We start from the raw sequence: 72,089 nt of genomic DNA on the forward strand, positions 1-72,089 counted from the left end.
GGCCCTGCTGCCATATGCAGCCTTGGGGCACTGCTGCCTGCATCTCAGCTGCTCCAGCTTCAGCCATGGCTCAAAGGGTCCCAGGTACATGGGCTGCTGCTTCAGAAGGTGCAAACCATAAGCCTTGGAGGCTTCAGCTTGGTGTTAAGCCTGTGGGTGCACAGTGCAAGAGTTGAGACTTGGGAGCCTCTGCCTAGATTTCTGAAGATGTATGGAAAAGCCTAAATGTCCAGGCAGAAGACTGTCACAGGGGCAGAGCCCTCATGGAGTACCTCTACTAAGGCAATGCAGAGGGGAAATATGGGGTTGGAGCTCCCACATGGAGTCTCCATTGGGGGACTACCTAGTGGGGCTGTGAAAGGAGTTTCACCACCCTCCAGACCCCAGAATGGAAGCCACACTGACAGCTTGTACCGTGCACCTGGAAAAGCTGCAGACACTCAGTGCCAGCTCTTGAGAGCAGCCATGGGCACTGAGCCCTGCAGAGCCACAGGAACAGAGCTGCCCAAGGCCTTGGGAAAATACTCCTTGCATCAGTGTAGCCTGGATGTGAGACATGGAGTCAAAGGAGATTATTTTGGAGCTTTAAGATTTAATGACTGCCCTGGTGTGTTTCAAACTTGCATGGGGCCTGTAGCCCCTTTCTTTTGGCTGATTTCTCCCTTTTGGAATGGGAGCACTTAGTAACTAACTTGTTTTTGATTTTACAGGCTCATAGGCAGAAGGGACTTGCCTTGTCTCAGATGAGACTTTGGACTGTGGAATTTTGAGTTAATGCTGAAATGATTCAAGACTTGGAGAACTGTTGAAAGGGGATTATTGTATTTTGCAATGTGAGGAGAACATGAGATTTGGGAGGGGTCAGAGTGGAATGATATGGTTTGGATTTGTGGGAGAACGAACTAATACAATAGTATATTACTTTTTTGATGTGCTGTTGGATTTGGTGTGCTAGTATTTTGTTAAGAAGTTTTATTTCTATGTTCATCAGGGATATGACCTGTAGTTTACTTTTTTGTTGTGTCCTTATCTGGTTTTGGTATCAGGGTAATGTTGGCCTCATAGAATGAGTTAGGAAGAATTTCTTCTTTTTTAATTTTTTGGAATAGAGGATAATTGGTGTTATTTCTTCTTTGAAAATTTGGTAGAATTAATCAATAAAGCCATCCAATCCTAAACTATTCTTTGTTGGGAGACATTTTATTACTGATTGAATCTCATTATTCATTACTGGTCTGTTCAGGTTTTCTATTTCTTTCAGATTCAATCTTGGTAGGCAGTGTGTGTCAAGGAATTTATCCATTTCCTCTAGGTATTCTAGTTTTTCAATATATAGTTGTTCATAATATTCTCTGATGATCTTTTGTATTTATGTGGTATGAGTTGTAATGTCTCCTTTCTATTTCAGATTTTGTATATTGGGGTCTTATCTTTTCTTCTAGGTTACTGTAGCAAGTGATATATCAATTTTGTTTATTTGTTTTTAAGAAAATGACTTTTTATTTCATTTATTCTTTGTATTTTTTAGTCTCTATTTTGTTCAGTTCTGCTCTTATCTTTATTATTTATTTTCTTCTACTAATTCTGGGTTTGGTTTTATCTTCCATTTTTGGTTAGTTGAGGTTTACCATTAGATTATTTGAAATCTTTCTACTTTTTTGAGGTACGCATTTATTGCTGTAAACTTCCCTGTTAGCACTGCTTTTGCTATATCCTGCAGGTTTTAGTATGTTGTATTTTGACTTTCATTTGTTTCAACAGTTTTTAAAAAAATTTTCTCTTTAATTTCTTCCTTGACCCAGTGGTCATTCAGGGGCATGCTGTTTAATTTTAATGTATTTGTACAGTTTCCAAAGTTCCTCTTGTCACTGATTTCCACTGTGGTCTGAAAAGATACTTGATTGATTTTGGTTTTAAAAAAAGTTTTTTGAGACTTGTTTTGTGCCCTAACATATGATTTATTATCTAGAATGTTCTGTGTGCTCATGAGGAGAATGTTCTTTAAATTTCTCTTGGCTCCATTTGGTCTAATATGCAGTTTAAGTTCGATGTTTCTTGCTAGTTTTCTGTCTAGATGATGTGTTTAATGCTTAGAGTGGGATTTGTCGCCCAAGTATTATTGTATTGAAGTCTGTATCTCCCTTCAGATCTAATAATTTTTGCTTCAAATATCTGTGTGCCCCAGTGTTGAGTGGATATATATTTAGAATTGCTATATCCTCTTACTGAATTTATCCCTTTATCATACAATGACCTTCTTTGTCTATTTTTACTGTTTTTGACTTAAAGTCTGTTTCATCTGGTATAAGTATAGCTATTCCTACTTACTTTTGGTTTCTATTTGCATTGAATATCTTATTCCATTCCCTTATTTTCAGTCTATCTGTGTCCTTATAGGTGAGAAGAGTTTTTAGCAGGCAGAAAATAGTTGGATCATTTTTTTTTCTATTTCAGCCAATCTCTATCTTTTAAGTGTAAAGCTAATCTGCTTACATTCAAGGTTATTTTTGATATGTGAGGGCTTATTCCTGTTATTTAAAAAGTTGATTTCTGGTTGTTTTGTATGTCCTTTGTTCCTTTCTTTCTCTCTTATTGTTTATCATTGTGGTTTGATGGTGTTCTGTAGTGGTTACATTTAAGTTTTTTCTTTTCTTTGTTTGTATGTTGTATTTGCTCTACCAGTGGTTTTTATGTTTTCGTGATGGTAGTTATAGTTCTTTCTCCTCTGGGTGTAGGACTCTTTCATGCATTTCTTGTAGAGCTGGTCCAGTGGTGATGAATTTCCTCAGCATTTGCTTGTCTGGGAAAGACTTAATTTCTCCTTCATTTATGAAGGAAAATTTTTCTGGGTATAGTATACTTGAGTGGTAGTTTCTTTCTTTTAGCACTTTGAATATATTATATCATTCTCTCCTGGCCTGTAAGGTTTCTTCTGAGAAATCTTCTGTTAGTCTGATAGGGGTTCATTTATAGATGACTAGATGCCTTTCTCTTTTTTTTTTTAGAATTTCTCTGTCTTTGATTTTCAACAGTTTCACTAACATATGCCATGGTAAAAACCTTTTTGAATTTTGTTTATTTTAGGGAAACCTGAACTTCCTGTATCTGGATGACTAAATCTCTGGCTAGACTTGAGATATTTTCATCTTTTGCTTTATTTAACAAGTTTTCTAACTCTTTTGTTTTTTTTTCACCTTCTGGGACACCAAAAATATGAATATTTGGTCACTTTATGATGTTTTATGTGTCACAAACACTTTGTTCCTCATTCTTTTAAAATTCTTTTTCTTTTAAAATTTTTGTTTGACTGGATTATTTTAAAACACCTGTCTTCATGTTCTAAGATTCTTTCTTCTGTTTGATCTAATCTATTATCAAAGCTTTCAAATGTATTTTGTATTTCGTTTAGTGAATCCTTCAGTTCCAGAATTTCTATTTGGTTCTTTTTTTGTGATATCTAGCTTTTTGGTAAATTTCTCATTCATACCTTATTTTTCTGAATTATCTTGTATATCACTGAACTTCTTTAGTAACACTATTTTGAATTCTTTAGCTGGGATTTCATAAATTTCTTTTTGATTGGAATCTGTTGGTGGAGAGTTATGGTGGTTCTTTTGGCAGTATTGTGTTTCCTTTCTTTTCCATGTTTCTTGTGTCCTTATGTTGATATCTGCAGATATGGTGTCATGGTGTCACAGTCACTTCTTCCAATGTTTTGAATTTGCTTTCATAGGGGACAACTGTTTCCTGAAGATGCATCTATGCTGTTCATTGGGTAGGGTACTTTGGCTTTGATTCTGGCTGTGTTCAGTAGTGTAGTCTGTATATGATTTATTAGCTGTAAACAGTGTCAGTGGTGTCTATGATTTTCTTGGTGGCTTGGGGTATGGTTGTTAGGGGAGGCTATGGTGAAGATTTTTTGAGGGACTGGGATGCCAAGTGGGCCATACTTTGGGGACCTGAGGTGGTATCATTTGGCTGAGTATGCCTGTCCTTGGGTCCCACAATGATGTTCACTGGATTTGATGTTAGTCCAGGCAGGCCCATTCTTGGGCCTCCAGGTGGCTTGCTTGGGTGCCAGAAATGGCAACAGAAGTAGGTTGGGCAGGTAGGTGGGCTCTTGTGCCCCTGGGCAGCAGGAATGGCATGAGCAATGGCAATAGCAGTGGTCAGACAACCTTCTGGGACCCCAGCAGTCCATGTTTATATTGGCATGGTTCTGACAGCTTGGACAGGTAGGTCCCCAGAGCCACAGGTGATGCATGTGGGTGGCTGCCCACTATGTTGGTGGCAGTAGGTTGAGTGGACCTGACTTCAGACCCCAGGAGAAGTCCTCAGATGTCACTGGTGGTGGGCTAGGCTGGGCAATCCCCAGACCCCTGGATGGTATGCTTGGGTGTCATGGGGATGGAGCTGAGCTGGGCAGACCTTCCTTCAGGCCACCCAGTGGTATATATGGGTGCTGACTTCAGTAGTCAGGGGCAGGGTGATCCCCAGGCTATAAGCTTGCACAGGTAGGGCAGCAGTGTCTGTGTTGTAGTCCTAGTCCTGCTACTGGGGAGAGCAGGCTTGCTTTTTCTGGAAGCACCCAAGATAGGAAGCTTTCATAGGGGGTTGCAATCTTTACTCATACTTCAGCCCTGCAGCAGACTGCAGGTGGTAATTGCAGGCAGGGGAATTTGTCCTTGGGACATGAGAAAATGCGTGGCCACTCCTCTGCTTGGGGAGTGGGGTTGTTGCTCCTGACTCTCACCTCAGCCCAGTGGCAGGACAGGACACAGTCTAGTGGGAGCTAGGCTTTTAAAATGGCATTGTGCTGCAGCTGCTTCAGACTCCAAGGTGTGTGAAAATCAGTGTGAGCTCCCTCTCTAGAGCAGTGCAGTCTCCAGGGTGCTCCAAATGTCATACTTGGGGCTGCGAGAGTTGAGGGGCTCTCCCATGGCTAGGATTGTAGATGTGTAGTGGGAATCTGGACTACTGGAGATCTCTCTCTTACCCTTTCCCCGCGTTAGGGAGCCTCTCCAGACTCATGGCCAATCCCAGCTAAGCAGGCTACCTCCCTTCCTTCTCCTTCCAGATGATCTATTCAAAGTTTGATTATCTACATGCTATTTTGGTTCCTCTTTGTGTAAGATGCATCTGGTCAGCCATCTTGAAGCCCCTTCTAGGACTGAGTATTTTGAATGTATGTGACAAACAGGGCTGCATGCTGCCAAGAGGAAAAGTGCTATAGTTAACTGGATCCAAGTGCCAGCTTTACTACTTACTGGATGTGTAATCTTGGTTAAATTGCTAAATATCTCTGGGCCTCAACTTTCCCATCTACAAGGTTTCTGTGAGTTAATATGTGTGAAGGGCCTAGAGCAGTACCTGCTACATGGAAATGGCTCAGTAGATAGTAGCTGTCATTTTGATACTAATTTTTCTAAATTATGTTTTCAGTGTATGGGAATACCAAGCAAAATTCTAAAAGGATTTTTGGGAGAAATGTTACAAAGGTTATCTAGTAATTAACAAATTGGTAAGAATGGTCAAGAAAATTTTGAAAAATAAGAGTTGTAGGAGCATTTCTATGTCCAGATATGTGTATTCCAAGGCCTTAATAATAATAAAATAATAGTTCTGACACAAAAATTGAAAGACAAATCAATGGAATAGAATAAAGCTTAAGAACAGACCCAAGTGGAATATAGGAATGTAGTTTATTATTCAGCATTTTACAGCAATTGGTAAGGAAGGGTTATTTGATAAATATACTAAGGCAATTCATCCACTACTAAAAAAAAATTAGGTTCTTTCACTATATCGGTATTTTTCAAAGGTGTTTACAGGCATCAGAATTCCTGGGAGCACTTATTAAAATTTAGGTTCCCAAGCTCCACCCCAGAGTGCAGAGTAGGGAATCTAGTTCTCATTAAAGTGTTTGAACTGCTGTCATATACCATATGTTAAAATACATTCCAGGTGAATTAAGGAATAAATGTCAAAATTACCATCTTAAAGCCAGAAGACAATATAAAGGAATATTTACATTGTCTTTCATGTTTATATAAGATCTTATATAGTTCAATAAGAAAAATATAAAAGCATGATAGAAAAAAGGGCAAAGGACTTAAATAACCAAACTATAAAAGAAGAACGGAGAAGGCCAAGAAGCATATGGAAAAATGCCAGACTTCACTGACAGTCAAAAAATGCACAATAAAACAATGTATCGTTTTTCATATTTCCAGAGGAAAAGTACTTGAAGAATCAGAAGATTCAGTGATACTGAGGACAGAGTGAAGTGGGCACTTTGATATTCAGGGGATGGGTGGATACTTTGAACAAGCTTTCTGAAACGCTTATATCAAGAGCCTGAAAAATATTTATACTTATGGACCAGTCCATTCGTCTTCTCTAAATTTATCCTGAAGAAAAATCAGAGATTCACATATAGACTTATATACATGTGCAGATATTTGTTGTAGCATTATTTTAATAGAAAAAATTGGAAACAGCTGAAATGTCCAACAATATGGTAATAGTTAACTAAATCATGGCCCATCCATATGATGAATACTCTGTGGTCATTAGAAATCATGTTTTTGAAGAATCCTGTCATTAAATGACATGAGCAAATGCTCATAATGTATTAAGTGAAAATACCAGGATATAAGCTATATATAGCATGATTCTTTTTTTTAATTAAAAATAATCAGAGACATAGAGAAAAGATGGGAAGAAGAAAAAATGTATATCATATGTTAATGGTGTTTACATCAGGGTGATTAGATTTGAGCAATTTTATGTTCTTTACACATTTTTTATTTTCCAATTTTGTGTGACGTACATGTATTACATTTGTAATGATAGCATGTTAATTAAAAGATAATAAAACAGATGAGACTGGCCAAGAGATTCTGAAATAAATGTTACTTTAAAATGGCAATAATAAAAAGACTGTGTTTCTGGATTTAATAGATCAGTGAAGCTGAATGGCTACGTTAGAATCTGATTATGTGAGGAGCAGGGGCCATGAGGATGGATGGGCAGGATGAGGGCTGAATATGCGGGGGCTTGGAGGGCACCAGAGCTTCTCAGAGCAGCTGAAACCCCTTCTGAGTCAACCTGCACTGCAGACTCCCCTCCACTGGGTGCAAATGAAATCTGTATGCTAAGGCACCTCTCCATCCTGTTAGCTACCTATAAACATGCTGCTCCAGCAAAGGGGGATGGTGCATGGACATCCCTTCTTGGTTTGTTGCTTTGAAAGGAAAAATTTTAGTATAAAGACTATAGTATGAGACTTTTGGCATAAAGAGTTTGCTCTTGGGAAGCCCTGAGGTTGCTGATACAATTCCCTGGCTAAGCTTTGTCTCCTCTTAACTCCCCATTTTAGTGCCTTACCTAGCTCCAGGATCCTGGTTGCTCACTGGCCAAGACAGCTGGTGGGGAATTCTGAAGACAGGTGTTTCCCCATCGGCATGGTGCTCAAGGCCCTTGGCCATTCCAAATGGATGATAGCGTCTGCCTGAGGATACCAACATGTCTGGGGAAGGTTGGTCTCAGTCAGGTTTGGGAAAGCAGTGGAAGGCTCAGGGGTGTTGGAGCCATATAAACTGGGTATGGACTCCTCTTGTTGTTCAAACATGAAGGCTCCACCTGACCTCAGGCTTGTCCCTTCACTTCAGTAGTCTGAGCCTCAGGCTGCCCTTCTATAAACACGTTCCCCATTGGTAATAGTACCTTAAAGGGCCATGTGAGGCTTAAACAAGCAAATGTATGCAAGTGTTTATCCCAGCCTTACACAGAGGAGACACCCAGGAAATCACGTTTATCATGATTGTGGCCTTTCTGTTCTCCCTAACCTTGCAGAAATTTAGCTATTACTCAACAGTGTGTGGTGCCAGGTGCTGTACAAAATATGCCTGACCTGTGCAGCAAGACTTCTGAGAACACAGGTTGTCATCATTATTACTGCTGCTGCTGTTGCTATGGCCTCTGTCCCCCTGGGTACCTCATGAGGAATGGCAAGGCTCTCCAGCCTCACCTTCACAGAGCTTACAGCTCTTGGATCTCTGTGAGAAAGGGCTCCCTGTGCTGCTTCTCTTGCAGGAGAGGCTCTGGGGATGGAAAGCACGGGTGGGAGCTGGGGGTTGGTGTGGTTGTTCTGTGAAATGAGCACAAAGCGTGGTTTGCCTTTCTGTCTTCAGCCTTCTAGTGTTTGCAGCTTCTGCTCACCGTTACCTCCTTAGCTGGGTGCTTGAGAGTTGCTGGGCAGGGTGGATGAGGCATCCTGAGAACCTAGGAACCATAGCGCAGTGATGGGGTGGGGCACAGTGTTGACATTTCCGTCCCAGAGCATCTGGAGGCAGGCAGAGCAAACCGGGGCTACCCGCAAGTGGGACATGCAGGACGTAATGGAGAGGCAAAAATATTTTAGGTTCTATACAAACTTAGAAATGTCAATTGTTTTGTGTTTGGGTTAGTGGATGTTAAGAAAAATAAAATGCATTGAATGAGTAAAACTAAGTAAAAGAGAGTCATTTTCATGTTAATATGGAAAATAAACATAAAATAAATAATAGTGTGGATGGTAAATAGATGGTGGCAGAAAAATTGCAACAATGGTGTGAGAATGACTGTTTGGCAAATGCTGTTCCAAGGGAACTGGGATTCTATGCCTGCCTCTTGTAAAGTGAATATGCCTTCCTGATTTGTCTGTTTTTATGGGTCTTCTTAAATGAGTACTGGCAAGGTGGGGAACCGCTTAAATTAGTCCAAACCCAGCGGAACTTTATCAAAAGTTGGTGCTTGTTTGAAGCGTGTTTGAGTCTGTAGATACATAGAAAAGACAGTGATTGTTTTTGGCTGGTGTGGCTGGCTTGGCGTTTTCTTGGCTGGATCAGACGATGGAGAAGTTTGCTTTTATGTCTATGGCCAACAGATCAGATTTGTGGAACATTGTCGATCCCAATCAGGTGACAAAGCATTGCTAATACAATGAAGTGATGTGGTTTCCTTCTCTGTATGTGAACTGAGTTGTGGAATATCGCTGTGCCAGGCCCGGGGCTGGCAACATATTCTGATCCCTGTCCTTGTGGGGCTCTCTGTCCACAGGGGAGAGGGATGAGCCATGTGCTCAGAGGTCCTCACTGTCTTTTATTCAAGACAAGGGCCATAGCAGCCATGGCAATCAGAAGAAGGAGCGGTTTCCCTGATTTGGGGAAGGGTGCAGGTGAGGGTGAGATGAGGAAAGGCCTCCCAGAAGAAGTGACGGTTAACCTGGTCCCTGAAGGGAAGGGTTTTCTGGGTGGGGAAGAGTCCTGCAGGAGGACAAAAGGCATGGGCACAGGCACAGAGGCTGCACAGCACCAGAGAGCCTCCACTGTGTGCTGTGAAGATGGAGGGGCCCTGAGAACAGATGAGGGGCATGAAGTGGAGGAGTGGGGACAGAAGAGACGTGGATAGCAAGATGGGCAGTCCCTCCTTGGGACTGGAGGAGGTCACAGTTCCTCACTGAGAGGTGAACTTGTTTCTAGAGCTCTTGGTCAGGGTCCTTCTCATCCACACCTAGATGGCTGCACTCCCAGAGACTCTGTGGGACATGATGTGGCCCTCTGGGTAGAAGAGGAGGACTGCCAGAGCCCAACATGGACTGCCCACCTCTGCAGTCTCACTCGGGAGTTAGCTCTGGGGCTTAAGGTTTAGTTTCCTGTTGGTATGCATCTGCTCCCAAGATTCCTTGTGGCAGGCTTGATGGTATCTGGGATTTTTGGGTGTTTTTAAGGCCTTCTGAGATGCCCCCAGGTAGAAGAGGGGGAAGAAGGTCATTGATAGGAGAAGCAAGAATGCAGGAGACAAACCACCCTAGACTCTTTCCTATAGTGCTGGCTATGACAACAACCAGGAAGGAGACCCTCAGAGTCCCACTGGGCCAGCCTTCACATCCTGGTAAGGGGCAGGAGTGGACACATTCTGGGAATGCAGCCAGTTCAGTAAATCTCTCCTGTAGGCATCTCCAGACCCCAAGAATGACTTCCTCTAGATGAGCTAAGTGGCCACCACTGCCCCATCTCCTGTGTTTGGGCACCCCTGTGCTCTCCAAAAGTCAACAGCAGGCCCTAAAACCCAGGCTGAACCTGATGAAATAAACCTCAGGACAGGGGTCAGGGTAGGCCAACTCAGCATGGCGAGGCTGGGACGCCAAGGGCCTGAGTCTGCATGGTCAGTCCTGCCTGCCTTCACTCCCCTTTTCCATTCTCTGATGAATGTTTGGACAAGGTGGGTGGCAATGAGCTTATTTAAAGTGACAAATTCCTGAGGCAGATGCTCAAGTATAAACAATGTTTTTCCACACCCAGCTGTTTTTCTGCAAAGTGGGATTTCTTCCATTTTGTCCTATAAACATCCATGGGTGCGTGACCTCTGCTTAAATGTCAGAGTCAGTTGTTTCCAGCATTACTGGCTCCCAGGTTTTAATGTGTGTTTCTGGTGAACAGAGGCTTTTTAATGTTAGAACACTGAGCCCTCAAGCCAAAGCCTTGGCTTATCCAGGGGAAAAGAAGAATCCATTTTAAGGAGAACTTTGGGGAAACATCCAGAGAATTCCAGCATATATGTGTGTGCATAAGTGTGTGTCTGTGTGTGTGTGTGCTTGCATACATGTGTGTTTCTGCAAAGCAGGCTTCCTAATTCCTCTTTAATGTGGACAAACCACTTCGGTGCTTCTCTTCAGAATGAATTAGAGGGTAATGCCCCAATCTATGCATCCTAGCAAGTTCTGAAAGTTCAGGTCGACTATATCATCCTGAGAGAGCTGGCTTTATGGGCCCATTGGAATGTAGGGGGTGGGGTGTGAGAGCTGGGAGTTCCAAATTCCCCTGGACATATTGCCAAGTTTGGGTGATTTTTGCCTGCACTGCCCTCAGTCCCAGATTGTCCAGGCTGGACCTTCTGATGCTCCTTGATCAGTGACTGACCATCCAGGGTCCAGCCAGCCACCCACCTTGGCCTGCTGGTTGCCTTCTTGCAACAGACCCATAGAAGTAGCCCCACTTATGGCCTGGCTCGGCATAGGAGGTGGGAGCCTGGGGAGAAAGGAGCCCATCTGTGAAAAAAGGAGAGCCCAGGATCACGCAGAGGGAGGGAGGTGCTTATTGTGGGAGAAATGAAAGAAGAATATTGGTCCTTGGACTGCTGCTGCTCAGATCCATGTCAGGCCCTGCTCTCTCTGCCCCATGGGGTGGCTGACTGCTCGAGCTAACATTTCTCAGCCCCCCCTTGCCTCTGATTTCTGTCTATGTTGGGCCAATAGGAGGCACCAATGGGAGACTGGAGGGTGGGAGGAAGGAAGAAGCAGGGTATTTCTCCTCATGTCTGTTTGGGGCAGTGTCTAGGACAATGGCTGCATCCCCACTGTGGTTCTATTATCCATGGCCAGCCCCTCTCTCTCAATCTGTGGGCCCAGGTCATGACTATGATTCTGCCTCCTGGGCTCTAGTAATGCTACCTCTTTCCTTTGACCTTTGAGCCTAGAAGTGGTGGCGGATTCCTGCTAGTGCTAAGCTCTGGGTTGCCCCCTCTTTCCCCGTGTGGTCTTTCTGCTCTTCCAATACTCTGGAACTTGTTTCTTATCTTAAAACCCTTCATTAAAGTACTTCATGGTTTTTTGACTGGACCCTGACTGGTACAAGGACTCTCCTTCCCTCTTCCTCATCTCTCCTCCTTTATTTCTCTCCCATCTCCATTTTGCTGAGGAGTCAGCATTTGCTGCAGTGAGCCACTGGTGGTATAGTCACCCAGTCCTATTATTACTACATTGTGCATATACAGTGTATTTTAGTGTTCATGTTAGGAGAGGAGGGCATCATTGAATGCCCTCACATGGTCACTCCTGTCATGGTGGGACCTGAGAGTTATTTCTTTACCCACCTCCCTCCTTTAACATTTGTGGAGCAACTCTTCTCAGCAAAAAGACTCTATGCACGGTTGGGGGTGGGGACTGGGGCCTGAGATGAAGGATACAGGCCCTGCCCACCATGAACCCCCTGCACACTGAGAATGCTGAGGCATGCACACAGGTGAGGGTGATGTGAGGCACCGCCTGAGGAGGGTGGTTCAGGGAAGTTGGAGAGGGAAGCCTCCTTTGATACAAGGAATTTGGCTTCTCTTCTAGAGAAGGTGACATTTGGCTGGGTTTGAAGGATGGGTAGGATCTGGGGAGGTGCTTGTAGGGGTGATACTCATAAAAGACATTCTGGGATTAGATGTGGAGTCTAAGACTCCCAATTTCTCTGAATAACTGCAAATTTCCCAATTGCCCATCTATGCCTTAGTAAAGACTCCAAAAACCTTTTCGTGGAGGTGCTACAACTACAGAAGGGGGTCAATTTACACCCCGAGGAACCTGGGGAGAATCCCTCGGAGGTTTTAGGCAAATGCAGAATATCTTGAAGGTCCGTGTCTGAGGCTGGGTTATCCTCTGATGGACTCTACTTGGGATTTAGGGGGCTTTCCATATATCTGCTCATGGAGAGGGGAAAAGGTAAGTTGTTGGAGGAGAGAAGAACAGAAGAGGGGTGACATCAAGTTTGGGTTCCAGAGGTCTTCTGGAGAGATCATCCCAGTAGATCTGGATTAGTGTAAGGCAGCCTGAGGATATGGGTCCAAAGGGAGGTGACGTTGGGCAGATTTACGTCAGTCAATGGATGGCAGTGTCTTCAGCAGTCTCTGTCTCTGCATGAGGAGACCTGTCTTAGAGGATGGAAATGCCTTCACCACACCCAGGAATATGGCAGAACAGAGATGGTAGATATAGGACAAATACAAGAGGAGCCTCTCTGCCTCTTTCATTCCCACCTGTCCTCCCTCCCTCCTATTTTGGAGGGATGTCAGAGGCGTCATTACCAAGATGGAGGGCGGGATTTGAAATACATCATGGATTTAATAATGGAGATTTGTGGGATTTCATCTTGCATGTCTCAGGCCCCTGAGGCCACTCCATGTCCAGATGAGCATATGTGTGAAGACAAGGATATATGTCCACAGCACTGGGGCCAGGAAGCTGCAGCTGGTGCTAGGTTAATTTCCAGAATTAGGCTACAGTCCCTTTTCATAAATTCCCCAGCAATTAGAACAGCCATTAAACTGTGACTTTTTAAGGGGGAGAAATTTCATTATAGATCCAATTTTGCCTTGGGCTGCTGTGGATCATTTCACAGAAATTCAGGGCTAGAATGGCCCTGAAGAGTCATCCAGTGCCAGAATCTCCACCATTATAGCCTTTTTCTTTCTTCTTTTTCTTTTTTAGCAGCCCAGCTTGAAGAAAGAAAGGAGGGAAAAAACCCTGCTGGACGTTGGATGTACAGCCAAACACCTGGGTTGGGATCTGAATGCAGAAAACAGGCATGGAATGCCAGGAATGCAGCACCTGTGGCTAAGTTGTGGTCTCACAGGTCAGTGTGGGCCCTGAGCGCAGAACCCCACAGTGCCCCACTTTGCTGGCTGCCTCTGAGAGGCAGTTGGGTACACAGGGGTTGGGGGTGGTTGTCAGCCTGGTATTATAAACGATCTTGGGCTTTGGAGCCACGTAGACTTGGCCTCTAATCCCAAGAGACCCTGGGAGGTGGGGGTGGAATGTGGAGTGAGGAAGTAAGAGACGGAAGGGAAAGAAGCCGATAAAAGGTGTGTTAGCCAGCAGGCTGACTCTGTGGACACCTGAGGATGCATCAGGCTCAACAGCTCTGGAAGACTGTGAAATGTGATCAGTTATCACAACCAAGGAGCGAGGGAGCTGGGGCATTGATCCTTCAACTCCCCATCCATCATGGGTGGAGGGTTGCTCTCAGTGGTAGGGCATGTTAACTCTCCAGCACTTCTGGCCTGCTCTGCACATGGGCTGAGTGGGCCCATTGGCCAGAGAAAACCCTAGGGCAGAAACTATCAAGAGCTTGCTGAAAGTAGTTGGAAGTCACAGGCATGACATGAGAATGAGGAGGAGAAATGGGCAAGGCACCAGCAGTGACTGCCACAGGTACCTGCCACAAGACCCCAGAGACTCATGATCTGATCAGCCCATCCGTGTGCACCTGCTGGGAACCCAGTGGATGATCCTCTTCACCTCCACCAGGAGGATTTGTTCTTACCCGCAGCTTAGGAAGGGATCATGCATATGCCAAGGAATGAATGGCTCAGCTAGAATATGGGAGGTCACTGAGAGTTCTGGGGAGGCAGGCCATAGTCACCTTTCTGCTGATGTGGAGCCTGTCTGGACTGGAGGGTACCCCTGGGCTCAGCAAACTCCCTTAGACACATGGGCTTGGCTGGCTTCCTCCTGCCTCTGCTGTAATCCCAGGAGGCCTCCTTGAAAGGTTTCTTCTGCTGCTCTTTCTAAGAAAAATCTCTTCCTTAGCTTTGAGACTTGAACACTCAGCCCCATGAGGGTAGTTTGGAGAAAACTACCATAGCTAAGCTCATTCTCATGGGGATGAGGAAACCAATACTCCAGCAAAAATAGGCAGATCCTTGACTTGAGCATCCAGGGATGGGGACTTCAGGATAAAGCCAATGGATGGAAATTTAGAAACTAAACATTCCTCTTCCTTCTGGTGCTCAGGGTGGAAGGATAAGAGATGAAAGCAGGGGAAGATGGTTAGGCTGGGCACCTTTTTTTTTTTTTTTTTTTTTTTGAGAGAGTCATGCTCTGTTTCCCAGGCTGGAGTGCAGTGGAGTGATCTTGGCTCACTGCAACCTTTGCCTCCCAGGTTCAAGTGATTCTCCTGCCTCAGTCTCCTGAGTAGCTGGGATTACAGGTGCCTGCCACCAAGCCTGGCTAACTTTTGTATTATTAGCAGAGATGGGGTTTCACCATGTTGGCCAGGCTGGTCTTGAACTTGTGACCTCAAGTGATCTGCCTGCCTTGGCCTCCCAAAGGGCTGGGATTACAGACATGAGCCACCGCGCCCGGCCTTAGGCTGAGCAGTATTCTAATGAGCACATCCCAGGTACTTAACAATAACGCTCCTGGACCTGGGCCTTGTTTGAAGCTGGCAGCATCATCTCTACACTGTTGGACCAGATAGAAGACATGGAATATGCCAAAGCCTTTGAGTCCTTGTCTTCCTGCATCGACCCTGAACTTCCAGCAGAAAGCCTCGAGTTAGATGCATGTACATTTTTCCTTTGGAGAAATAGACAGTTTTGTGGCTAGCTTTATGATGATCAAAGGTCAGCTGGGCTGAGCGTGGGGTTCTCCAGGTAGCATTTTGGACATGGTTTGGTTAGGAGAATAGAGAATGGAAAATGAGAAAAGGAAATAGTCTGTAAGAGGGGCTTCTTCATTCAAAGTATTGATCGGCTCTGCATTCCTCATGGTGGGATTCCTTTAATGGACTGATGTGTTTCCTGGGAAGTGGGCTCAGAGTGCGCAGGTTGTGCTCTAACTTTTGTGTCCAAGATATGGAGGCGGAGCCATGGCTTGTGCCTTTGGGATATTGGCAGCCTTTTATCTTCACAGGGCTCCCATCTGTTTGGCAGCTCAAGAATTGCTCTGTGCAACTGGCAGTATAATAGTTCTCATTTTAGAAAGGTTTCAGGCCTACTTAATGCTCTGGGAGGCCAAATTCAAAGCTGAAAGCTCCAGGGTGACCCAACAAATGCCTAATTTTCCAGAACTAATCTGTCCTGCTCAACTTGTCCACTTTCCTCTCCCTGGATCAGCGTAACTGTCAAAGTCATTCTCATGTTGTGCAAAATGACAACTGTAATCGCAGAAGAGTGGAACAGGGCTACTCCAGAGGGGAGAATCTGTTTTGAGGATGATTCATTTAAAATGTTGTTCTATGAGGTTGCTTTGCAATTTATCCCTATATGGAGGACTGCCACATGATTTAAAGAGTTTCTCAATCCCATCTTTAGTGTAAATTTAAATGGGTGTAACTTCCTGTGGAATATTTTTGCTCTTTATCTAAAACACTGTTAAGCAGAGGACTGCTTTTGAAGTCCAACCCAGGGGAGGGGGAGGTCTTTGAGACGATGTCAGCCCACAAGTGCCTCCATGTTGTTTTTCTTCAGAGCCCCTCTACCTATGTGGTTCTTGGCCTCCTGAGGATGAGGATGAAAGAGGTGTGTAAGGCTAACTTCAGTGTGACAACGCATGTGGCCTGATTGTCTTTTGCAGCATCCTTTGGAGGCCCGATCCATGGTGACATCATGAGTTAGCAAGATGACTGGGTCATAGAAGGTTTTGTCTTCTGTACTACAGTGCGTAGGCTTTGTCTTGAGGGCCATGGGGAGCCACTAAAAGGTTGCATGCAGGAAATCGGCAAGGAAGTTTGCTGTCTTAGAAGACTGACTCAGGCTTCCATGTGGAGGATGGATTAGAGAAGGGAACCTGGAGGCACAGCGACGTATTAGGAGGCAGATATGTTTACCCAGGTGGGAGAAGGAGTGGTAGCCTGGACTCAAGAAGGGTTAGATGGAATGCAAAAGAGAGGCACAGTCAAGAAATACCTAGGAGGTAAACTTTAGCATGCTCAGGGATTGATTATGAAGTACAGAGGAAGGAGAAGTCTAGTTTCTGGCCAGAAAACAGAATGGGTGTACAAAGTCAAGGTTGATTCTGGCCTCTCTCATTCTTGGGAATGTCTCCACAGCACCAGGAGGGCTCTTCTCTATTGTAAAAAACAGAGAGGAGCCTGGGCAGAACAGTAGGAAGAACATTCAAACCCATGTTTTGAACTATTTTTTAAATCATCATTTCCCAGATAATGTCATTATACTAATTTGAAAGGGAGCAATCCAATTCATTTTCTATTTGTGGTTGCCAGCCCCATGAATACTTAATGGTTTTGGATTACAAAGCCTTCAGCAGTGGCTCTCATGCAGTCAATAGGATTGGAGGGCGAGGAGAGGCCGGTGTTGAGGTATTGATAGGCTGTGTACCTCCTCATGTGTCTCCTGCTTCAATAGCGTCTATTTTGAGCTGAGTTCTTTCTGAAGCTCCGGCAGGGTGAGGAAAATGAGCATGCTTCCTGCTTCCAAGGCTGGCTGTCAGAGTTCAAGAAATGATCTGTTGTGACAAATGGCAATGGCTTCAGGTTATGTGGGAGGACTGCAGCCCTAAGACGGGCAATTATCTCTGCAGTTTAGTGATTTCAAGTGGGGGAGGGCAGCCAATCTGTACAAGGGGAAGATGACAGACTGTGGATGGATATTATTTTTATAGGTTTCTTGAAAGAAAGTGGGCTGTACGGTTTATTCACAGACACAATGCCCATGAGAAAGGTGCCTGGGCTGGAAGAACTGTGTGCTTGAGGCATAGTGAAACTCATCACAGACATTGCTAGGGACTGAATTGTGTCCCCCTGCCCCACTCATATGTTGAAGTTCTAATCCCAAATGTAACTGTATTTGGAGATAGGGCTTTCAGGAGGTAACTAAGGTAACTGAGGTCATAAGGGTGGGGTCCTAATTCAATAGGGTTGGTGGCCTTATAAAAAGAGGAAGATCTCCCTCTCCCCTGACTCTCAGTGCACATGCCAGGAAAGGCCATGTGAGCGCACAGCAAGAAGACAGCCACCTGCAAGCCAGGAAGAGAGCCCCCTACCAGAACCATGCTGTCTCTCGATTTTGGATTTCAAGGCTCCATAACTATGAGAAAATACATTTCTGTTGTTTAAGCCACACGCTTTCTTGTGGCAGCCCAAGCAGACTGAGGTAGACATGTAGATGTGAGGATGGTCTAATAGTGTCTCATTTGAACAAAACAAGTCCACTCTCATGGTACCAAGTTGAGAAATGGCAATGAAAACTAATTCTTCTGGATTTCGATTTTTAATCTAATGGAGAGGGAGGCTGATTTTCCTTTCCTCTTCTTGCATCAGTGATGTGGCAAATATCTTGTTTGCTCAATTTTAAAATCTGCATAAATATTGTGATCTTTAAATTTTTTTAACTTAATTTAAATCTTATATTGGCAAATGGCTAACATGTTCCTCACATAACTTCTGAATTCTCTCAGTATCAGGGAGGGTAGATGCATTTCTCCCAGAGCTTGAGCTATTTTCAGAGGCTAAATTAGAATTGGGCAAGGCCAAGTGCATTCTTCTACTTCTGTTGCTGTGCTGTGGGGGTACCTTGCCCATGGCTCTATCTCTCACCAGTCCTATTTGCTCTCCAAAAACAAGGTAAGAAGGCAGGGCCAATTCTAGCCTTGCCTAGGTGGTGTGGGGGTGCTGTGTGTGCTTGGCCTGTGGGCTATGCTGCCTCCTCAAGAGGGACGTGGTGGACACTTCTGTTAACGGCCAAGGAGACGATGCTGGCACGGGGTCCATCCTGCAACCCAGTGTACCAAATGCAAATAACAGGCATCTCTTCCAAAATCATCTAGGAGAAGCCATTCAGGAGGGAAGGGCGAAATACCTTCTAGAGCTCAGCTGTGACCCAGGGAGTGGAAGTCCTGGCCAATGGCCAATCATCATGGGGCCATGGGACTCTTAACATATGTCCAGCTTATGTTGAGCTCAACACCATGGAAGGACACTAGAGAAAGAGAAGGCTTGAGCCCTACCTTCCAGGAGCTCATGATTTCCCTAGGGAAACAAGACAAACCCAAAGGGAAGGTCATAAAAGACTGACTTGCATTGGAAGATTTTTGAGAAGGGAAAGCAGTGATTTGGGGTTCAGTGTTGTCCTGGGTGGATGACATAGTTGACACCTGTGTTTAGAAAGGCCTTCTGGAGGAGAGGAGCTTGTTTGGACCCTCAAAAGGGGATGAAGTCTGGGAGTCCCAAGACAGAGCTCCAATGGCTTCCTCATTTGTTTGCTCACTAGGCAAATACTTTTTAAGAATCTGCTGCATGCCAGGCCTGTGCTGTGCCACCGTATTAAGAAGAAACCAAGTAGCCATAGCCACATTGGGGAGAGTCATCTCTCCAGGGCAGATGGGGCTCTAAAGACCAAGAACTCTGGAGCCAGATGAATTCCTTATTCATGGGAGGAAGGCAAGTGTCACCCGGGCAGCGAGTACTGCTGTTGCTGCAGCTTTGTTTTATGACAATGGCTATTTGCCTCCATTTGTGTCTCCTCTGACTCCACATACCCGTCCTTCTTCCCGGTGGCCCCCCATGTCTCTGTTCCACATGGGAACAGGATTCCTGGGGCTGGCCTCTGAAGGTGTCCTCTGTCTGCAGGAAAACTCTAGTGATTGTGACCCTGCCCTCTGGCCTCTGTGGGTGTACCAGTGTGTGGAATCCAGGGCTATTCCACAACTGCAGTGGGGCTGGTGGAACATTCTCATGCCACAGATCAGGAAATCATCTCAAGACATCTGCCAGCTCAGGGCTCTGAGAGGGATTGCTTGCCAGATGCTGAAACTGCGTTTATTGAGCTGGGGTCTGGTTGTAATGGTAGTGTTGGATTCAGACCTCTGCTAAGTCCATAATTAAACAGGTAGAGTGGACAGACCTGGGAAGCTGGTAATGATAACAGCAACAACAGCAACAATCCCAGGCATGGGACCTCTGTCTCCAGCTGGGATAAGAGATGTTTTGAAACCTTGGCACTAGAGGAGCCTTAGAGGTTATCTTACCAGCCAATGCTTTAGTGCAGGATTTCATCTACAGATTTTCTTAATACTGGTCATTTAGCCTTGAATGAATCAGTGGTATGCTGGTAAATGTTTAACAAGTGGCTCTCTGGAGAAAGTAAAACAGTCTTGATTTGCGGTTGTCAGTTTCCATGGTATAAATAGTCCCACCATGGCTGGTTTCAATTTACCAACAAAACATCCATGAACGCAGAATTGGGAAGAAATACTGACAGCTAGCTCTCACGAGAAAGTATGAGCCAGATCCTGCATACTGCTGCTTTAATGGGATACCGCTAAGTGACAGGAAACCCACTACCTCTTGGTACAGCCCATTCCAGTCATCGTTCCTTCTGTCTGAGGTCTGTCAGATTTGATACCTTTTTGAGGACCAAAGTAAGCCCATCCTGAAGCAAACGTCAGAAAATTATACCCAGCCAGAGTCTGTCATTCTTTCCTGTTAATGAGTAGTCCCCCAACTCCCCATTCCCATTTCTGGTTCCTATTTCTACAGATATTTAAAGAAGAAGGGAGTTAAGATTAGAGGTGAATGATTCTCATGAAAAAAGAGTAATGATTATGTACTGGTCTTGGATAATAATCTTGTACTGACCCCCAGATTGCCCACATATAGGTTACTCCAGATCTAGCTCATTACATTTCCAGTTAATCTCATTCGACAATCACAATAAAGCATCTACTTTGTGCAGGCCGTGTGCTGGACACTGTGGGGAAACAGTGAGTGAGGCATGGCCTCAGCTCTTGGTGGCTCACTGTTTAATGAGCGAGAGACAAGTCAGCCAAGACTCTCAAGTGTTTTGTTCCATGAGAGAGGGGCAGAGAATGTGCTTGGAGGTCTCCAGTTGTTAGAAAGGTCACTTCTGACTGGATGGTCAAAGAAGATGATGTGAAATTTTAAGCCTCAATGGTAGTCATATGTAAATTGCTACAATGTTTGTGGTTTGCTATCTCTGGTGTCCCTGCTATGGAAAGGGACCAGTTTCTGTGTCTGACTTCTAAGAGCAGAGAACACCTTCCCCATGAAGCTCTGGGTAGCTTCTGTCACACATATGGCTGCAGGAATCTGCTCACGTTGCAGTGACAGGCAGGGGATTTAACAGCACCATCATTAGGCCTGATCAATAGCTCAGCATGTGGAATGGAATAAGCCCATAGTTCTTGTATTAGAAACATCATCTGTAGCAACTGCATGCACAGTAGCCAAAGTCTTTAGATATTGGACTCTGGTGCCAATTTTCAACTTCCATTACCTCGAGGTTGAGTAACATTATATTCACACACCAGAAAACATGTGGGCTATTGATAGCCAAGCCAGGCCACGTTCTGCATCTCCGCTGAAGTGGGGTCTGCTTCCCACGGGACTCAGGAGGAATTCCCCAACTTCTATGCTGCCTTGGTGCAGAGGGATAGAGAGGAAGAGTGGGTATCCGTTAGGAGTAGGGTGGAAATATAAAAGATGACCTTTAAAAGCCAGCTGCTGTGAACAAACACAGCTACTCACAGCAGTAAATGGCATTTGTTTAATAGCCATTTAGATTTGGAGTTGATATGCACAGTGAGTTAAACTGACCCTGTCTCTGACCTTCAGAGTTTATAATTTATCACCAATGTGGTCAACACAAATCACCAACAAGTAAAATTTCTATCACATGCTGGTCCTGAAAATGGTGAAACAACCTACACAGTGAAACCATACCTTCCTGCTGGAGTTGAACCAGAGGAGGAAAGCTGCGTAAAGAGGTGGCTGCTGCAGAATTCCCAGGATTTCCAGATTAAATCAACTAATTAATTAATTCTCTTTCTCTCTCCTCTTCTTCTTCCCCCCGACCCCCATGCCTCCCACTTCTTGGAAAGGAAAGTTCGAGCAAGCATGAAGGAACACAAAAAAGAGAAAGATGTTACCAACTTCAAGAGCTTCAGTGTCTGAAGCCAATCAGGGAAAACTGGATGAAAGATTGTTGAGGGGTTCATTTATTCATGGCCCCTAACTCCTTAGTGTTTTCATGCTAAAGATCAAGATGAGGAGTATAGCAATTTTATTTAACCCAGTAGGTCTTCTTTGGCCAATGTGTTTTTCCATCGGGAGAGAAATGCAAGAGTGCTGAAAACTCTGGTAGACAGCAAAGCACAGAAAATCCCTTTCACAAGTAGCAGAGACTTTGACTGGTTACAAGGTGGGTTAGGGGGCTCAACCCCTGTTCTTTGTTAAGGTGGCATCCTCAGCCTCCTGTCATTTTTCGGGAAACTAATTGGAGACTCTACTGACTAGGCAGGCCACATAGACAAGGCCTGTGCTGGATGTTTGGGCTGTATTTGTTGTTGTTGTTGTTGTAGCTCAAGCACTTTGATTCCTGGCATCAGAAAAGCCCAAATCTAGATGAAGAATGAGTATGTTTTTCATCACTTATTCTATTTCACCAATTTTAAGATATACTTTTCTCCTTATTTTCCACATTTTAACATCTATAAAATTAAGGGCATTGTGCAGTTACTGTCAGCCACGGAACAGTTGTGACATAGTTGTCATCATCTATGCATGTGAAGACCTGGTCTTAGCTATTAACATATTCGCTGCAATTGTGTTTTGAAGCTGTATGCATTTCGATTCTACATATGTTAAGTTTAATTGAAATTTGTAATGTTTTAAAATAAATTATACTATGCTTTGGTATTGAAATAAAACAAAAAAGGAGTAGATGTAAAACTGATATTAGTGAAACAAATATTAATATTTGTCACTGGAGAAATAACCAAAATTCTGTATTTTCTTGCAGAACACCAAGTACTGTGTGAAAATATGGCTTACACTTTAATGTGCCAACAAATCAAATCACCTGGGAATATTGTTAAAAATATTTGGTAGGTGGGGGGAGGGGAGGCAGCAGTTCTTCATTTGTAGCCAACACCCGGGTGATATCAATGCTTCAGGTCCAGAACACAGTTTGAGTAACAAGGCTTTACAAGACCTAAACAAATAAGTTAGCCACAAGTGGATAAAACTGTGCTCATTTTGTTTCTGAGTTGTGTGCAGTGGATTGTGTATCACTTAAGTCATGCTACTAAAGGAAAGAGAAATACCAAATCCCCAGGGATAGGATGAAAGAAATTTTGAAGCAATAATGGTGTGATTGATTTCATGTGTCTCACATGGCTATTGATAAGGTATCATGTCATAGTTTAATTTAGATACCAAATATAACGTCTTATGATCAATTGGCCTCAGATTTAATGAAAACCATAATCTGCATACATCATTGTCTTTATATAAATCATGATACACCATGTTTCACCTCTATATAAGCACTATATGAACCTTTCCTCTGCATCTTGTCAAGAAAGCCAATGACAAGGTATTATGTTCTCAAAAAAACTCAGCAAGACAAAACACAATCTTAAATATAAATGACTTTCATTTCTTTCAAATTTTTGCTCTCACCTTCTTCTTCTAACTAAATGGATTAGATACTACATTTTAAATTGAATTTTCAAAGAACTTAAGTAGTATTAGTCTCATAGCCACGCTGTCTGATTAACCAAGAAGCTAAAATAGGAAAAATATGCGGCCCAAAAAATGATGTTCAGATACCAACAGATACGAAAAGTGCATTCAATATGTTCCTTCGGGCAACAGTTACTTGGCACGGCTGGGGCTGTTAACTACCAACTTTGTCTTTATAATGGTTCTAAGATCATCAGAAGTTACTTTTGTGTATAAAGGGCTATAGTACAGCTAGGGAGATGCCAGACAATGAAAACTTTCAGTCTCACAGCTCTTATGTGTTGTTCAGAAAGCTTTATATTCCACAAACACCCATCACCAGCTTTTTTGAAAAAATAAAATATAGCAAATCAAAATTGACAGATGAGGCAGAAATCAGAGTTTGGGCATGCAATGGGGTAGGATATTGTAGAGGACAAGAATTGTTCAGAAATTTAAATAGGAGTCCTTGGATTCTTGGCTGAGGGCTGCAGTGTCTGTGTATAGGTGGGGAGAGTGGCTGCTCAGGGTCTGGGAGCTTAATATAAATATAAGAGGTCTCAAAGAGCTCAAAGATGAATTATGATCAAGCCAGAATGGAGAGAACTCAATAAGCATCTCAAACATTCAGTTATTATCTTGGAAAGGTCATATATTAGGAATAAGGACCATGCTCTAGAGTAAAGTTCATACCCTGAGACTAAGGAAAAAGAAACAAAACCCAAACTAGATCAGTTCTAACAAAGAATAAAATCAAACTCAGCAATATCAAGAGGACCCACCAATGACAAGTATCTTCTAGAACAAACAGCAATAGCTTTTAAAGGATGAGAACATTATTCAGATTCCCAAACAGTGGGAACAGTGTGAGGAATACAACAAAAATTACTAGACATACTAAGAAGCAGTAAAATGTGATTGCTAGTCAAGAAAAAATAAAAACCATAAGGCAACCCAGATGTTGTAATTAGCAGACAAGGAATTAAAAACCTTACTATAAATATGTCTAAGAACTTAAAGGAAAAGATGGACTTAATGGGGAAACAGATGAAAACTGTAAAAACAAACCAAATGGAAATTTTAAATTGAAAAGCACAATATCTAAAATGAAAAATTCCTTGAACTGGATTAACAGGAGATTGCAGACTGTGGATGAAAGGGCCAGTGAATTGGAAGAGAGAACAATGGAAATGTTTCAATCTGAAGAATTGAGAAAAGAAAGAGTTAAAAATTGAACAGAGACTCATCTCCTATGGGAAAATAGCAAGCAATCTAACATATGGGTAATTGGAGGGCTTCAAAGATAAGAGAGAGAATGAGGCAGAAAAATACTTTAAGAAATAATTGGCTCAAAATTTCCCAAATTTTTTGGAAAACATCAACTTCAGAAGATCAGCAAACCCCAAGTAGGATTCATTTAAAAGAACCCATACCAAGGGACATTATAGTCACTGGCTGAAAACAAATAAAAAAGAATAAAACCTTCCACATGATACAATACCTGACAAAATATTATACAAGAGGAAACTAAAGACCAATATCCCTCTGAACACAGACAAACATAAAAAATCCTTAACACATTATAAGGAAATTGAACCCAGAAATACATAAAAAGTATTATACTAGTTATGACCAATTGAAATTTATCTCAGAAATAGAAGCTTGGTTTACCATTTAAAAATTAATAATCATAACTCACTATGATTAAAAGAACAAAAAAGAAGAACCATATGATCATCTTAATAAATACAGGAAAAGCACTTGACAAAAATTCAACACCCATTCATGATCAAAATTCTCAGAAAACTAGGAATAGAAGGGAACTCTCTCAATTTGATAAAAGGCATCTATGAAAAATCTACAGCAAACATCATACTTAATCATTCAAGACTGAACATTTTTCCCCTAAGATCAGAAATAAGACAAGGATGTCTGTACTCATCATTTCTATTAAACATTTCGTTGGAAGTCATATGCACTGAAATGGAGCAAGAAGAAATTAAAGACATATAAATTGGAAAGAAATAGAACTATCTTTATTCACAAGCAATGTCATCTTGTATGTAGAAAATCTAGAAGAATCTACAGAAAAAAATACTGGAATTAATAAAATGAATATCATTGCAGGTCAACATACACGATTAATCAGAAGCTTGGCTTGGGACATGTTAAGTCTGAAATGTCAGGTTGGCAGTTGGATTTGAAATATAGGGTTTGAGGAAGAGGCCTGTCCTGGAGAAATAAATGTAGAAATAGATTTTAGAAGATATTTGTGACCTTTGGATGAATGAAATCCTCTAAGGAATAAGGATGGAGAGGGAAGAAGAGAGGTCCAAGGACTGGGAGTCCTTTGGTGCAGAAAGTCTTTTAAGTTTCACACAGTTTGCTCTTTCTCTGGGTCCTGATTGTGAGAAGAGGGACTTGTGGGGCTTGTGCTGTGGTGTAGAGTCAGTATAAATCAATATTTGCTCTAAGGGACTCTCATTTGAAGAACAACAATAGGCTCCCAGAGGGTACTGGAACTCTTACTTACATAGTCAGTTCTCATTAATACTAACTGATGCTCCCCAATCAGCATTAGTGATGACCTCTTTGGGTAGCTGTAGGGCAGAATTTGTCCCTTCTGGCTTGGGAAAGGGGTCATATGAATCTTATTCCCTTGCTTACCCAACAGGAGGCATTTCTGTGATAAACTCCAGTGCTGTTTCTTTCTTTGGCTTTTTTATTATGCTTTGGCATCTCATCTAGTCCATGTGCAGTATCTGTCTCTGGGGCTCTGTGGAAACAGGAATGCTCCAATACATCACCATCATCCCCATCATCACCATGCTGCTAGTCGCAGAGTGCTCACTTGGACGTCTCACTCCTCTTCCACCCCCAGAGCCTGGAAGATGAAAATGCTGGGCATTTCATAGAGCCTCAGGCTATTGACAACTAGTGTAATATATAGAGCCAGATGGCTTTACATATTTTTCTGAAGGCAGAACATAGCTTGTCTTTTCTAAGATCTTATCTCTTTAATGAGCAGTGGTAGTATAATTAAGGCCTTTCTCCAATGCTATGGATATGCCAAACCTACTGGGAAGTTTGTTTAGCTTTCATAAATCAAATTGGTTTGGACCTTCGCACACTTGGGGGCCAGTTCTGACATCTACTGATGGTGGCTGTCATAGTGGTGTTTGGTTTTCTCTTCTCACAGGGAAATTACCTTTGTTTAGAGGGAGGCTTCTCGGGTGGTGCTAATTACTAGGGCCAGATGGCTGCTTTTAAGGCAAAGGTAGAGCTTGGGATGAAGGAGTGTTGCTCTCAAGTGGGAGGTGTGAGAGGTAGCAGGGCTCTGGGAAGGAGCCCTTTGGCATGGAGCAAGTTCTTACCTGGGAGAACCCAGGACTGCCCTGTCATGGACAGCCCCTGCCTGGTGGGCAGGACCAAAACCCCTTAGGTAGCTTGCTTGGCTCTGCTGGCTCAAAGAGGTCTACAGCATGGTTCCCCAAAGAGCCGGGTGGAAATAGATGTATTTGCAATTTGCATTCTAAACAAGCTGTTTGGAATAAATATGCTGGCTACATTGTTTTCTTGGCTCTTATTCATTGGTTAATAATGTGTTATTTTTTTGGAAATAGCTCTTTCTCTGTTGGCTTGAAAGATGAATCCAAGGGAAATGTTGTGTTGGATTCTGTGCTAATCTTTCAAAACAACACGTGTGCAGGAGTGGTTTGGTCAAACCTGGCTACGATCTCATAGAAACTCATAGCGAGTGGATCCAGACAAAAGGGGAACTGAGGATGAGATGAAAATTCTCTTGGCAGGTCCTGACTCAAATGTGGCTCCTGATGGGCACTTGCTCAAGAGTAGAGAGAAAAGGGCACAGGCTCAGATGGTATCCACAGGACTAAGCACATCACTTATGGCTTCTGCAAAGAAATTGAGAGACTATCTCACACATAGGCTCTGAGGGAGAGGACCCAGGCCAGTGGGAGCCAGGGCGGCAGCAACGCAAGTCCTAAACCCCCAGCACACAGGAAGGGAAGTGGGCAGAGAACGGTCAGCAGTCTGGGGTGCGCTGAATAGACTCAGACCCCAACATGTATGTCAGCCGTCCCGTCACCCGGACTGCGGCACATCCTTGGTGGACACGATGTATTGTTCTGAAGCAGGTTCTTTTTACAGACACAGCTGCTTGATTATGTTTTTGAGTTGCTTCCTGACGGGCGGTGGGGGAAAATCTGAGAACAGCTGCAGCCTCAGTGAGAATGAGGCCAGAGTCCTTGTGTGTTTTCAGCCCTTCTCAGTTTGGGGCCAAACACACAAGACTCTGTGAAGAGAAGGCTGAGCTGAGTTTCTAGGCCCTTCTATGGTGACCAATTCAGAATGTCAGTCAGCCACACTTGCAGGAAGAGCCTCTGGGCTGGAAGTAAGGGTGGAACAAGAATGGGTTCTTGGTGCCAAGATGGCCCAATCACTGCACAGAAGAGCATCTCCCATCTAGCCTGTCTCTCATGGGCCTTGCTCTCCTGCAATGCTAATGAAGGGGTGACTTGCCCTCTGCCCCACTCAGAGAGGTCAGGACAGACACCATCTCAGCCTTCGCAGAGTCAACTCTCCCAGTGGAAAGTCCGGTCCTTTCAGCCAACATTTATGGGCATCTCGTCATGCCAGAAACCATGTTTTTTCTGTGGGACAATCTTATTCTTGGCCTTGGGGAGCTCCCAGGTTAGTGAGCAGCAACCCCATTAACTCACACAAGTTCTCAGAGCAGCAGCTACCAACATTTACTGCACTAATATGTGGCAGACATTTTCACCAGCATCATCACATTTAATCCTCCCAACAATGCCATGTGTTTAGCGCTATGATTATCATCTCATTTTGCAGATGAGGAGATTAAGGCTTAGAGAGCTAAGTAACTTGACCAAGGCTGCCGCTAGTAAAAGGAAGAGCCAGGGTTTAAACTCCAGAGCCCACACTCTTTATTAGAGCCAGAGGACTGATCTCAGAGAAAAGAGATACTATAATCTAGTTCTTATAATAAGCATTTGATGTTACACACTGTGCTATGGAGGGGCCAAGGAGGTTATTCAAATAAAGAGATTAGAGAAGGCTCTTTGGAGAAGATGATTCATGAGACAGACTTTGAAAGACAAATGGAATTTCAGCAAGTTGCAGATGGGGAGGAAAAAAAAAACCCAGTAGGAGGGCCAGCCTTTGCAAAAGTGTCAGAACTGAGCAGGGCATGTTCGGACTGAGAAGCCTAATATGGTGGGAACCTGGGACTTGTGAGAACAGGTGGTGGAAGATGACACAGGACAGCTAAAATTCTGGAGTCTGACTTTTACCGTCTGACACAGATGGTAAAAGCCATGAGGGTTTGAGGCAGTAATGTTTCTGATCCGAGTGCAGATTTGTGATTGATGGTGACATCTGATGAACCCCAGGTGCACATGTCTCTAGGCTGTCTGGGGCAGTGCCACCTGCTAATATTAATGAAAATAGCCAGCATTTGTTCTAAGTGTCTGCATCACTGCCATCATTCCAGAGGCTTTATATTCATTATCATTAGTCTTCATCATAGCCCTGCAAAGCAGATAAGAAAACTGAAGCTCGGAGAGGTTAAGTCACCTCCCTGAGGCCACCCAGCTAATGAATGATGGAGCTAGGAGTCAGACCCAGATTTGTGTGGTTCCAAAGCCATGCTCTTTGCACAACACATGGAACTTTTCCCCAGAGATTAGAAATGAAATGAAGACCATTTTTCTGCTCATCCTCATGCCCAGGAGGTCACTTTCCCAAGTGTAAGTTGACAGTGAGGCTGCCACCTAGCACTGATTTTACCTGCAGGGAGGGACTTTCCACCAAGTCTTTCCATTGCCATCACTGTTGACTTCTGAGCTGGGCTTATGTACAGTGGAAGGCAGTGCAGTCTCTGAAGAGAGAACTCCAGGACAATCTCTTGTATTTGAAGGCAAGGGGGATCCGCTTTCCTGTCTCCTGCTCCATCTGTCCCCATTCTAAAACAGCCAAAGGCTCCGCAAGGCTTCCTCTGCACTGCTCAGGTGCACGCCAGTTTGGAATGAAACCAACTCTCAGCCAATTAAATGGCGTACGGGAGCGTTGATATAATTCTGAGAGTAAGGACTTGTGGACAGTTTTCCCTTTGGTTGTTCACTTCTTTTGCATTGTGTTTGAGTGTACAGATGTGAAGCCACAGCTGGTTTCCTCCTTTCTGTGAGGGCCCTTTGATAGCCAGTCAACTGAGTTTTCCATTGTTATTTTTCACAGGTCTAATAGCTGTTGGCAACCACTTTGTGTTATTTTGTTCGCATAATTATTCACTGAGCATGAAATACCCCCGAACAACCATCAGCGTCTCAGCTGTGGCCTTGCTAGCTGGCGTCACCACTAGAAAGTGGTTAAAACCTTGAGGACGAAATGGGGATTTTTTTCTAATAAGATTGATTCAGCCACTAAGCGCAAAGCCTGACACATGCGTTGAGTTTGAATTCACTCTGAGTTGCTGTGACATGGTTGCCCAAGTGCCCTGAGTTCTGCCAAGTCTGTGATCATAACCCTTCTTAGAAAAGTGTTTTTAGGGAAGACAGGTCAGCCTGGTCTCTGCTGCTCATGATTGAAATTGAGGGCAGAGACTATTGGACCCCACATGAAACCTCTTCCTTCCTGCCTGGGGCTTGTCTGTTCTTCAGTGGCTCATGTTTTACTAGCAGCTGCTTCATAGTTCCAGCACTCAGGAAAGCATAGATACCCAAAAGAGAAAACTCAGAGAATTTAATCTGCTCTCTGCCTGTGTAGGCTCATGTGCTGTTTGGAGAGAATGTAGAACTTCTCCCTTTATCTCATAACTTGAACTACAATTGCTGGCAGTGAAGTTCAGGGCCAAGGGAGGAGTAAAGAGAGTAGGGCCAAGGGATTGCATTGATGGGCATGACCAGGCAATGAGATGGCCACAGGAATTCATGCTTAATAAGAGACTTGGGAATAGCTGCAAGTTTTCTGTTTGTGTGAAAAAGAGCCTTAGGAAGTGTTTTGAATCTTGAAAAAAAAATCTTATAAATAGAAGGAAGAAAGAATTTTCCCTTAGTAAGCTTCTGAGGATTACGTTCCAAGGCCCTAGGGGAGGAAATAGGAAAGAATTTAATTTCCCGCTGGAAGGATTTGCACACTGCAGGCAGGGGTGTTGGTGGCGTTCTCACTGAGGACGCTGCACACGGAGGAAGAGCCCTCTCCGGCCGGCCTTGTCTCTGGAGGGAGTTCAGGAGACCCAGCATGTGTTTCAGGAGCCTTATGGCAGATCACTCATTTTTATTTAGACTAGGATTTCCATTTAGCAAGTTGATCCAATAGTCCCTGTATACCTGAGGTTGTATAGGTGGCTGCCTTATCTCTGTTCCTTCAAGTTCTGGTAACTTCTGAGCCACCAACTCCTGGCCACCTAGACTCAGGATGTCTACAGCTTTGGCCTCAGTTTCCTTAGCTGTAAGATGAAGATTATAATTGTAGTCTCCATAAAGTTTTTGGAAGGATTTAATGATCTAATTCATGTAAAGTACTGATTATATGTATATACTCATTATATATATAATTTCCCATTTATGTATATATATACACATTTATAATATAATTTCCCATTATATATATATATATAATGGGAAGGACATAATACTAAGTGAAATATGCCAGGCACAGAAAGACAAACACTACATCATCTCACTGAAAAGTGGAATCTAAAAAAAGTTGAACTCATAGAATCAGAAGTAGAATGGTGTTTCCCAGTGACTAGGGAGTGGGGGAAATGGGAAGATGTTGATCTAAGGGCATAAAGTTTCAATTATACAGGATGAATAGGTTCTAGAGATCATGGTAACTATAGCTGATAATACTCTATTGTATACTTGAAATATTATATTATATGATATACAATATATTGTATACTATATTGTACGCTCTTTGCTTAGAGAGTGAAAAATATTCTCATCACAGAAAAAGGTAATTATATGAGATGATGGATATGTTAATTAGGTCAATTGTGGTAATCATTTCGCAACGTGTACTTATATCAACACGTCATGTTCTGCACCAAAAATACATACGGTTTTTATTTGTCAATTATACTGTACCTCAATAAAACTAGAAATAAACAAATAAATGAGTTTCGAGGAAACTTAAAAAATCTCAGAAGCCAACACTGGTACTTTATATTAACTAAATTCTAGATTTTATTTGAATTTTACCAGGTTTTTCTACTAGTGTCCTGTTCTGTTCCTTGATCCAATCCAGGGCACCACATTATATTTAGACTTATTTTTATTATCCTTCTCCATTTGTTCTGTAAGAATCCCAGGGACAGGAGCTGTGTCCTCCCTTCCCTCAAGCACAGCACAGTCATGCATGGGGCCATGGCACAACCAGAGCTTGGGGATGTTATCAGTGACTTTGCTCTAAAAACATCTTATCCCCAAATCTCTGTAATCTGGGGAGATCATTAGGGCCTAGGGTCCTAATGAGCAGTCCTCATTAGGGTAGAGCAGTCCTCAGTGCTCTACCCACCCTCAGCCCCCAGCCTCCTGGAGGACAGAGCCAGGGCATGTGCAGAGGAGGCCTCCTGGGCTCTGGGACACAGGGACACATGAAGTCTTTGCATTGTGCTCATGGCAGGGAAGGGGTCACTTTCTGTTTTCCTGAGGCTCTTAAGCCAGCCTTTGAGCCTTCCTCACCATCCCAAGCCAGTGCCAGTCCAATGCTCTCTGCAGAACAGGCCCTGCGGTGGGAATCCCTGGGGCCCTAGCTTTCTTTGTAGTATGACTCCTTGGAGTTTAGGCCTCTTCTCTGGGAGCACTGCTTGGAAATTCCACCACTGAGCTTTAGAAGGATCTTTGTTTCATTTCCTGCCTGGGGCCTGTGGTGGTAGAGAGAGGAAGGTGGTGGTCCTAGGGGCATAGGGCCTCCTGGGGTCTTCTGGCTTTGCACTAGACTCTTCTTCTCTGAGCTCAGGCCTGTGTGGCCTGCGATGAGAGGCCTCAACAGGGAGATTCATTCCGGGGTCCACTGAGAGTCTTATGAAGTGTAGGTAGCCTCAACCCCCAAATTAGTGCAGAGTTTGAATGAAAATCCTCAGCACTGGCTAGAGAGGGCAGGTCTTTGTCATTCTCTCCCAGGACCTGCTCTTGGGCTGCCTCTGGGGTCTGGCACTTTTACCTGGAGCCATGCTGAAGTCTTGACAGTTTCAGGTCCTGGGCCTTGGAGTTGTGCAGCAGATGCTTTCAGCACCCCAAGTCCCAGGGCACTCCTATCAGGCAGCCAGCCTGCCTGACGATGGAGCCTGGCTGACTACCAAGAATGTGCACTTAACGTACATTCCTACTCCAAACCTTAAGTATATTAATATTTTGAAACCTCAAATCAGTTTGTTCTCTTAAAAACTAGAACCACATGCCCTCAGAAACATTGTGCTGATGGGCTCTGATTTTTCTTTTCATGAAATGGAAATCACAGGCTGTGGAAGCAGGAGACCTGCGCTCCAGCCCAGCTGTAGCACTAAGTGCCATGTGAGCCTGGGCAGGTCCCTAACCCCAAGGCCTCAGTTTCTCTAGCTTAAGGGCCTACCAGCTCTGAGGGCTTATGATCCTAGAGGGAACAGAGACTTTGAAGTTGACTGGTTTATAGGAAAGTTTACTTGAAATCCATGAGGGCCTATGATTGCTTGTAAATGATTAAGATGCATTTTTTTGTAAGTCTAAACACAGGCAAAATGACAAGAATGTAAACAGTGCTTAGAAAGGCCCCTTCTTCTGGTGCCTGTGGATGAGAATCACAGTAAAAGCATGGAAGAGGCAGGAGAAGACAAGGCACTAGCTGGTCATTATGCCCCTGGGGGCCTGTGGCTGCCCAGAACTGGCGCAAACCAGCAGCCTGGACACCGGTTATGGTACCAGTTCCTTAGTTCTCTCCCAGGAACAAGGGCTTGGAGCCTGCAGCCTTAACTTCCCAGCTTCCCTCCGGGAGGGCCCTGCAGAGTTCCTGTTGCCAGCTTTGGATTCTTGTTGGAGCCATGCGACTCAGTGAGGAGGTCCCAGCTAACCAATTTATGGGAAGATGGAGTAGAGACAATAGTGGGAACCCTGTCCTGTGCCTGGCCCTTGCCCTGAGGTGTTTGGCAACCACAGCATCCACAGAAATCACTAGGTATGGGGTCTTGTGGGATAAGATTATTTTAGGGTAGAAAAGAGTTCTGTGGTTAATAACACAAATTGAAAAAAATGGTGTAAATGATCAACTTGATGTCAGTTGGCTAGGGCACCCCTCAGGAGGGGGACATGAGTCTATAAGGCTTTATTGTTTTCTTCATCAAGTGTTGACCGAGTGTCTAATCCATCCCAGGTACTATGTGGGTACCTGACTTGGTGGTGACTGTATGCCGGCTGGGGAGAAGGAATATGAACAGGTGAACCACAGTTGAAGAAGGGGTAACAAATGGCAGACAGGGTGCTTTGGTGAGAGTGGCCAGTGACTCAGATGGGGTAGTCAGGGAAGACTTCTCTGGGGTAGTGCCTTTACACTTAGACCAGAAGGGTTAGGAGGAGCCAGTGTACAAAGGGTGGAGGGAAAGGAATCCCAGGCAACACAACAGCACAGGCTAAGGCTCTAAAGCCAGGAAGGGCTGGGCTCGGGCTGCACAGAGTGGTTTGAATGAGTGAGGGAATATAGGCATTGAAGATGCACATGCAGGGTTTCTTTGACTATGTGTCCTGGGTAGTAGGGGGTGGCTTTGGGGTTAGGATGATCATGGGTATACAGGATGCAAAGAGGACTATGTGTGTACCCATCAGAGACCTTGGAATGGACATGCCCTAGATTAAGCACAGCACCCATGCAGCAAAATGCCAGGCTCTTGGCTAAGAAGCTGAAAACCATGGCTCCCTAAGCACTTGTAGAAAGACAGTGAATTAATGCAGCCTTTCCTACATCCACCCGCTTCTCCTGCCAGCCATCATCAGAGGCCATTCTCATAGTTCGCCCTTTTCTTATGATCATTCATATTTTTCAAAAATATTCTATTTCCTGCAGTCTCATTTCTTTAGGTGGCCCATAATTGCTTGGAGAGAAAGCTGTCGGGAGGCCCAGCTCCAGTGCCAGAAATTCTGTGAAGCCTTGTCCAACCTCATAGTCCTTGCTGAGGCCTGTATTCTCTGGCCTGTGTCAGCTTGATTCTCTAAGCCACACACTGTAGACAATTGCTACTCAAAGTGTGGTTTCTCCTTTCTCCTCCTCTTTCCTTGACTGGTACACTCCAAGCTCACTTAGTCATGAGAATGGAGGGACATTGCCAGCATTCAAGAGGTCAGAAGTGTGGCAACATTGATTGAGGATGATGCTTCCTTCACATGGGGTGGGAGAGAGCCTCCAGACACAGTGAGTTCCCAGGAACCAGCCGGGTTCATCAGGAGGGTGCTGCCTTGGAGAAGGATGACTCCAGGACAAGGGATGACCCTGAACAAAAAGTGCAGTCACTGATGGAGTGGAACTAAAAAAAAAAAACAACAAAAAAAAACTCTTTCTTTCAAAGCAACTGACTGTTATTAAGCACCTACTGTTAGCTCAGCCCTGGCCAGGTTCCAGGGAAATGGGAGAAGGTGCTCATTTCAATGTCAGGACCACAAGGTTTGTTTTTTTAACGGTGGTTTGCTTAGAGTCAAACAGAACTGAGAACATCCAGTCCCTATCTTTGGATTGAGCCTGTCATCTTTGTGCATGTGTATGTGTGTGTGTGGTGGGTGGAATGGGGGGCATAGGCAGAGGAGCTCATTTTTTGCTTCCTGATTGCTTTAGGCCTATTTATTGATCAAGAGCTTTGTTTGCTCAGTTTATTCACAGAATAATATACATATGTTGGCCTACTCCCTGCCTTCCTCTGTAGCGCCACTTCCTGACACCCCTACATCCATGCCAGTTATCAATATATTGCCTTTCAGCTCCAAATCTACCCTTATTTTCCTGCTTGTTGATAATGGAGGTGGGCTTTGTAAATATTTTTCCCTTATTGACAAAAAGCATTGGAGGGACACTGGAGAGAGAAGGGGTTTCCCCTTCCTGGTTCCCATGAGCCTGGTCCACCAGGCTCCTACAGAGCATGCTTTCTCCAGGCTTAGGTCCTGAGAGCATGTAGTTTCTGCTGTGCTAGGCTCATGCAGTGAACTCCTTTTCCCAATGCCTTGCTCCTGCAGATGGGGCTTTTTGAGCTCCTATAGTGCCCAGTGACTCACAGCCCCCTCCCTCTCAACCATGTCCTCTGGCAACCTTCCAGTGGAATGCCACACTCATCCTTGTAAGTGGTTTCCCCCAGGACTCCCTCAGGTGACTGTACAGTGAGTTCCTAGGCATGGCATGTGTGGACACCTTCCCCTGACACCCTAGTAGACAGATTCCCAGCAAGTCCTACCAGCAAGTCATCTGTCTTCATTACTTTTTTCTCGTCCAGTAGGCCATGGCTGTCCCCTCTCCAAGATCTTAATCCCAGCCCTAGTGGGAGGAAGAGGCTCTTCTGTGGGCATCAATCTCAGCCCTACGGGTAGTGGCTGCTACCTATATCTGCTGTTCTTATATTCTTTAACTCTTACCAGAGTTAATTCTGCTCTTTTATTAATAATTCTTCATATTAAACTTTTTTTCTGTTTGAAAATTACTCTGTGGTTTCTTTGTCCTGATTGGACCCTATGGGCAGAACTTTGAGGAGTGCATTTGCTTGTCCACTAGTGTGAAATGAAAGATAGAAGTATGGATCTACATAGATTTATAGGTAGTTGCTAATGGTTTGGCTGGATAGACAGGAACTTGGAAAGAGCAGGATTGGAAGATTAGTGATAGTAAAGTCTGGGGAAGATATATATGGATGGATCTCTCTCATAATGGGCACAAACGGTGAAGATATTTGAGTCCCGTGTGAATGCCCAAAGGGCATCATTACTGTAGAAGAGATTAATAATCAGACAAAATAACATGCTCAAAAGCTGTCAGCCTCTTCCCTCAGCCACCCTAGTGCTTGCTCAATGGGACCATGAACAAAGAAGCCAAGTTGGCAGGGATGGAGGCTATGCAGGGGCTTAACAGTGTGGACTGCCCCTTATAAAGGCTGTACTAATACTATAGCTGCGTGCCTAACCTATCTACAGCAGAGACTAAACACTGAGCCCCTGATATGACACCATTCCCTGCGGGTGAGTAGACAGTCACCTGGTGGCAGATTGATTACAATGGACCTTTTCTATTATGAAGGAGGCAGAGATTTGTCACCAAGAGAATAGATATGTATTCTAGAAATCGACTTACCTTCTTTGCACATAGTGTTTCTGCCAGCACCACCATCCATGGATTCACAAAATGCCTATCCACCATTATGACATTCTCCATAGCGTTGCTTCTGATCCAAGAACCCACTTCTCAGCAAAGAAAGTGGTGCAATGGATTAATTCCCATGGAATTAACAGGTCTCACTATATACCCCATTAACTGGAAGTGGCTGGGCTAAATGAAAGGTGCAGTCACTTAAAGAAGACTCAGTTGGAGCACCATTTGGGATTAAACACCCTGAAAGGATTGGGTTCTGTCTTAAAGGACATAGTATATGCTTTGAGTCAGAGACCATAATATGGCGTTATTTCCCCATAGCCAGAATACAAGGGTCTGGGAATCAAGGGATATAAATAGAGTTACATCTCTTACTATTATGTCTAGTAATCTATGCACAGAATTTTAGCTTTACACAGGAGCTACAACTATGATTTCATTAAACTGAAAGAAGGATCTGGTCATTTTGGGCTTAAGGACTGTGATAGTCTGAATGTGTCTTCAAAATTCATGTATCAGAAATTTAATCTCCAATGCAACAGTGTTGGGAAGTAGGGCCTAATGAAAGGTGCTTAGGTCATGAGGCCTCCACCTTAATGAGTAGATTAACACCATCATAAAAGGGCTTGTGTGGTGGGTTCATGCTCTTCCACTCTTCTGCCATGTGAGAACACAGCGTTCATCCTCTCTTGCCCTTCCACCTTCCATGGGAAGACATAGCAAGAAGGCCCACACAAGATGCTGGCACCCTGATCTTGGACTTTCCAGCCTCCAGAACTGTGAGAAATAAATTTCTGTTCTTTATAAATTACTCAGTTTCAGGTATCTTGTTATAACTGCATAAACAGACCAGGACAAGGCCACTGAATCAAAAGGCAGAATAAGAAGTTACTCTACTGGCTGGAGTGATTGATCCTGATTACCACGGGGTGATTGGATTGCAGCTATATAATGGGGGCAAGAGAGACTATTTCTGGAACCAAGGAGATTCTGTAGGTCACTTCCATACCCACTAGTAAAAGTTAATGGAAAACTACAGTAATCAAAATATAGGCAGGGTAATTGAGGACTCAGAGCCTTCAGGAATTAAGGTTTTGGTCACTCTACCAGGTAAAGACCCCAGTCCGCTGAAGTCCTGACTAAGCATGGGGAAGCACAGATTGGTTAGTAGAAGAAGGAAGCCATAGATATCAATTATAACCTCAAGACAGTGATAGAGACGAGGAGTGTACCAGTTCTGCATATTTTCTCTAGAGGAGGAGGAGACTGCAGGCTAGTTGAGGTACAAAGAGTCAGAGGGAGGGAGAAGACTTTCCCATAAGACAGACCAATCTCCACTCCCCATAAGCTTCCTTTGGAGGATAAAGGAGCTGAAAGCAGTGAGAGCAAAATCAGTAGGCCATGTCCATGATGGGTGGCCAGAGAAGGAATATCTCATTGACAGCAGGTATTTCCTTATGGGATCCAACCTCCAGGACTGAGTTGTTCCAGGAATTGTATAGCCAGACACAGCCACAGGGCAAGCATATACTCAAGGTTCTCATAGGGAATGTTGTTCTCTCTGGGGCTAGGAAGCTTTGGATGGTGGTGAGGGTAGTGGCAGGGCTAACCTGGGACCTGCCATATAGAGCCCCTGTTTCTTAGTGGCAGTGGCAGCCAGAGAGCCACAGCCTGCTTACGAAACAGCCACCAGTGGGACCCAATTGTGACATTTTCAGCAGGAGAGACAAACATGGGCAACCATCTAGGGAAAAGGAGTACCCAAAATTGTGAGTATGGGTTACTAGGTACAATAGTGCAAGGAGCCTGGATTTCTGGGCCCATGTATTACGGCAATGGAAAAAATGGCATCATGTATTGGTTGCTGGTTTAAAATTGCAACTGTAGCCTGTTGGAGAGCCCCCAGTCTTGCAAGGTATGGTCTCGCAACCAGCCGTAGCTAAGGGCTTAGGAGTCGATTCCAATATTCTATAAGGCCAGACGATTCTGGGACATAGGGTTTGTATCAGTTGGGTTTCAGTCAGGGAAGGAGAACCATTATGAGTGAAATGGAATGAAAGATTTCTTTAGGGGATTCAAACTAATGTAAGTGGGCGAGCTGGTGAAGAATTCCACAGAAAGCTGTTTTCTCTGCATCTCATGGTGGGCCTGAGGTTGTTATAGGTTACAGACCTACAGCTCAGGAAGAAACACTGGACATAAAGTGGGCAGGGCAAGGACAAACGAGTCTGTGGTGATGGTTGATTTTATGTATCAACTTGGCTGTGCTACACTACCCAGTTATTTAATCAAACACAAATCTAGATGTGATTAACATCTGCAGTCAGTTGACTTTACATAAAGGAGATTACCTTTCATGATCTGGGTGGGCCTTGTCCAATCAGTCAGAGGCCATAAGAGCAGAAACTGGGGTTTCTCAGAGAAGAAGAAAGTCTGCCTGTGGCCTGCAGCATCAGCTGCTGCTGGAGTTTCCAGTTCTTCCACATAGACTGCGAGAACTCGGCCTGCCCCACTCCTGTGTGTATTCCTAGCAGTGCTGAGCATAAGGCTTGGCCCAGAGTGGATGCTCAATAAATATTTCCTGTATTGAAACGACATCCATCTGTCGGAGTCAGTGTGAACAGAGCTGTGCCTTGGGGCAGAGGCGGAAGCTGGGGGACCTTGCAGGGCCTTTCCTGTCCTTAGGTCCTATGACATTAAGCGGGAAGCACTCCAGATTGTGAATAGGTTGTTGGGAGACAAAGCGGGAAGGGAATCCGAGATCTATAAAGCAAAAATGAAAATTGAGGGGGAGTGCTGGAAGAGATGCAACTTCAGGGGAAGATTCCAAAACTCCGGCTTTGCTAAGAGTGCTTGCTGCAGGTGAGAACTTACATTGGCTGTTCTGAGGGGCCAGGCGCTTTCTAAGTGCTTCCTGTGTATTAACTCATTTCACTCTCACAAGGACCCCATGAGATAAGTGCTCTTCTGTGCCCCCTGTCTCAAGGATGAGAAAATGGAGGAACAAAGAGGTTAAGTAGCTAGAAAAGGATTCGTTTCTCCCCCTGGAGGCTTCTTCTCCAGGCAGACCACTCAGACAGTGAGAAGTGGTCCTTTTGTCTATCGCGTCTAATTCCAGCCCAGAGCTCCACTGGATTGTATCTTCCAGAGTTTGCCAAGAAAGTCCCCAAAGGGCTGAGTGAGTTTCCTATCCTCTCAGGGCCCATGGTACGCTCTACATCAGCCCTGGTGGTCTTCAGTGTGGGGACAGATTTCTGTGCAAATCTTTTCACTCAGAGCTGCAGGGCTGGCTTTGTGGCCACATGTGTGATTCATAAAGTTTGCATTTTCCACAGGACTTGGTTTCCAGAGCATTTTGGCCTGAGCACTACAAGCTTTCAAGAATTTCAGCCGAGAAATGCTATCCACAGATTGCTCAGCTACATGCATCCTCCCCACGGCTGTGAAGTTTGGCATGGATGTTCTATTATTGCTCTGGGATCAGATTTTGGAATTTTATTTTATTAATATTCTTTTCTGCAAGGATTTGGGAGGGGGTCTGGAGCAATACTGGTTTCTCCAGGTTCATCATTATTCCCCGCTGACATGCATGATTGCCCTCTTTCTGTCAATTTTGAGCCCGTTTGCCACGTTGACTCATGTCTTTCTTATCCTGAGGGCTGGTCCTTGTGCAGTGCATGGGAAAGGAGTGTGACTATAGGTGAAGGAATATGTTTAGAATAGCTATAAATTTGCAGTCATCACATTAGTTGGGTTTAAGAACTCTCTGTTTACATTAATTTTCAAAATAAGCTCGGCTTCAAGACTGAGGGTTTGATTTTTGTCCCTCTTGGGACTCCTTCTCCGATCCCCGGCTATCCTCGGTTGTGAAAGTTCTCAGGACCACATTGGCCAGCACACTGGGGAAGGTGTTCTGGTCCCCACCTCACACTGGCCATCCTGATGTGCTACTTGTCCAATCTGACGCAGTCTGGCTAGGGCAGCTTTGCTATTTTTACACCCAGATTGGGCACCAGACTATTGCAAGAGCTGAGATCCCTGGGTCCTGGGTCCTGCTTTGGAGGTCTGCTAACTTTCTGCCATCCTCCCAGGACACTGGACCTTGCTGATTATGGAACCCCTGAGACACCATCTTCTCCCTGTTCTGGGGACTGTCCCCCTCTCTGTTATGGGTGGTATTGTATCCCCTCCAAAATAGACATGTTGAAATTCTAACTCCTAGTACCTCAGAATGTGACCTTATTTGGAAATGGGGTAATTGCAAATGTAATTAGTTAAATTAAGATGAGGTCATCCTGGAGTGTGGTAGGCCCCCACTTCTGGTTTCCTTATCAGAAGAGTAGAAGAGATATGCAGGGAGAAGGCCATGTGATAATAAAGGCAGAGACGGGAGGTTTCCATCTGCAAGCCAAGGAACACCTGGGACTGCCACTGCCAGCAAACCACTGGAAGCTGGGAGGAGGCCAGGAAGAATGCCCCACATGTTTCTGAGGGACCAAGGCCCTGCAGACACCTTGATCTTGAACTTCTTGCCTTTTAAATAGTGAAACAATAATATGCTGTCTGAAGCTACCCAGTTAGTGATACTTTGTTATGGCAGCCCTAGGAAACAAGTATATCCTCCATCTCAGGGTGAGCAGCTTTCCTGCCCCTCTACCCTCTGGGAGCACCCAGCATAACCCCTCCTCAATGGGCATCTGAATGGGCACTCAGAATATTGGGTACTCTTCTCAGAGGGTGAGTTTTGCAAAGGTGATGCTGAGACCAGCCACTTTTCTGCTATTGACCAACCCTGTAATTTAGTTCTACCATGATTCAGTTCCAAGCAGAACTAAATCATACATAGCAGGAGACCAGGGCCAGATAGAGTTTAGAGCCAACATCCAAATACACAAAGTTTTCTTTTCAGTTTACTCTTCTACTGCAGAGACAAAGGTGAGACCCTGGTTTGGTGGAAGATGTTTCTCAGAATGCTGTAGAACAGGGCTTTCTGTGAGAAATGAAGACTTATGAAAGTCAGATGTTTGTGAAATGCAAACTCTTGCATATTTTTATGGCACGTGGCAGTCATAACCAGGACATGAGCTATGGAATAAAGGAAACCAACAGTTATCCCTTGCTCTTTGTGTATACAGAGAGTAACGTTGCTTTTGGCAGTGATCAGAAGGGGAACTGTCGGTTACAGACTGCTGTTCAAAGTGACTGGGAGATGGGAGTCCCAAGTAAGTTCTCTTGATCCTCATTTTGCAGAGTTCCCTCTAGCATGACAGGCCCTACTGGGCTCTGAATAAAGAGCTGCTGACTGTGTGTATCTACTCTAAATTCCCTGGGCAGGAGTGTCAGCAGCACTTGCCAGCCTGCATTTGCCATGAGCAGGTTGCTGTGGGTGACAGCCAACTGGAAGAAATGCATTAGCCCGATGAACTGACCTCCAGGGACTTCCTCTCTTCACTGTAGACCCTTCTGATCTTTTACAAAAACTCCTAATTTAGATGGAGAACTCACTCACTATCACGAGAATAGCAAAGGGGAAATCTGCCCCTATGATCTAATCCACTCCCACCAGGTCCCTCCCCCAACATTGGGAATTATAATTAGACATGAGATTTAGGTGGGGACACAGAGTCAAACCATATCATTGTGCTCCTGGCCACTCCAAAATCTCATGTCCTTCTCACATTTCAAAACACAGTCATGCCTTCCCAGCAATCCCACGAAGTCTTAACTCATTAACTCAAAAGTTCAGGTCCAAAGTTTAATCTGAGACAAGGCAAGTCCCTTCTGCCTATAAGTCTGTAAAATGAAAAACAAGTTAATTACTTCCAAGATACAATGGAGGTACAGGCATAGGGTTAATGCTCCCATTCCAAAAGGGAGAAATTAGTCAAAACAAAGGAGCTGCAGGCCCTGTGCAAGTCTGAAACCCAGCAAGGCAGTCATTAAATTTTAAAGCCCCAGAATAATCTCCTTTGACTTCGTGTCTCACATCCAGGGCACACTGATGCTAATGGTGGGCTCCCAAGGCCTTGGGCATCTCCATCCCTATGGCACTGCAGGGTATAGCCCTCTCAACTGCTTTCATGTGCTGGCATTGAGTGCCTGCAGCCTTTCCAGGCTCATGGTGCAAGCTATTTGTGGGTCTACCATTCTGGGGTCTGGAGGATTATGGCCCTCTTCTCACAGCTCCACTATGCAGTGCCCTAGTGGGGACTGTCTGTGGGGGCTCCAACCCCACATGCCTCCTCTGCACTGCCCTAGCAGAGGTTCTCCATGAGGGCTCTACCCCTGCAGCAGACTTCTGCCTAGATATCAGGTATTCCCATAAATCCTTTGAAATCTAGGTGGAGGCTAGATTTCAAACCTCAGCTCTTGCCTTCTGCATACCTGCAGGACCAATACTCCATAGAAGCTGCCAAGGCTTGGGGCTTACACCCTCTCAAGCAACAGTCTGAGTTATACTTGGCCTCTTTTAGTCATGGCTGGAGCTGGAGTGTCTGGGACACAGGGCACCATGTCTTGAGGCTGCACAGAGCAGTGGGGCCCTGGGTCTGGCCCACAAAACCATTTTTTCCCTCTTATGCCTCTAGGCCCGTGATGGGAGGGGCTGCTGCTAAGGTCTCTGAAATGCCCTGAAGGCATTTTCCCTATTGTCTTGGCTATTAACATTCGGCTCCCTTGAGTTTTTCTACCATAAAATGGGTTTTTCTTTTCTACAACATGGTCGGTCTGCAAATTTTCCAAACTTTTATGCTCTGCTTCCCTTTTAAATATAAATTCTAGTTTTAGGTCATTTCTTTGTTATGAAAATGAGTGTAGGCTTTTAGAAGCAGTCAGGCCACATCTTGAATGCTTTTCTGCTTAGAAATTTCTTCCACCAGATACCATAAATCATCTCTCAAAGTTCAAAGTTCCACAGATCTCTAAAGCAGGGGCACAATGCTGCCAATCTCTTTGCTAAAGCATAGCAAGAGGGACCTTTACTCCAGTTCCTAATAAGTTCCTCATCTTCATCTGAGATCTAATCAGCCTGGCCATCTTTGTCCATATCACTATCAGCATTTTGGTCAAAACCATTCAACAAGTCTCTAGGAAATTCCGAACCTTTCCTCATCTTCCTGTCTTCTTCTGAGCCCTCCAAAGTCTTCCAACCTCTGCTCATTATCCAGTTCCAAAGTTGCTTTGACATTTTCAGGTATCTTTATAGCAATGCCCCCTTTCTGGTACCAATTTTCTGGTATTAGTCTGTTCTCACACTGCTGTAAATAACTACCTGAGACTGGGTGATTTATAAAGAAAAGAGGTTTAATTGGCTCACAGTTCTGCAGGTTGTACAGGAAGCATGCCTGGGGAAGCCTCAGGAAACTTACAATCATGGTGGAAGGTGAAGAGGAAGCAAGCACATCTTCACATAGCAGCAGGAGAGAGAGAAAGTAAAGAGGGAAGTGCTACATGCTTTTAAACAGCCAGATAGCATAAGAACTCACTCATTATCACAAGAACAGCAAGAGGGAAATCTGCCCCCATGATTCAATCACCTCCCACCAGGTGTCTCACCCACCTTCGGGAATTACAGTTCAACATGCGATTTGGGTGGGGACACAGAGGCAAACCATAACAGCGTTGAAGCACAAATGGTTTTGGTATATAGCTGCACTTGATATTGGATGCCTCCACTCATTCCTTGGGCCTTTAATTGTGCATACATAAAAATTGGCTCATTTAGTGGGGTTCTAAGCTTGGAATTTTCAGCTGTGGAGGCTTTTGTTTTTCAAATTAAAATCTTTTTGAGATTCACATGCAGTTGTAAAAAATAATACAGAGATATCCTCTACACACTTTACCTAGCTTCCCCCATGATAACATCTTGCAAAACCATAGTGAAATATCACAACCAGAATATCAATGATGATACAATCAAGATGCAGTGAGTTCGATCACCACCATAATCCAACCCCACCCAACTCTGTCCCTAGTCCCTGACAACCACTACTATGGTCTCCATTTCTATGCTTTTGAAAGACATGGTATTCATCAGGTCAATCTTGGTGAAGTTGACTTTATTCCTCACTAGTGTCCTAAGCCCTCTGCCATTTGGATGGATAAAGAAGCTGTTCTCCATGCTGTTTACAAGGTAAGCATCATAGTGGCTAACTATGCAGGCTCCAGAGGCAGTTTTTTTAGGTTTGAATTCTACCTATCAAAATTACTAGCTGTGTGACCTAAGACAAGTTACCTGACTTCTCTATGACTCAGGGTTTTTTTTGTATAGGAAGTGTGGATGATAATAAAAGGACTCAGCTGAGAAGATTGTTAAAGGATGAACTGAGTTAATAGATCTAAAGTATGAAGAACAGTGCTTCTCAAGCTTTCGTGTCATACAAATTACCTGGGTCTTGTTAAAATGCAGCTTCTGATTCAGCAGTTGGGGTCTGAGATGCTGCATGTCTAACAAGTCCCCGGGTGCTGCTGCTGCTGGTCCACAGCCCACACTCTGAGCAGCAGGAAATCAGAACAGTGCCAGGCCAGAGTAAGCACTCAGTAATTGTTGGTTATGTTTTCTCAGCATGAGTCTGAAGCTATGCTGGACAGAACCCAAAGCAGTGAACCTTAGTTTCAAGGCTCAGACTCTGGAATGCCCCTGACTTTGTCAGTCCCAGGGCCAGACTGGACCTCTGAGAATGAGGCAGACAGCCCTAAAGGAAATGGGTGAGAGTGCAGATGGTGCCCTTGGTCCCAAATCTCTATCGTAGTGCTGCTTCCTACAGGAAGAGGCAGGCCTCAGGAGTTCCCTAGCTCCCTCACCAGCTTCCTGTCTGCCTCCAGAACAGCAGCTCCTGCAGCTGCCTCTCTTCCTTCACCGGATAGGCAGATGCGGGGAGAGACAGCAGTTTCAGACAGACGAGAGAAGCAAGAACACCTGTGCCCAGGTAGCTGGGAGCAGCTCTAAATTGCCAAAGGTTGGCCTGCTCTTATTACATCAGTGACAGTAATGGGGTTGACAACTGTCCCCAGGGAGCAGTTCTACAATGCTCCTTTTGGAGTCTTTGTGCCCTAGGTTGCCATGGTTCCCAGACCTGGGCCAGCAGCCTTGGGTAAGGTGAGCAAACTGGGATTTTTCTGACAGTTGCAAAGCCACCTTCCAGGCATTAAATCCCACAAAAAACATGGCCTCCTTGTGAAAATACACCTGGCACATCACTGTATAAAGCTAAAAGCCTCACTCCTTTTCTTCCCTCCCCGGTCCTTTTCTCAAGGAGTAACCACTATCAACTGACTGGTGTGTGTCTTTCTGCTACTCTCTCTAGGGGTGCATATTATACATTCATATATAAACAATAATGAATCATACTAAGCACATTGCCTCACTACTTCAACTTGCTTTTCTCACTTCAGGATAAATCCTGGACTTTTAAATTTTTTGACCGTATTAACCTGGGGATCTGCCTCATTACTCTTAACAGCTACACCCTACAGTGTGGATATACCACAGTATAGTTTACTCATGCTTCACAGATGAACGTTCAGTGTGTGTCCAAGTTTTTGCCTTTACAAGTTGCAGTAAACATTCTCAAGAATAGGTGCCTGAGAGTGGCATCATCAGAGCAAAATGCATATTCATTTTTGATAGGTGGTGCCCTACGAAAAGATCATACCCCCCACTATTAACCTTCCACTGGCAATGCATACGAATCCCTTCCACACACCCACCCCTGCTGTGGCAAGCTATGAACAAGCTGTTTGATTTTTGTCAGACTGCTAGGGAAAGATAACATCTTGTGCTTGTTTCAAGTTGCATTTCTCTAATCATTAGAATGGTGGAGCATCTCTTCTGAGGTTTATTTGCCATCTGCATCCCATGAAATCAGGATCCTAGTAACCCCCTGGCCAGGATACGCTGCCTGCCTGGCTCAGCTCACCACTGAGAGCTTCACGGGAGGAGGTAAGCAGTATTTATTTGTTTAACTTAAAGACTTTGCTGCAGAAGCAGTCACTGCAGTCCCCAGAGGGCCTGCAGCTCATGTTGGAAGAAAGAAGAAAGCTTCCATGTGACCCTAAACTCTTTCTGTTCTGGTAACTGTTAGTCGTCATTGTGTGTCTGTGATGGTGCAACTCCCGCTGGCCCCTGTGTCCAAATAAGAGGCCCATCTGTGGGTCTGCATGGTCCTAATACAGAGAGATGCAGCCAATGGGGAGACCCCTGGGCCTGGGGCCAGCAGACCTGAGTTCAAATCCTGGCTCTTCCTGTTGAAGGCAGGGGTGAGCTTCCCCCAGCTTACCTCCTCCTCATTCTCTTTGCCGTCTTGCAGCTTTTGAACTGCCTCTCCCCCTCCTCAGGTCCCTTGGGAGCAAGGGGTGAGCTCTTGCTTCTGTGACACTACTGTTGCCAGCTTCTTTCTCAGTTCTGTCACCACTCTTTCCCTCCTGCCTTTGAAGGGTCCTTCTCTCAGTGTCCTCCAATTCCCCCTCTATACATTCCAGGTACATCCTAATAATATCCACTAGGGCGGCTTCAGTGTCATCTCCTGCACCAGGCAGGAGCTCTCTCCTGGGTTCCAGCTCACATTCTCCCCTGCCTTTGGAGCAATTCTGCCTGGTGCCCTGTGCCCAGGAATGCTCACAATGTTCACTTTCCAATGTGTTTCTCCCTAAAGCTGATCCTTTGTGCTGTGAATTAGTCACTCAAGCCAAAGACCTCAAGAGTCAGCCTTTGGGTTCTCCCTCTCTGTTGCTAGGAATTTTTCCATAACATATCATTGCTCACTGAATAAAATTCAGGTTCTTTGGATTTTGCCCCAGCTGAATTTCCTGGTTTTCCTTCTCTGAGTTCCCTACATGTATCCTACATTCAAGTCAAATCAGGCTACTTATAATTACTCCTGTAATCATACTTTCTGATCTCTGTACTTAGAACAGAGTTTCTCAGCCTTGGCATGATTGACATGTTGAGCCAGATACTTTTTTGTTGAGGGCGCCGTTTTGTGTATTGCAGGATGTTTAGTAGCATCTCGACTTCTCTCCAGTAGTATCACCCTGTCCCCAGTCATAACAACTAAAAATGTCTGTAGACATTACCAAAGGTCCAACCCCTGGGGGACAAAAATCATACTCTGGTAAGAACCAGTGCTCTAAAGTAATATCATTTCATCTGCATGGAAATCCTTCTCCCATGTCTCTTCATCCCTGATTTGTAATATAGTGATACATTTAAAAAGCAAATTACAGAAAAGTATACACCATGATTGTTATGTGTGCAAGTGAATGAAGACTGGAACAGGTTCACAAAAATGAACACAGCTATGTAAACGGCGTTCCTGTGGGCTACTCTTGTGTGGAGTTTAAAATGTGGCCACTTTTTACAGGACCAGACTGCATTTGGTTAGCTCTCACCTCCACCTGTTATCACAAGATTCTGGCCCCAGAAATTCCTGGGAGTCCTTTTGGCCTCACAAAAAAAAAATCTCATGACAGACAAGTTCCCCTCCCATGGAATCTGCACTGGCCTCAGGCACCTGTCAGGCTGGGTGATGCCCGTACATGAGCCACCTGCCAGGCACTGATGTCCTCCACCACGCACATGGGTCCTTGGGGTCTTGATGTGGCACTGCATCTGTGGGAAGCCTCAGGGTGTCACAATCTCTTAGTATTCTCTGCAGTCAAGAGTCAGCCCTTGGGTCCTCCCTCTCCATTGCTAGGAATTTTTCCATGACATCCCATTGCCCACTGAATAAAATTCAGGTTCTTCAGTTCTCTGCAGAACCATGGACATGTGATTTTAGTAAAGTTACTCTTTGCCACTTAGATAGGAACCCATGGAAGGCTGGGCTGGGCTTCAAATCCAAGAGACAGATATGGCGACAGACTCATCATTCTGACCACCTTGGCTTTGTCACTGATCCAGCACATTGTGCCTGATGCTGTCCCAGCAAGTTCCCATATCTCTTGGGCAAATGGACCCTGGTGACCTACCTCCAGCTCTCTAGCCCAAACATGTCTGCATTCCAGTGGTGAGCATGGACCGATCTAGAATGGACCTTCTGTTGTAATGGGAAGCAGGATTATGAATTTCTTTTATTTCAATAACTTTTAGGGTACAGGTGGTTTTTGGTTACATAAATGAATTGTTTAGCGGTGAAGTCAGATTTTGGTGCACCCTTCACCCAAGCAGTTTACATTGTACCCAATATGCAGTTTTTTATTCCTCACCCCCAACTTCCCCCTAAGTCTCCGTAGTCCATTATATCACTCTGTTTGCCTTTGCATACCCATAGCTTAGTTCCCACTTATAAATGAAGACACACAGTATTTAATTTTCCATTCCTGAGTGATTTCACTTAACATAAGGGCCTCCAGCTCCATCTAAGTTGCTGCAAAAGACATTATTTTTTTTATGGCTGAGTAGTGTTACATGGTGTATATAAACCACATTTTTTTAATCCACTCATTGGTCGATGGGTGCTTAGGTTGGTTCCATATCTTTGCAATTGTGAATTGTGCTGCATTAAACACACACATGCAAGTGTCTTTTTGATATACTGACTTCTTTTCCTTTGGGTAGATACCCAGCAGTGGGATTGCCGGATTGAATGGTAGATCTATTTTAAATTCTTTAACCAATCTCCATACTGTTTTCCATAGAGGTTATACTAATTTACATTCCCACCAGCAGTGTATAATCATTTCCTTTTTACCACATCCATGCCAACATCTATTGTTTCTTGACATTTTATTAATGGCCATTCTTGTAAAAGTAAGGTGGTATGTCATTGTAGTTTTAATTTGCATTTTCCTGATGATTAGTGATTTTGAGCATTTTTTTCATGTTTGTTGGCTATTCGTATATCCTGTTTTGAGAAATGTCTGTTCTTGTCATCTGCCCACTTTTTGATGGGATTATTTGTTGTTTTTTTCTTGCTGATTTGAGTTCCTTGTAGATTCTGAATACTAGTCCTTTGTTGGATGCGTAGTTGGCAAATATTTTCTCTCATTCTGTGGATTGTCTGTTTACTCTGATGATTATTTCTTTTGCTGTACAAAAGCTTTTTAGTTTAATTAGGTTTCATTTATTTATTTTTGTTTATTTTATTTTTTGCATTTGCTTTGGGGTCTTAGTCATGAATTCTTTGCCAATGTCCAGAATAGTTTTTCCTAGATTATCTTCTAGAATTGTTATGGTTTCAGGTCTTAGATTTAAGCCTCTGATCTATCTTGAGTTGATTTTCATATAAGGTGAGAGACAGGGAGCGCGTTTTACATGTGGCTAGCAAGTTTTCCCAGCACCATTTATTAAATAAGGTGTCCTTTCCCCAATTTATGTTTTTGTATGCTTTGATAAATGACTTTTTGATACTAAATTTTCTTAAACACTCTTGTTATTCTTTTTGAAGAAAAAAAATCAGATTCATCCTCGAGTCTTGCCTCCAAGATTTCTGAGCTTCCGTGAGGCCTCTTTGCTCCCAATATGATGAAATGTGGGCTCTTTCTCTCCTTCCAGGTCCCACACTTTGGCCTTCTCATGGGACCTTTCATAGCTCTGCTCTGTAGAATACTTATTTGGGTACTTTTTTCCTCTCTCTCTCTAATGTGGACTCTCCTTGAAGACTTGCCTTAAACGCACTGTGAGCACCATCACTGTTAGGTGAAACTCCAATGTGTGATTTGACTCCTTGAGCATATAGCGGTCATCCTGTGCCATGAACCTGTGACAGAGGTGAACTGTCTGTAACACAAGGTCCTTCTGTGGACCATCCAGGACACCAGGATCCTGACCAGCTCTGCCACCATTCACTAAGACCCTGGCCAGCTCTCATAACTTCACATCTCAGTGTCCCATCCACAAAGTGGGGGAAACAGCCCCTACCCCAGAGATCTGGTGAGACTATGTATTTAAGTGCACTGAACCACTAGAGGAGAACTTCTCCATTTATTAGAGGGCTAATTTTAGCAATCTGTATATTTTAGACCAGGAAATAGTGATGCAGTTTTTCAGTAAAATACCCTGGGGATCTGCTGTCTTCAGATATCTTTCACATAAAGAGCTTATGTTCAGGAAGAACTCAGCAGGCTAGGGTAAGGATTGAAACCCAATTCTAATCACTCCTGGCCTACACCCTTCTGCTCCTCGATGTTTTCCTGTAGTCTTGGGGGAACTTCTAGAAGCAGGGAACAACTTATAGCCACAGCTGAAAACTAGGGCCCTCACTCTGGGACATGAAAGCCCTAGGAAGATTTGGAAAAGCTTTGATTTCTAATAGAAGCCTGTGGTTCAGGGCATCAGAGAGAGAGAGAAAGAGAGAGAGAGAGAGAGAGAGAGAGAGTTAGTTTAGGGGAAGGAAACCTTGTATTTTAGGAACCCAACTGAGAGTTGTAAGGAATCTGGGGATCATAGTTGCTGCTTATTTAGAAAAGGAAAGCTATTTTCCTATCCCTACCTTGCTCATTTTGGAGGGCCAAGGGTGTAGGGTGGTGACTATGGGGAAAGGCGGGAGGAGATTCAATGGGAACAATGCCTCACTGATCCAGAATTACAGGAATAAGGTTTACCATGAACAGATTTCCCAGAATACAGAATATTGGTCCAATGAGCAGATTTTGAAAGAGTATAATCATTTGGGAATGGAATCTTTCTAATAGGTGTGGGATCTTTTCTGGCTTTTTAAAAGGAGTACATGGAATGGTATTCGGCTTTTTCCATATCTCAGCTTTATTCACTTTGCCCTGAGCTCTAGCCAATCTCCTACTTCATGTTCTGGAACATGCCCATACTTTTCCATCTCTGAGCCTGTGCTGCCCTTGCCTCTGTGTGCCTGTACCTATGCATCTTCCACTCTGTATTCTAAAAGCACTCTGCTTGGCATTGTGAAATGGGATATACAAAATGGTACCACTCTGGTTCAGAGCTCTAAAATGGAGTTGGAGTTAGGCCACTCTAAAAAGGATTGCCTGCGTGTCCTGCAAACTGGCAAAACAAAAAAGAAACTTGCTTTGAACCTTTGAAGTATGCCAAAGTACAATGACCACAACATCCTGGAAAACAACTGAATTTCACCAGTGCTGCAACTCCCGAACAGTAACAACCAATGAGCTATGGGCTCATGTGCTAAGCCAGCTGCGTCCACCAATAATAATCCTTTCAAAACAGCTTGTGTAACCACCCTTAGCTTTCTTGTTATTTTCTCTTAAAAACCCCCTACTCTCTTCCCTCTCTTTGGAATATAATTTGGCTTCGAGCTGAATCTGTGTCTCCCAAATTGTGATTCCTAAGACTCCAATAAATACCTTGTCTTACTGCTTTGCTCTCTCGTCTTTTGCCTCTTCTTGGTTGACAGCATTTAGCACACACAGTTGGTGCCAAATAAATACCTTTGAATGAATGACGTAAAGCCATAAAAAATCCTGTCATTTAAAAGTTCTGTCCACTTGGTGAAACACCTTCATTGTTTCTTTCAAGTAGTAATGTTTTCACAGGCATTCAGGAGGGAAAAAGATTGTTCACTCACTCTATAAACATTGCATCACTTCCTACTTTGACCCAGGCACAACGCCTTAGTCTCACCTGTGGAGCTAAGTGCATGGGCTTTGTGACTGCTCTTTCCTGAGTATAAAATCTATTTAGAAATTTCTGGGGTGTGAAGACATAGTCCTGGCCTCTCTGAAAGTTGTAGCAGCCAGTGCAAGGGTCCAATGGAAGAGCTTTCCAGGGCCAAGAAAGGGCTTCATTCACACTCCAAGATGTCATAATACCTAATAAGCAATCATGAATGGTGGTTGGGTTAATTCCTAATCTGGTGTTTAAAATCTCAACTAATAAATATTGGCACTAACAAGAGGCCAGAGATTTCATCATAATGACCAAATGATCAAAACTCAGGATCCTATAAGCTGAGAAGTTTAAGACTTATGGATCAAAAATGAATATGAGCTATTTATATACGCAGCAATGTTAAATGTAACCTTATATCCATAAAATATACCTAGAAGAGTGAAGTTGAAATAGTAGTGACAACCTGCCACCTTCTAATTTCTGAAATATCTTCTTGCAAGCATCAGTCTAGTCAGGCTCTGGCTACGTCCAGTTGTCAGTGGCTTGAGGTTATTAGCAGCTACCTGGTGCTATTTGATATACTCATATCAAATAATTTAAGTCAATTAGAGGACATTTATTGAACACCTACATGGGCCTGACATAGTGGAACATGGACATGTATAAGCACCGATGTTTTCCTTGAAGGACTCACTGTTTAGTGTGAGACAAACAAATGTATGAAAAGCAACATCATAACCCAGAACATCAATCACAGCTGCCACCTTTCACCTATGGACATGCACAAAGCAGCAAACGGGATGAAGAATTAAAAGAGGGAGAAAGTTCTTTAGGGGCTCTGTTCCCTAAGCCAGCAACATAGGATAATTAGCATGTCTTCTTTGCTTTCATCCAGAAATAGATAATGCAAAGATTAAACAAAGCAATTTAACACAATAGGTATATAATAAGCATCAGCTCTGGGAGGGGCTCTCTGGGAAAGGCAAAGATAAAATATCCATGGTGTGTGACTTCAAAGATGTCATAGCTCAGTGAGGGAGGGAGGACAAGTGTTTGGGTTATTCTAATAAAAGAGAATGTCAGTAATAATAATAATGACAGCTATCCCTCAGTGAGCACTCAGGATATGCTAGGCACAGTGCTAAGTTTCTATCATACACACACACACCACACCTGTTCTGTGATGTCAATGCACTTGTCATGTTTTACCTTTTAAGAAACGGGCCATGAGAGGCCAGTTGATGTGCCTAGGATAACATGGCCTTCAAAGAACCTATCTGATATCTAAATCCAGACCTGTCTTCTCCCCAGCCTGAGCATTCAGCCTCTGTCATGCATCCTGGGAAGAGAGGCTTACAGGAGATGCTCTGGGGCCTGGAGGTGGGAAAGGACACTTCTGGATAGGGGCTGCCTTCTTGGGTTCTCCCACCAGCAGACTCTGAGAGAAGGATTTGAGTGCAAGTAGCTTATTGGGAAGTGATGCCAGGAAGCACTGATCTTGGGGAGGGATGTGAAACAGAAGGGAAGGGATGGAACTCAAGCAGAAATACATAATCTAGCAAACTACCTCTGTGGGCAACGGGATGTCACTTCCACTGGGGAGCTCAGTGTGACAACATAGACCACGGCTCAGAGTTATCCTAACTGAGTGGTGAAGCAGCTGGGGATTTTATCACCATGCCCACCATCTGTCATTAGTTGAGGGCTGCTTCTAAGAGCCTTAACTCTCAGGAACTCTGGCTTGCCTGTGTGCTGTCCAAGAATGTGCCTCACAGCTAGCAAAAAGCCACCCAGCAGGGAGACTCTGAGTTCTCAATGAACAGCCTCATGCACAGAGGTGAGTGCACTGCTCTAGATATGTCTCAGTCTGTGTTCCCTGGGCAATGGTGCCCGAGGCTGAGGGATGAGATGGCAATGCAAGTCCCTGCTCCCCTCCTATGCTGAGGAGGCAGCATGCTGTGCTTGAGGTTGAAGCCCCAATCATTAACTTCTTTCCAGAATTAGAGGTCTCTGTTCTCCATGATGGTGAGTTCAAGCCTAGCAGAGAGCGATTTCCTACCCATAAACACGCATAGGTACTTTGCAGACCTTCCCTTGATGACTAGAATGATGTCCCTGCAATTTAGAGATCAATTAACTGGGAGTTTCTTAGTAAACCGTTGTAGAAGCCTTTGTAGATAAGTTTTTCAAGTCATCCCAGATTTCAGGGCAGTAGACCTGAATTTGAGTCTTAGCTTTGCCACTTATAAAGCTCTGTAGCTTTGGAGAGTCCCTTAACTTTTCTGAGTCTCAGGTGTGAAAAGGGAGTATCAAGCAGGCCAGCCTTTCTGGTTTCTTGACCAGCTAGCAGGTCAAGCTGTCTCACCCAGCATAGAGCTAGGGGGCTTTCTGCAGAACATAGACAAATGATCCATTGTGCAAGCTCTTTTCAGTTTTTAAATAGAGCTGCAGGCTAGAGGCCTCCCAGATCTCGTTCTAGGGCTCCCTGCTGTAGTCTTTTCTAGGGCTCCCTGCTGTAGTCTTTTCCAGGCACGGACACAGAGTGGAGGGTTGGAGCATGGGCTTTGCAACCAGCAGGCTCTGGTAGAGTCCTGGTTCTGCTGCTCACTGGCAGTATCACTCTAGGCAAACCACTTAACCATTTTGAACCTCATTTCCCTCAGTTGCAGTATGAAGATATTCAACTCAATTCTTCTTAGTATGGTGAGGATTAAATCAGATAGTGCATGTTCAGTGCTTTGCATGGTGTGCAGTAAATATTAGCCTCTTGTTATCATAGCTTTGTCCTGAAAGGGGTCTCACTCGGTAGAGCTGGGAGGAAGCATTCAACGTTTTGCGAGTCTCCTGGAAGAAGTACTGACGTCATGGAAGCAGACGCTCTTTGCCTGTCTCTATCTGTAATTGTCAGTCTTTGTTCTCTTCCACAATTAGACATATCAGATTCAAAAGGGACATTGTCTCATACTAATGAATAGATTAATAGCCTCCCTGCCCAGATGCAAGAGACTTTATCAGCCTCTTGAAATGTGGATGATATCTCAGAAAGGGAGTTTTATGAAGCGATGCCTAAATAAATGATTAGTCCCTGGTATACCTGAGACTCAGCCTTGGCTGAGAGGTTGGGGCCTGCTGTCATGGCACGGACGAATGGCTTGGGGGTCAGTGTTGGGATACATGAAGTGGGTGCCCAGGAGCTAGCTGGCTCCTAGCCAGCTGTGTGGGGAAAGATGAAAAACCTAACTCTAACATCAGAGAGTGGAATAAGGGCTGAAGGAGCTAGAGGAAGCAAAAGGAACGCCTTTTAAGCTTGGGCTCAAGCTTGCAATTCACAGGTGTGCCCATACAAGCCCAGACCTGGAGCTGGGAAGTTTGTCACTGATAAGCTGGTGGACACTGTGCTAGCCTTTTTTCCTTTATGTAGCAGGCTCTCTAGAAGGCTGGCCATGGTGCCCTTGGCTGAATCTTTTCTGGCCTGGTGTTAGCCTCTAGGTTTGCACAATATCAGTTCCATTTCTTGCTCTGGTTTGGGGTACGGACCAGATAAGTCAATATGCTGTATGTGAGAGGTTCCTCTTTTGTCTTCCTGAAGAAACCCACCCAAGAGTCTGTTTCCTTTATCCCTGAATGCATATCCCAGCTGGCTGATGTTGAGGGCAGGCCTGTCAACCAGCAGAGGGTCGCTGCTCCCATCTGGTGGGGAGCCCCACCCCATTAACATTTGATGAATCTGACATTTTCTCACTTTCCCCGAGGGAGGTCAGCAGCCTATGGAGGAAGCAGAACTTATTTAGGAGAAAGATGTTTCCAAAAAAATGAGAAGAACATCACAGCCTTTTAACAAACACAAGGTAATTTCATTTTTATATTTCTTTCATAATAGAATTTGACCTACCATGAAATGAACCATTTTAAAAATTATCTACCAACTCATACAACAGAAGGCATTAAGTTCCCTCTACTCCCCCACCCCCACCCAGAATTAACGTTTTAATTTTGGGGACAGAGTAGAAGAAAAACGCTGAGACCAAAGTATCTGGCATTTAAGAGAAGCCCCCCATCCCTGGCTTGGCCAATTTGTAGGAACTGGCCTTCCCAGAGGGATTGGAGGTCTAAGCAAAGCCAACCATTAGCTTCCAAATTGATTTTCAAACCAAAATTGGAACAGTTCTCAAATGCTCCCAGGATTTGGGGCTATTAATACAGAAGAACAATGAGAAGGAAAAAGTGAGTGTGTAAGAGGTGATTTATGACTGAAAGGAAGTTACAGCCTCGGAAACTTGTATGTAACCCAATCACGAACCCCTCTGGAGATGTTCCAGGGAAGAGATGGAGAATGTAAAGGGAGAGGGTTTCCGAGGGATATTAAAGGTTATGAAAGGAGGTAATGTGGGCTTTGGGCCTGAAATGAGCAAGGAAGAAGCTGATCATGTTGAACATTTCATAACCACAGCAAGTTTTTGTGCAGCTGTCATCGGTGCCTGAGACACCCCATGAGCCTTTCCTTTTATTTATTTCTTACCATTAGTCCATCACCAAACAGGTTAAATGGCAGGAAGAGAGTGTCCCCACCAGAGTGTGAGACTGTGACTGCTGCTCAAACCCATGGTCTCGTCTCAGGTGTCAAGTCTTCAACAGTCAAGGTCACAGCTCTAGCTGCTAATCAGTAAGACCGGCCATGGCCAAGATGGAGTGGAGGTTCACAGGAAAGTGTGGTTGGGCAGCCAGATCCTGGTCAGGTGTTCTGGAAATGAACACGTAACATCCCCTGTTTTTTTCGTAGTTTTTGCAAAAGTTATTTATTATTTACAGTTTTATTGGGGTGGAATTGATATATAAGAAGTTGTACATATTTAAAGTGTGCAATTTGATGAGTTTAGACAAATGTATATGCCAATGAAACCACAACTACAATCAAGATTATAAATGTATCCATCACTCCTAACAGATTGCTCAGGCCCTTGTAAATCCCTTCCTCCCTCCATCTTTACCCCTATGCTCCACCCCCAAGCATACAGTGATTTGGTTTCCGTCAATATAGATTAATTTGCATTTTCTAGAATTTTTAATAAACGAGATCATACAGTATATATATTTATTTATCTGGCTTCTTTCAGCATAATTATTTTGATATTAATATTCCTCCATGCTATTGCACATATCAATAGTTATTCCCTTTTGAGTGGTATTCCACTGTATGGATATATCACAATGTGTTTTTTAATTCATCTGTTTATGGGCATTTGGGTTATTTCCAATTTGGGGCTGTGACAAATGAAGCTGTTATGCACATTTATGCATAAATCTTTGTGTGAAAATGTATTTTAATTCCTCTTTGCGTAAATGCCTAGGAGTAGAATAGCTAAGTTATATGGTAGATGTATGCTTAACTTTCCAAATATATGCCAAACTGTTGTCCAAAGTGGCTATGCCTTATTGTATTCTCTCCAGAAATGCCTCTGAGAGTTTCAGTTCCTGCCCATGCTAACACTTGATATGGGCACTTTAATTTTAGCCATTCTTGTGAAAGTATAGTGGTTTCTCATTGTAATTTTCATTTGTATTTCTCTAACAACTAATATTATTGAATATATTTTCATTCACTTGACATTTGGATATCTTCTTTGATATATCTGCTCAAACACTTTCTTATTTTTTAAACTGAATTTTTTGTCTTCCTATTACTGAGTGGTAAGAGTTCTTTACATATTTTTGGTACAAGTTCTTTGTCAGATGTTTTGCAATTATTTTCTGAGTCTGTGGCATGCCTTTATATTTCCACAGGTGTCTTTTAATGAACAAATATTTTAAATTTTGATGAAGTCCAATTTATTGTGCTTTTTTAATTGTTTGTGTTTTTTGTATTATATTTAAGAAATCCTTACCAAGTCCAGTCATTTAGATTTTTCTTTAAGGTTTTCTTCTACAAGTTCCATAGTTTTAGCTCTTCTTACATTTGGGTCTATTATCTGTTTCAAGTTAATTTTTATATATGATATGAGGTAAGATGAGGTGAGGGTCAAGGCTTTTTTTTCCCTCCCATGGTATTTGATTGTTCTTATACAAGTTGTTCTAAGGCTCTCCTTTCTCCATTGAATTGCCTTGGTACCTTTGTCAAAAATCCATCAACCACATGTGTGGTTGGTCTATATCTAGACTTTCTTTTATGTTTCATTTGTTAATATATATATTTTTGTGTGACCCACATGGCCTTGCTTACTGTAGCTTTATTTTTAATTTTAAAAACATTTTAATTGATTTATAATATTTGTATATACTTACGGGGTACATGTGATATTGTGTTATGTGCACAGACTGTATAATAATCAAGTCAGGGTATTTGGAGTGTCCATCACTTCAAGTATTTATCATTTCTATGTGTTGGGAATTTTTCTAGTCCTCTCTTCTAGCTATTTTGAAATATACAATATTTTGTTAACTATAGTTACCCTACTCTGCTATTAAACATTAGAATTTACTACTTCTATCTAACTAACTAATGGTATGTCTGTACCCATTAACCAATCTCTCCTTATTACCTCTTACCCACAAGCCCTTCTCAGACTCTGGTATCTATCGCTCTATTCTCTACCTCCATGAAATCAACTATTTTAGCTCTCACATATGAGTAAGAACATGTGATGATTGTCTTTCTGTGCCTTTTTTTTCTGTGTCTTTTTTTCTTTCTGTGCCTTTTGTCTTTCTGTGCCTTTCTGTGTCTTTTTTTCACTTAACATAATGACCTCCAGTTCTGACCATGTTGCTGTGAATGACATGATTTTATTCTTTCTTTATGGCTGAATAGTATTTAAGTATGTATGTATACCACATTTTCTTTATCCATTTGTCTGTTAATGGACATTTAGGTTGATTCCATATCTTGGCTATTGTGAATTGTGAATAGTGCTACAATAAACATGCATGTGCATACCTCCCTTTGATATACTGTTTTCTTTTCTTTTGGATAAATACCCAGTAATGGGATTGCTGGATCTTATGGTCATCCTGTTTTTAGTAGGGTTTTTTTTTTTGAGAAATATATTCATTTTCCGTAGTGGTTGTAGCAATTTACATTCCCACAAACAGTGTATAAGAGTCCCTTTTCTCTGCATCCTCGCCAGCATCTGTTACTTTTTGTCTTTTTAATAATAGCTATTCTAACTGGGGAAAGATGATACCTCATTGTGGCTTTAATTTGTATTTCCCTGATGATTAGTGATGTTGAACATTTATTCATATACCTGTTGTCCATTGTATGTCCTCTTTTGAGAAATATCTATTCATGTCCTTTGCCACTTTTTAATGGAATTGTTTGTTGCTGAGTTGAGCTCCTTGTATATGCTAGACATTAGTCCATTGTTAGATGAATAGTTTGAAAATATTTTCTCCCATTTTGACAAGTTGTCTCTTTACTCTGTTGATTGTTTGCTGTGCAGAAGCTTTTTAGTTTACTATAGTCCCATTTGTCTGTTTCTGTTTTTGTTGCCTATGCTTTTGAGGTCTTAGCCATAAAACCTTGGCCTGCGTATGGATATCCAATCTTCCTAGCATCATTTACTAAAGAGGGTGTCCTTTCACCAGTGTATGTTCTTGGCACCTTTATTGTAAATCAGTTGCTGTAAATACGTGGACTTATTTCTGGATTCTCAATTCTGTCCCATTGGTCTACATGTCTGTTTTTATACTAATACCATGCTCTTTTGGTTACTATAATCTTGTAATATATTTTAAAGTCAGGTGATGTGATGCCTCCAGCTTTGTTTCTTTTGCTCAAGATTGCTTTGGCTATTTGAGCTTTTTTCGGTTCCATATGAATTTTAGGGTCACATTTTAGAATTCTGCCCAAAGTGACATTTGTATTTTGATAGGGATTGCATTAAATCTGTAGATTGCTTTGGGCAATATGGTCATTTTAATGATATTAATTCTTCTGATCCATGAGCATGGAATGTGTTTCAATTTGTTTGTGTCCTGTTCAATTTTTTAAATCAGTGTTTTGTAGTTTTCCTTGTAGTGATCTTTCACTTCCTTGGTTAAATTTATTCCTAGGCATTTTATTTTATTTTTTGTAGCTATTATAAATTGGATTGCCTTATTGATTTCTTTCTTAGCTAGTTTGTTTTTGGTGAACAAGAATGCTACTGATTTTTGTATGTTGATTTTATGTCCTGCAACATTACCGAATTTATTACATCTAAGAGTTTTTTGGTGGACTCTTTAGGTATTTCTAGTTATAGGATCATATCATCTGTAAAGGGGATATCTCTTGTTATTGGTCTGTTCAGGTTTTCTATTAATATTTCTTCTTGATCCAATCTTAGTGTGTTGTATGTGTCCAGACATTGTCTGTTTCCTCTAGGTTTTCTAGTTTATCAGTGTATAGTTGCTTTAATAGTCTCTGATGATCTTTTGTATTTCTGTGGTTCAGTTGTAATGTCTCCTTTTTATTTTCCGATTTTATTTACTTGAGTCTTCTCTGTTTTTTTATTGGTCACTCTAACTATTGGTTTATCAATTTTGTCTTTTCAAAAAACTAACTTTTCATTGACCCTTTTTTGGTCTCCCTTTCATTTAGTTCTGTTCTGATCTTTATTATATCTCCTCTTCTACTAATTTTAGGTTTGGCTTCTTCTTGCTTTTTAGGTTCCTAGAGGGACATCATTAGACTGTTTATTTGGAATCTTTCTTCTTTTCTGATGTACATGTTTATTGCTATAAGCTTCCTTCTCAACACTGCTTTTGCAGTATCCCATAGGTTTTGGTATGTTGTGTTTCAATTGTCATTTGTTTCAAGAAATTATTTGACTTTCTTCTTTATTCCTCCTTGAAAAAGGGGTTATTCAGGAGCATGTTGTTTAATTTCTATGTATTTGTACAGTCTCCAAAGTTCCTCTTATTATTGATTTCTAGGTCACTATAGTCTGAGACAATACTTGATATGATTTTGATTTTTAAAAATTTGTTGATTTGTTTTGTGTCTTAACACATGGTCATGTGCTAATGAGAAGAATGTGTACTCTGTAGCTGGTGGATGAAATGTTCTGTAAATATCTGTTATATCCATTTGGTCTAATATGCAGTTTCAATTCAATATTTCTTTGTTGACTTTCTGTCTAGCTCATCTGTCTAATGCTAATAGTAGACGGCTGAACTCCTCCACTATTTTTGTTTTAGAGTCTATCTCTTTCTTTAGATCTAGTAATATTTTCTTTATGAATCTGAATGCTCTAGTGTTGGGTGCATAAATATTTAGGATTGTCATATTCTCTTGCTGGATTGGTTCCTTTATCATGAACTTTTTCTATTCTTTTGACTTAAACCTGTTTTATCAGACATAAGTAAAGCTACTCCTCACTTTTGGTTTCTGTTTGCGTGAAATATGTTTCTATCCCTTTACTTTTGGTCTATATGTGACTGTTTAGGTAAAGTCCATGTTTTTTGTAGGTAGTATACACTTGGATCATGTTTTTTAAATCCATTCAGCCAGTTTATGTCTTTTAAGTGGAGAATTTCATCCATTTACACTGAGGGTTATTGTTGATATGTGAGGTTTTGTTCCTATCATATTGTTAATTGTTGTCTGGTTGTTTTGTGTATTTTTATTCCTTTCTTTTTCTCTTATTGATTATCTTTGTGGTTTGCTGATTTTCTGTGGTGGTACCATTTGAGTCTTTTCTCTTCCTCATTTGTGTATTTGCTTTACCAGTGAATGTTATATTTTTGTGTGTTTTCAAGATGGTATATGTCATCCTTTACTTCCAGGTTTAGGACTCCCTTGAGCATTTCTTATAAGGCTGGACTAGTGGTGGTGAATTCCCTCAGCATTTGCTTATCTGGGAAAATTTTTATTTGTCCTTCATTTGTGAAGGATAATTGTACTGCTACAATATTTTTGTGTGGCAGTGTTTTTCTTTCAGCACTTTGACTATGTCATCCCATTCTTTCCTCACCTATAAGGTTTCTCCTGAGAAGTCTGCTGTTAGTTTGATGAAAGCTCCTTTATTAGTGACTAGACCCTTTTCTCTTGCTGTTTTTAGAATTTTCTCTTTGTCGTTGACTTTAGGCAATATGACTATAATGTGTCATGAAGAAGACCTTTTTGCATTGTATCTATTTAGGGGTCACCAGGCCTCCTGTGTCTGGATGTCTAAATTTCTTGCTAGACTTGGAGAGTTTTCATCATTACTTTGTTAAATAGGTTTTCTATCCCTTTTGTTTTTTCTTCACCTTTTGGGACATCAAAAATTCAAATATTTTTTCACTTTATGGTGTCACATATACCACATAAGCTTTGTTCATTCTTTTTAATTCGTTTTTTTTTTCTTTAGTTTTGCCTGACTGGGTTATTTCAAAAGATCTGTCTTCAAGTTCTGAAATTTTTTTATTGTGATTAATCTAGTCTATTGTTGAAGCTTTCCAATGTATTTTACATTTTGTTTAATGATTTCATTAGTTCCAGAATTTGTGTTTGGTTCTTTTTAGTAATATCTATCTCTCTGGTAAATTTCTCATTCACATCTTGAGTTCTTTTTCTGATTTATTTGTATTTTTAAAAATTCTCTTGTATCTCACTGGGCTTTTTAAATATCATTATTTTGAACTATTTGTATGGCATTTCGTAAATTTATTTTTGATTGAGATCTGTTGCCAAAGAATTACTGTGTTCTTTGGAGGTATAATATTTCCTTTTTTTCATGTTGCCTGTGTCCTTACATTGATATCTGCACATCTGGTGTCACAGTCACTTTTTCCAATTTTTCAAATTTGCTTTTGAGGGGCGGGGGTAATTTTTCCTGAAGCAGTATCCATGGTGCTGATTGGAAGGGTTCTTTGGCTTTGATTCTAGACATATGTAGTAGCATAGTCTTTGGTATGATTTTTTTCAGCTGTAAACAGCATTAGTCATGTCTGTGATTTCCTCAGTAGCTTAGGGTGTGGTTGTTAGTGGAGGCTGTGGTAAAGTTTTTCTGGGGACAAGGACATAGGGTGGGTCCATTCCTGGGCCCTAGTGGTTACAGTCACGGGCTGAACATGTCTGTCCTTGGGCTCCAGGACAGTGTACACTAGCACCGGTATTCATAAGTCCAGGTGGGTTAGTTCTTAGGTCTGCAGGCAGCTTGCTTGGGTGCTGGTAGTAGCAGTAGTGGGCTGGGTAGGCAGGTGGGTCTTGGGCCCCTGGGCAGCAGTTGTGGCATAGGCAATGGCAGTAGCAGTGAGACTAACCTCTGGGTCCCAAGTGGTCCATTTTGGTTTTCATGGTGGCTGTGATGAGCTGGGCAGGTCAGTCCCCAGACTTGCAGGTGGGACATGTGGGTGGGTGCCTACTACGGTGGTAGTGGCAGGTTGGGTAGGCCTGACTGCAGGTCCCCAGTAGGAGGCTTACAACAGAGGTAGACTGGGCCGGGCAGTCCTCAGGCCCCTGGACAGCATGTCTGGGCACTGCGGGGGCTGAGCTGGGCCAGATGGATCTGTCCTCAGGCTCCCAGGTGGTAGGGTGATCCCCAGGACCAGTGTGGAATGCTTGGGCAGTGGTGGTAGCAGCTGCACTTCAGCCCTGCTACTGGGGAGAGCAAGGTTACTTTGGTGGCAGTAACCATATGCAGGTGGCTGATGAGCATGCACTTTGCTTACACTTCAGACCTGGCTGTGTCAGCCTGCATTGGCATCTGCTGCAGGAAGGGGATTTTTTCCTCAGGGCAACATAAAAATGCACAGTGACTTTGCTGCTGGGGCCAGTGAGGTATTTGCCAATGGCTTGTGCTTCAGCTCTGGCCCAGGGCTTCAGGCCGTGCACCTGGCTGAGGTGGTGGCTGTGGGCTCGGAAGGTCAATGGGGTTCAAGAAATATGGAGCTATAGAGGTTCTTGGGTCTCCAGGCCAGATGCAGTCTGCTGGAGCTGGGCTGTCAGTATAGTGCCTTGCTGTAGCTGCTTAGGTGCTGGGAGTGCGTTTGGGATCCAGTGCGAGCTTTCTCTCCAGAGCAATGCCTTCACATGGTCTCCAGGCACACCCCCTAGGTTAGTCTAGGGGCTCATGAAAGTCTTGGAGCCTTCCCATGGCTAGGATGCAGGTATCTACAGTGGGAACGTGGACCTCTGGGAGCCACTCACTTACCCTTTTTTGCATTGGGTTGCCCCTCCAAGCTCCTAGCCAATCCCAGCCAAGCAGGCTGCCTCGCTTACCTTTCCTTCTTGCTTTAGGTGTCTGTAGTCACTACTCTTTTGAATTCAAGTGTTCTTTCTTAGATGGTCCATTTGAAGTGTGATTATCTACTAACTATCTTGGTTCTTTATGAAGGAGGTGAGTACCAGATGCCTCTAGTCAGCCATTTTGAAGCCCCTCCCCGATTACTGTTACCTTACACTACATCTTGAAATCAGATGGTATATGTTCTCTGATATTCTTTTTCAATGTTGTTTTAGCTAGCACAGATCCTTTGCATTTTCATGCAAATTTGACTTGCTAATTTCCACCCCCAAAATCCTGTTGACATTTTGATTAGGATTACAATGAATTTATGGATGAATTTGTGATAAAATTTAGATAATTTTCAGTCATGTTTTAGTCTGTTTTCATACTGCTTTGAAAAAATACCTGAGACTGGATAATTTATAAAGAAAAAGTGGTTTAATGGACTCACAGTTCCACATAGCTGGGAAGACCTCACAATCATGGTGGAAGGCAAAGGAAGAGCAAAGGCACATCTTACATAGTGGCAGGCAAGAGAGTGTGTGAAGGAGAACTGCCTTTTATAAAACCATCAGATCTCATGAGACTTATTCACAATCACAAGAACAGCATGGGAAAAACCCACCCCCATGATTCAATTATCTCCCACCAGGTCCCTCCCATGACACGTGGAGATTAGGGGAACTACGTTTCATGATGTGATTTGGGTGGGGACACAGCCAAACCATATCAAGTCATTATTTCTTTTTTTTTATTTATTTTATTTTATTTTTTTATTATTTTATTTAATTTTATTTATTATACTTTAAGTTCTAGGGTACATGTGCACAACGTGCAGGTTTGTTACATATGTATACATGTGCCATGTTGGTGTGCTACACCCATTAACTCGTCATTTACATTAGGTATATCTTCTACTGCTATCCTTCCCCGCTCCCCCACCCCACGACAGGCTCCGGTGTGTGATGTTCCCCTTGCTGTGTCCAAGTGTTCTCATTGTTCAATTCCCACCTATGAGTGAGAACATGTGGTGCTTGGTTTTTTGTCCTTGTGATAGTTTGCTGATAATGATGGTTTCCAGCTTCATCCGTGTCCCTACAAAGGACATGAACTCATCCTTTTTTATGGCTGCATAGTATTCCATGGTGTATATGTGCCACATTTTCTTAATCCAGTCTATCATTGTTGGACATTTGGGTTGGTTCCAAGTCTTTGCTATTGTGAATAGTGCCTCAATAAACATACGTGTGCATGTGTCTTTATAGCAGCATGATTTATAGTCCTTTGGGTATATAACCAGTAATGGGATGGCTGGGTCAAATGGTATTTCTAGTTCTAGATCCCTGAGGAATCACCACACAATGGTTGAACTAGTTTACAGTCCCACCAACAGTGTAAAAGTGTTCCTATTTCTCCACATCCTCTCCAGCACCTGTTGTTTCCTGACTTTTTAATGATTGCCATTCTAACTGGTGTGAGATGGTATCTCATTGTGGTTTTGATTTGCATTTCTCTGATGGCCAGTGATGATGAGCATTTTTTCATGTGTTTTTCGGCTGCATAAATGCCACATGATTATCTCAATAGAAGCAGAAAAGGCCTTTGACAAAATTCAACAACCTTCACGCTAAAAACTCTCAATAAATTAGGTATTGATGGGACATATTTCAAAATAATAAGAGCTATCTATGACAAACCCACAGCCAATGTCATACTGAATGGGCAAAAACTGGAAGCATTCCCTTTGAAAACTGGCACAAGACAGGGATGCCCTCTCTCACCACTCCTATTCAACGTAGTGTTGGAAGTTCTGGCAAGGGCAATTAGGCAGGAGAAGGAAATAAAGGGTATTCAATTAGGAAAAGAGGAAGTCAAATTGTCCCTCTTTGCAGACTACATGATTGTATATCTAGAAAACCCCATTGTCTCAGCTCAAAATCTCCTTAAGCTGATAAGCAACTTCAGCAAAGTCTCAGGATACAAAATCAATGTACAAAAATCACAAGCATTCTTATACACCAACAACAGACAAACACAGAGCCAAATCATGAGTGAACTCCCATTCACAATTGCTTCAAAGAGAATAAAATACCTAGGAATCCAACTTACAAGGGATGTGAAGGACCTCTTCAAGGAGAACTACAAACCGCTGCTCAAGGACATAAAAGAGGATACAAACAAATGGAAGAACATTCCATGCTCATGGATAGGAAGAATCAATATCGTGAAAATGGCCACACTGCCCAAGGTAATTTACAGATTCAATGCCATCCCCATCAAGCTACCAATGCCTTTCTTCACAGAATTGGAAAAAACTACTTTAAAGTTCATATGGAACCAAAAAAGAGCCCGCATCGCCAAGTCAATCCTAAGCCAAAAGAACAAAGCTGGAGGCATCACACTACCTGACTTCAAACTATACTACAAGGCTACAGTAACCAAAACAGCATGGTACTGGTACCAAAACAGAGATATAGATCAATGGAACAGAACAGAGCCCTCAGAAATAACGCTGCATATCTACAACTATCTGATCTTTGACAAACCTGAGAAAAACAAGCAATGGGGAAAGGATTCCCTATTTAATAAATGGTGCTGGGAAAACTGGCTAGCCATATGTAGAAAGCTGAAACTGGATCCCTTCCTTACACCTTATACAAAAATCAATTCAAGACGGATTAAAGACTTAAACGTTAGACCTAAAACCATAAAAACCCTAGAAGAAAACCTAGGCAATACCATTCAGGACATAGGCATGGGCAAGGACTTCATGTCTAAAACACCAAAAGCAATGGCAACAAAAGCCAAAATTGACAAATGGGATCTAATTAAACTAAAGAGCTTCTGTACAGCAAAAGAAACTACCATCAGAGTGAACAGGCAACCTACAAAATGGGAGAAAATTTTCGTAACCTACTCATCTGACAAAGGGCTAATATCAAGAATCTACAATGAACTCAAACAAATTTACAAGAAAAAAACAAACAACCCCATCAAAAAGTGGGCAAAGGACATGAACAGACACTTCTCAAGTCATTATTTCTTTAAGCAATTTTTTGTCCATCCTCTCTCTCTTCTTCTGAAACTCCAATTATATGTATACTAGGCGATTTGAAGTTGTCTCACAGCCCATTGATTTTCCCTATAGTTTTTCTCTCTTTTTCCTCTCTGTGTTTCATTTTCTTTTTCTTTTTTTCTTTCTTTTTTTTGAGATGGAGTTTCGCTTTAGTTGGCAAGGATAGAGTGCAATTGCACGATCTTGGCTCACTGCAACCTCTGCCTCCCATGTTCAAGTGATTCTCCTGCCTCAGCCTCCTGAGTGGCTGGGATTACAGGCATGCCCAGCTAATTTTGTATCTTTAGTAGAGATGGGGTTTCTCCATGTTGGTCAGGCTGGTCTCAAACTCTGACCTCAGGTGATCTGCCCACCTCGGCCTCCCAAAGTGCTGGGATTGCAGGCGTGAGCCACTGTGCCCAGCTGTGTTTCATTTACAATAGTTTCTATTTCTGTCTTCAAGTTCACTATTTTCTTTTCTTCAGCAGTGTCTAATTTTCTGTTAACTTCATCCAATGTATTTTTCATTTCAGATATTGTATTTTTTACATCTACAAGTTCAGTTGGGTCTTTTATCTTACATGTCTCTCCTTGACATTTTACTTTCCTCTATCTTCTAGAACACAGAGAATGTAATGGTAATAACCTTTTAAATGTTCTTGTTTATTAATTCTATCATCTGTATTATTTCTGTGTGTTTCTTTTGATTGATTTTTCTCCTGATATTTGTAGTATTATCCTGCTTCTTTGCAATATGGTAATTTTTAATTGCATGCCAGACATTGTTGATTTTACTATGTTGTATGCTGGATATTTTTGTATTCTTTTAAATATTCTTAAGCTTTGCTCTGAGATTCATTTAAGCTACTTGGAAACAATTTAATCCTTTTGCAGCTTACTTTTTAAGCTTTGTTATTCAAGGCCAGAACAGCCTCTAGTCTAAGACTAATTTTTTTTTCGTTAATGAGGCAATGCCCTCTGAATGTGCTATCTGATGCCCCTAAGCATGTGTAAAATGAGGTTCTTCCACTCTGGCATAGGAACATAAACTATTCCTGGCTCTATATGATAATTGATGATTGTTTTATGTATTCGTTTTGGGTGGATTTTTCCTGGACTCAGGTAGTTTCTTTCCATGGATGTGATGATCAATACTCAGCTAAAGACTTGAGAGTCTGCAAATATCTGGAGCTGTCTCTGTGCAATTCTCTCCTCTCTGGTACTCTGCCCCATAAATCCTAGCTGCCTTTGCCTCCCAAAATTCTTAACTTAGGGGCATTTATAGGCTCTGTTTGGATTCTCCCTCTCTGCTATGGCCTGGAAACTATAGGCAGGCAGTAATTTGGGGTAACAAGTAGGGCTCACCTTGTTAGTTTCCCTTCTCTTGGGGACCACTGCTCTGAGCCCTGCAGTCTGATGTCTGAAAACTGTGGTTTTATATATTTTGTAGGATTTTTTGTTGTGTTGCTTAGGGTAGGAGGGTCAATCTAATTCCTCTTACTCATCATTCCTAGTGTCACTCTTCGTCAAGGCAATTTCTTGGTACTTTTCAACCTGGCCAAGGATTAGGTAAGATAGGTATAAGTGTGCATGCATGTGTTTAAATTTATATGTATATGTGTGATAAATATATATGTGTGTGCATACCTATGTGTGAGCACATGTATGTCATATGCTTGCATACATATGTGCCTTTCCTTGAAGGATGTAAAGAGAATTAACTAATCACCACAATACTTTGGCTATGTGCAAGGCATTCTTGCAGGTTGTATGCCAATCACATTTCTTTATGGGGGAGAAGAAGAAGAGAAAAAAGGGCTGCTGGGTGGGGCTCTGAGCTATCAATCCTTGAGAGATAAGAGGTACAACCAACTGAAATTATAATTCAAGTCCCCAGAATGGCCAGACAAATATTCTTTCTAAAAATGAACAGCAGGTAATAATTCAATCTGGGGGAGGGTATGTCAAAATGATACCTTATACTGGCACAGTGTTTTATAGTTTTTAAAATGTAATTCTATCCATGGTCTTACTGGGAGGCACAACATATCTTTATTGTTGTTATGATTATTACTAATCATCATTTATCAGGTCTGCTTATGAGAACTCATTTTATGGCTGAATGAGAGAGGGTAGAAGGGATTAATGTCACTGGATGGCTGTGGCTGTTTCTACGATCTGAATCCCACTGGAGAAGCCTCTGGAGGGTGGACCAGAATAACTCTCCACTATCTCCACTGTTAACACTGCTTCCATTTGTGGTGTCAATCTCAGCCCTCCATTGACCTGACTGCACCTGCAGATAACATACATGACAGAATGAAAATGGATAAACTACTATTGGTTTAATCAGTATTGACCAAGGAATGGGGTGGGAGGAGAGCAGGGGGGCAGAGAGTTCTGGGAATGAGGAGAACTCTAATATATGGAAAAGAGTCAGACGTTATAAAGGCATTTTACAGTGTGGCAAGGACCAAAATTGTTGCATCACATGTTTATTGGGCCCCCAGGATCTGCTCTCGCTGGAAAGTCCCAATCCCAATCTCATCTTTTGCTAACTGGCATTCTTGCTGACTTAGCAATTCTTGAGAAATCACCCTGATCCCTCTTGGTATGTTGCAGTTCTATATTTACAAGTGGGATAAGGAATACATTTCTTAAAGTAAGATCTTGGCTAGTTGGGGTGGCAGGAATTCTGATTTGGAGGGAGCATCTAGAAAACCACACCCCTAAGTATGTGCTGACTAGCTGGGTGGTCAGCAGCACCAAGGCACTCAAGGCCAGGCTTTTGGACAGCTTCCTAGGAATGGACCTGATAGAAGGGTCATCCCACCATCATCAAACTGCCCATGACAAGAGGACAAATATACCTTACAGTTTCTAGTCCTTCTAATGGAATGTGGGTTAACACTGAGCACCTGAGGTTCCCGGACTTTGGGAACGACCCCATGGAGCACTCAGGAGTGGATGCCGTGCGGGAATCATTCCCCATTCCCAGCTTAGCTTGGATCTAGAATGTCCCTGTGAGTTTTGAAATGGACAAGAAGTAGCATTCTCCCTGCAGTGTCAGCAGGCCATGTGGTAAACATGAGCTCTGGTTTCATTGCTGTGATTTTAGGATTTCAGCCTGGCAGAGACTTCATGCTGAATGCTGGTGATATCTAAGGGCTGGAAGAGACCCATTCGGTTTTCTTGAACATCTTCCACCTTCACTTTTTAAAGGCATTGTTACTATTTGAATGTATTTTTAATAGGTAACATATGTTCATGATATAAATTTCAAAAACACAAAATGAAAAATCCATGAGCAGTTTTCCTCCTTCTCCTGACCCCCAACAACTCGGTTCTCAGAATTAATCAATATTCCAGACTCTTGCATGTCTTTCTAGGTGTATTCTTTACACAACTGACAGGTATGTCAGTGTGCAATTCTTTAATTTTTACTCCCTTCTCCCCCTTTTTTTTCGTCCACAAGTGGTAGAGATAGCAGGTTAGTTCTAGGGACCTAGACTCGGAGATTGAGATTTGCAGGACAGGAATTTTCCTGGGGAGTGCCTTTGGGATCAACATCTGCAAGGAAGAGAAGGAAGCAGGATTGAGCATAGGGAGGGAGTAAACTGTATTGCAGTCTCGACAGAGGCCTCCACCAGCTCTGTGGGGAGCTAGGATAGCCTTCAGAGTTGTCCCAATTTGGGTTGGAGGGGAGCAGGCCATTGAATGTGAGCATAATTTTCCAAAGGCCACTCTCTTCAGCCATGGGTAACTCCTGGAGAAGGACTTAACTGTCAGCCACCAACACTCACAGCAGCTGGGGGATCTGGTTGGGCCCAGCACAGCATCCCCTCCAGCAGCACATGTATGTTGCTTTTTTCACTTTACGGTAGATGTTGAAATTTGTTTCACATAACTGCATAAACTTCCTTATTCCGTTTCTAATGGCTGCAGAGTGTTCCATTGTGTGGGTATAGCATATTTTACATAGTCAGTTTCCCATTGATAGACATTTGGTTTATTACCACTCTTTTGTAATTATATCCAGTTCTGCAGTGTAGATTTATCTCTTCATACACATGCAAGTAGTCAACTTACAGGGCCAAAAACTAGGTACACTTTTCATTTGGAAGCTATTATCCAATCCATCCACTGAGGCTGTATCAGTTTACACTCTCATGAGCAGTGTATGAGCTTGTCTGTTTTCCTGACCTTTGCCTGCATTATATTATCAAAAATTTTAATTTTTCCCAATCTGAAAGGTTAAAAATGGTATCTTGTGGTAGTTTCAGTTTGAATTTCTCTTTTTTATGCGTGAGATTGAGGATCTTTTTGTTATGTCTAAAGCAATTTGCATCTCTTTTTTTTTCTGCAAACTTTTTGATTATAGCCTTTGTCCACTTATCTTTTAGGTTTCTGGCCATTCTCTTGTGGATTTTGTAGAAACTCTTTATATATTATTTTATATATTATGAAATTTTATATATTTTGAAAAATGTTGTATATTAAGAAAATTCGACTCTTGTAATAGAAATTGACAAGTTAGCTTTTTATCTTAGGTAGGGAGAAGAAGCTGTTTTAGATGTAAGGACTTTTTTTTTTTTTTTTTTGAGACAGACTTTTGCTCTTGTTGCCCAGGCTGTAGTGCAATGGTGCAATCTTGGCTCACTGCAACCTCTGCCTTCCGGATTCAAGCAATTCTCATACCTCAGCCTCCTGAGTAGCTGGGATTACAGGCACGTGCCACCACACCCAGCTAATTTTTGTATTTTTAGTAGAGACGGGGTTTCACCATGTTGGCCAGGCTGGTTTCTAACTCCTGACCTCAGGTGATCCACCCACCTCGGCCTCCCAAAGTGCTGGGATTACAGGCGTGAGCCACCGCACCCAGC

General features: G+C 43.0%; 1 long non-coding RNA gene across 1 annotated transcript; it reads right to left on the reverse strand.

The window, feature by feature from the left end:
* Positions 1 to 32,732: 32,732 nt before the first annotated feature.
* On the reverse strand, positions 32,733 to 37,988 carry LOC101134218 (uncharacterized). Its single transcript, XR_002006156.4, has 3 exons — positions 37,895 to 37,988; positions 36,408 to 36,514; positions 32,733 to 34,571 (listed from the first exon to the last, which is right to left on the reverse strand). It is a non-coding gene; the product is annotated as an uncharacterized lncRNA (long non-coding RNA).
* Positions 37,989 to 72,089: the final 34,101 nt, after the last annotated feature.

This window comes from Gorilla gorilla, chromosome 4 (genome assembly GCF_029281585.2).
Source record: "Gorilla gorilla gorilla isolate KB3781 chromosome 4, NHGRI_mGorGor1-v2.1_pri, whole genome shotgun sequence".
Taxonomy (NCBI): domain Eukaryota; kingdom Metazoa; phylum Chordata; class Mammalia; order Primates; family Hominidae; genus Gorilla; species Gorilla gorilla.